The sequence below is a fragment of the Macaca fascicularis genome, chromosome 5 (genome assembly GCF_037993035.2).
Source record: "Macaca fascicularis isolate 582-1 chromosome 5, T2T-MFA8v1.1".
NCBI classification, from domain to species: Eukaryota; Metazoa; Chordata; class Mammalia; order Primates; family Cercopithecidae; genus Macaca; species Macaca fascicularis.
This window is the reverse complement of record NC_088379.1, coordinates 79,831,823-79,903,911: the sequence shown is the minus strand read 5'-3', so window position 1 is coordinate 79,903,911 and position 72,089 is coordinate 79,831,823. Positions and strand designations below refer to the sequence as shown.

The 72,089-nt window shown below is 36.8% G+C and overlaps 1 protein-coding gene and 1 pseudogene across 2 annotated transcripts; one reads left to right on the top strand and one right to left on the bottom strand.

Annotated features, from left to right (window-relative positions):
* Nucleotides 1-16,068: 16,068 nt before the first annotated feature.
* CHIC2 (cysteine rich hydrophobic domain 2) lies at nucleotides 16,069-71,131 on the bottom strand. 2 transcript variants are annotated; one of them, XR_012434919.1, is made up of 7 exons: nucleotides 70,682-71,131; nucleotides 55,745-55,799; nucleotides 55,452-55,607; nucleotides 53,788-53,941; nucleotides 22,432-22,488; nucleotides 22,206-22,265; nucleotides 16,249-17,680 (listed from the first exon to the last, which is right to left on the bottom strand). XR_012434919.1 is itself a non-coding variant. In XM_005555280.5 (6 exons), the coding sequence occupies exons 1-6, from the start codon at nucleotides 70,798-70,800 to the stop codon at nucleotides 17,630-17,632; spliced, it is 498 nt and encodes a 165-aa protein (XP_005555337.1). In that variant the 5' UTR covers nucleotides 70,801-71,131; the 3' UTR covers nucleotides 16,069-17,629. The 2 variants fall into 2 exon arrangements, 1 of the variants encoding a protein (XP_005555337.1); XM_005555280.5 differs by lacking the exon at nucleotides 53,788-53,941 and having other exon boundaries at nucleotides 16,069-17,680.
* On the top strand, nucleotides 18,647-19,467 carry LOC102139771 (large ribosomal subunit protein eL14 pseudogene; annotated as a pseudogene).
* Nucleotides 71,132-72,089: the final 958 nt, after the last annotated feature.

Genomic DNA, 72,089 nt, shown 5'->3' with positions numbered 1-72,089 from the left:
TTTTTTGAAAAGATCAACAAAATTGATAGACCGCTAGCAAGACTAATAAAGAAGAAAAGAGAGAAGAATCAAATAGACGCAATAAAAAATGATAAAGGGGATATCACCCCGACCCCACAGAAATACAAACTACCATCAGAGAATACTATAAACCCCTCTACGCAAATAAACTAGAAAATCTAGAACAAATGGATAATTTCCTGGACACTTACACTCTCCCAAGACTAAACCAGGAAGAAGCTGAACCCCTGAATAGACCAATAACAGGCTCTGAAATTGAGGCAATAATTAATAGCCTACCAATCAAAAGAAGTCCAGGACCAGATGGATTCACAGCTGAATTCTACCAGAGGCAAGAGGAGGAGCTGGTACCATTCCTTCTGAAACTATTCCAATCAATAGAAAAAGAGGGAATCCTCCCTAACTCATTTTATGAGGCCAGCATCATCCTGATACCAAAGCCTGGCAGAGACACAACAAAAAAAGAGAATTTTAGACCATTATCCCTGATGAACATCGATGCCAAAATCCTCAATAAAATACTGGCAAACCGGATCCAGCAGCACATCAAAAAGCTTATCCACCATGATCAAGTTGGCTTCATCCCTGGGATGCAAGGCTGGTTCAACACATGCAAATCAATAAACGTAATCCAGCATATAAACAGAACCAAAGACAAAAACCACATGATTATCTCAATAGATGCAGAAAAGGCCTTTGACAAAATTCAACAGCCCTTCATGCTAAAAACTCTCAATAAATTCGGTATTGATGGAATGTATCTCAAAATCATAAGAGCTATTTATGACAAACCCACAGCCAATATCATACTGAATGGGCAAAAGCTGGAAAAATTCCCTTTGAAAACTGGGACAAGAGAGGGATGCCCTCTCTCACCACTCCTATTCAACACAGTGTTGGAAGTTCTGGCTAGGGCAATCAGGCAAGAGAAAGAAATTAAGGGTATTCAGTTAGGAAAAGAAGAAGTCAAATTGTCCCTGTTTGCGGATGACATGATTGTATATTTAGAAAACCCCATTGTCTCAGCCCAAAATCTCCCTAAGCTGATAAGAAACTTCAGCAAAGTCTCAGGATGCAAAATTAATGTGCAAAAATCACAAGCATTCTTATACACCAGTAACAGACAAACAGAGAGCCAAATCATGAATGAACTTACATTCACAATTGCTTCAAAGAAAATAAAATACCTAGGAATCCAACTTACAAGGGATGTAAAGGACCTCTTCAAGGAGAACTACAAACCACTGCTCAGTGAAATAAAAGAGGACATAAACAAATGGAAGAACATACCATGCTCATGGATAGGAAGAATCAATATTGTGAAAATGGCAATACTGCCCAAGGTAATTTATAGATTCAATGCCATCCCCATCAAGCTACCAATGAGTTTCTTCACAGAATTGGAAAAAACTACTTTAAAGTTCATATGGAACCAAAAAAGAGCCCACATCTCCAAGACAATCCTAAGTCAAAAGAACAAAGCTGGAGGCATCACGCTACCTGACTTCAAACTATACTACAAGGCTACAGTAACCAAAACAGCATGGTACTGGTACCAAAACAGAGATATAGACCAATGGAACAGAACAGAGTCCTGAGAAATAATACCACACATCTACAGCCATCTGATCTTTGACAAACCTGAGAGAAACAAGAAATGGGGAAAGGATTCCCTATTTAATAAATGGTGCTGGGAAAATTGGCTAGCCATAAGTAGAAAGCTGAAACTAGATCCTTTCCTTACTCCTTATATGAAAATTAATTCAAGATGGATTAGAGACCTAAATGTTAGACCTAATACCATAAAAACCCTAGAGGAAAACCTAGGTAGTACCATTCAGGACATAGGCATGGGCAAAGACTTCATGTCTAAAACACCAAAAGCAACAGCAGCAAAAGCCAAAATTGACAAATGGGATCTAATTAAACTAAAGAGTTTCTGCACAGCAAAAGAAACTACCATCAGAGTGAACAGGCAACCTACAGAATGGGAGAAAATTTTTGCAATCTACTCATCTGACAAAGGGCTAATATCCAGAATCTACAAAGAACTCAAACAAATTTACAAGAAAAAAACAACCTCATCAAAAAGTGGGCAAAGGATATGAATAGACATTTCTCAAAAGAAGACATTCATACAGCCAACAGACACATGAAAAAATGCTCATCATCACTGGCCATCAGAGAAATGCAAATCAAAACCACAATGAGATATCATCTCACACCAGTTAGAATGGCAATCATTAAAAAGTCAGGAAACAACAGGTGCTGGAGAGGATGTGGAGAAATAGGAACATTTTTACACTGTTGGTGGGATTGTAAACTAGTTCAACCATTATGGAAAACAGTATGGCAATTCCTCAAGGATCTAGAACTAGATGTACCATATGACCCAGCCATCTCATTACTGGGTATATACCCAAAGGATTATAAATCATGCTGCTATAAAGACACATGCACACGTATGTTTATTGCAGCACTATTCACAATAGCAAAGACTTGGAATCAACCCAAATGTCCATCAGTGACAGACTGGATTAAGAAAATGTGGCACATATACACCATGGAATACTATGCAGCCATCAAAAAGGATGAGTTTGTGTCCTTTGTAGGGACATGGATGCAGCTGGAAACCATCATTCTCAGCAAACTATCGCAAGAACAGAAAACCAAACATCACATGTTCTCACTCATAGGTGGGAACTGAACAATGAGATCACTTCGACTCGGGAAGGGGAACATCACACATTGGGGCCTATCACGGGGAGGGGGGAGGGGGAAGGGATTGCATTGGGAGTTATACCTGATGTAAATGATGAGTTGATGGGTGCTGACGAGTTGATGGGTGCAGCACAGCAACATGGCACAAGTATACATATGTAACAAACCTGCATGTTACACACATGTACCCTAGAACTTAAAGTATCATAAAAAATTTTTAAAAATAAAAATTATAAGAAAAAGAAGAAGGAAAATTAATGGAAAAAAAGTGTTTAAGACCTTGTGATTTTTAAAGTATATTTTATAGTTTTATCAAAAATATATCTAAAGTTTTTTTTTTAAGTTGCTAAATTTTCAAACTGCACAACAAGAAGCTCTTAAATGAGAGATTCTGGTCAAAGGGCATTCAGTCAGCAAAAACAATTTTAGATACTGTAGTTTTCTGCTAGTAGTTAACACACTTGCAATTTATATGATACACAATTGTGCTTGCAGAAAATATCCTCAATCATGGTCTAAAGCCATAATGTTATTATTACTGATGCCAATGACCAAAAGTAGGGCCTTTCCTGTCATTTCTCAGGCACCTGCTTGTCATTTACCCTCAACTGACAGCCTGCTGGACAGCCAGGTCCCTTGGGCATAGAGTTCTTGATTCCAACATTTCAATTCATTACACTAGTCAGCCACTATTTCCCGCACCACACTTTCAAACTTTTTCTAACTTCACAGAACTTCCCAAAATATAACTTGTTTCAAAGAATGGCAACCTGAAGCTGAATAATTCAGTCAATTTCTAGCTAATATTAATCATAAAATATTACATTTTTACATTGCCAATTCATTTTCAGTTAGATTAATTTCTACCCATGTAGCTGCAGAACTAGAAAGGCAAGTCTCTGTAGAGCTGGTTTACTACACAGCTGAGGAATGATGCTTGAAGTACCCTTCATTATCCAAAAGCAATTATTACAGAAGAAAACATTATGTAGACTTTATGTGCATATATCTATAGAGAATGTAAAGTAGTGAGAGTTAACAACATGCTAGCAGCCCTCGCTGGTTCTTGGCACCTCCTGGGCCTCAGCGTCCACTCTGGCTGTGCTTGAGGAGCCCTTCAGCCTGCTGTTGCACTGTGGGAGCCCCTCTCTGGGCTGGCCGAGGCTGGAGCTGGCTCCCTCTGCTTGCAGGGAGGTTTGGAGGGAGAGGCACGGGCGAGAACCAGGGCTGCGTGAATTCCGGGTGGGCGTGGGCTTGGTGGGCCCCACACTCAGAGTGCCTGCCAGCGCCGCAGGCCCCAGGCAGTGAGGGGTTTAGCACCCGGGCCAGCAGCTACAGAGGGTGCCCGGATCCCCCAGCACTGCCAGCCCGCCTGTGCCACGCTGAATTCTCGCTGGGCCTCGGCCACCTCCCTGCCGTCAGGGCTGGGACCTGCAGCCCACCATGCCCGAGTCCCCTCCCCCTCCACCGTGGGTGCCCGCATGGCCCTAGCCTCCCTGATGGGGGCAGCCGCCTGCTCCCCAGTCCTATCTACCGCCCAAGGGCTGAGGAGTGTGGGCACACTGCAGGGGACTGGCAGGCAGCTCTGCCTGTGGCCGAGCACAGGATCCACTAGGGAAAGCCAGCTGGGCTCCTGAGTCGGTTGGGGGCTTGGAGAACTTTTATGTCTAGCTAAAGGACTGTAAAAGCACCAATCGGCACTCTGTGTCTAGCTCAAGGTTTGTAAAGCAACAACGTTTGTAAATGCACCAATTGGTGTTCTGTGTCTAGCTAATCTAGTGGGGACTTGCGGAACTTTTGTATCTAGCTAAAGGATTGTAAATGCACCAATTAGCACTGCATGTCTAGTTCAAGGTTTGTAAATGCACCAATCAGTGCTCTGTGTCTAGCTAATCTAGTGGGGACTTGGAGAACTTTTGTGTCTAGCTAAAGGATTGTAAATGCACCAATCAGCAACCTGTGCCTAGCTTAAGGTTTGTAAAGCAACCAGTGCTCTGTGTCTAGCTAATCTATGGGGACTTGGAGTGTCTAGCTAAAGGATTGTAAATGAACCAATCAGCACTCTGTCTAGCTCAAGGTTTGTAAATGCACCAATCAGCACCCTGTCAAAACGGACCAATCAGCTCTCTGTAAAATGGACCAATCAGCAGGATGTGGGTGGGCTGGGATAAGGAAATAAAAGCAGGCTGCCCAAGCCAGCAGCAGCAGCCCTCTTGGGTCCCCTTCCACGGCATGGAAGCTTTGTTCTTTTGCTCTTCACAATAAATCTTGCTGCAGATCACTCTTTGGGTCTACCACTGCCTTTATGAGCTGTAATACTCACCGCAAAGGTCTGCAGCTTCACTCCTAAAGCCAATGAGACCATGAACCCACCAGGAGGGATGAACAACTCCAGATGTGCTGCCTTTAAGAGCTGTAACACTCACGCAAAGGTCTGCAGCTTCACTCCTGAAGCCAGCGAGACCACAAACCCACTAGAAGGAAAAAACTCCTGACACATCTGAACATCTGAGGGAACAAACTCCGGCCACACCATCTTTAAGAACTGTAACACTCACGCGAGGGTCCGTGGCTTCATTCTTGAAGTCAGTGAGACCAAGAACCCACCAATTCTGGACGCAGTAGGTTTTACTAAAATTAATGTCACTACACATCACAGCTTACGTTTTAAAATAAAAAGAAAAATCAAAAATAACAAAGGATACGGTTAGCACATTATTCACTTTTTTGCTTGGAAAATGCAATGAGTGCGTGCACGTGTGCACACACACATCGGTATTTGTAGACCTGCCTTTGTAATTTAAAATGTTAATGAAATGTAAATTTTTTCAGTGCAAAATTCATGAATGTTCATCCCTGGGCGGCATTGTGTCCAACCTTGTAGGAGTCCTTTTTTAAATTTTATTAGTCCCAAAAGTCCCTCATTGTCCCTTTCCCCTCCATCCCACCAGCACCAAAGAAAATACATTTGACAACCACAATTGGATGGTGGCAGTAAAACATAAAATAATTTTAATTCAGAAAACAACCCACCCCTTGCACTTTTTGTAATGAAGTTAAGTTTTTAGGTTCCAAGCTATTCATCATGAAGAGAATGTGTTTAATCTGATGTGAAGTTGGCTACCGGCAGTCTAGTCAAGCTGTCGAATGTTTAACTCCGGGTCTGGTAGGCTGCCAGCCATTCTAAATGTTTTCACACGGACAAGCAATAAATAATTAAATGTCTAAGTCACAGTTCTCAGATTGAGCAGTAGATAGAACTAAAACTTAACCACTTACAGAGACAGATAAACAATTTCTGAGTGGCTGGAATCCAACAATTTACCTTTCAGTGCCCCAAGCATAGGCAATGCTCTCTCAGTTACAGAGAACCGGTTGTGGTCATGCTTTCTTACAAGGATGCTAAATGATCACGTTTAGGATTTTTAAAAATCACTAACAACCTGCGATTTAAGATAAGTGATAAACTTCGTAAGCCTTATTGTCATTATAAAATTAGGTTAGAGAGGGAAGGGAAGATAGCTTTTTAAAAAAATTTTTTAAAGTAAGAATAGAGACAGGTTCTTGCTATGTTGCCCAGGCTGGTCTTGAACTCCTGGGCTCAAGCAATCCTGACACCTTAGCCTCCCAAAGTGCTAGGATTACAGGTGTGAGCCACCACTCCCAGCTGAAAGATGTCTTATAATTGATAAAAATATTCAAAATATACATGGTCTCCTTTCCTTCCTCCCAATTCTAATGTGGAGGGTAGTGCCAAGTGTATTTTAAAAACCAAACTACTGGGCTGGGCACAGTGGCTCATGCCTGTGATCTCAGCACTTTGGGAAGCTGAGGCGGGTGGATCACCTGAGGTCAGGAGTTCGAGAACAGCCTGGGCAACATGGTGAAACCCCATCTCTACTAAAAATACAAAAATTAGCCAGGCATGGTGGCAGGTGCCTGTAATCCCACTTACTCGGGAGGCTGAGGCAGGAGAATCGCTTGAAGCCAGGAGGCAGAGGTTGTGGTAAGCCAAGATTGCACCACTTCACTCCAGCCTGGGTGACAAACTGAGACATCGTCTCAAAAACAAAAAACCCCTACTTTTTAGTAAGTCCATATTAAAGTTCTAATTTACTCATCAAAATTATAGTTTTGGAATGCGTTTGTATCAAGATCAAAATGACATTCATTAAATCATTCAAAATCAACTGGAGAATGGTTTTAATTGAAGAGGAAGATAAAGCAAAGGAGCTCACCCTGGTAAAACCTAGATACTTGAATAGTATGTTACAATTTGTTTAAAGGGCAAGCAAAGGACTCATGCAGGTAATCCAAACACTTTGAGAGGCCAAGGCAGGACGTTCGCTTAAGCCCAGGAGTTCAAGACCAGCCTGGGCAACATAGTGAGACTCTCTTAAAAAAATCTTTAAAAATTAGCTAGGCATGGTGTGCTCATCCGTAGTCCCAGCTACAGGGGAGGCTGAGGTGGGACAATTGCTTGAGACTGGGATATGGAGGCTGCAGTGAGTCTTAATCACACCACTGCACTATAACCTGGGCAACAGAGCAAGACTCTGTCAAATAAATAAGTAAATAAAAACTTCCCAGCTGATTTTAGTGCATATCCCCACTAGATACCTCTGAGGTTTCTTCCAGCTCTGAGACTCCACTTTCTTTTAAATGGATGTGGCCTATAGCTTAGAAGCAAGACCCAATGCTAACAGAATTTGGGAAACAAACAAAAAATGCCTCTCCCTCCTCCTCTCCCACTCTTTCTTCAGAGCTCTCTTTCTTGACACACCTGTTGACAGTTTTGATAGATTTAAAACATGTAATGCATTTGTTTATAAAGGACCTACTTCATCTTTGCTCTAAAATATATATAGAAGAAACACTGGTCAGATGATCATGGCAGAAATTACCACCCAGCAGATATGTTACAAACAGAAGATCCTAAAAAGCTGGCTTTGCAGAACTAATAAATCTAGAATACCTCTAGTAAAATTTATATATCTTCAGAGAATAATTTAGTGAGAGTTTTTGTAACATGCTTGATGTGCAGAATAATATATTGCTAACATTTTATGTACACAAACTGGTTTACCTACCTGTCAGGCTTTCTCAGCATAAGAGTTTTAAAATTTAAAGTCAGTTCTCAATATATTAATTCCAACTTGAAAAAATACAAAGCTCTCAATATTTAGTACAGAAATATGTGTGTTTTTTCTCACTATCTTTCACTTATAATTCATAGCTGTTTTTCTCATTCGTAGAATTCTTAACTTTAGGATTACACAACGGAACAATGGCATCATTAATATAGAAACCATTGACAAATACAGTCAGAACTACAAGGCTGAAACAGAAATTCATACTTATATTTTCCAACTTTTGTCTTTAAGCTGAAGTTAATTTTAAAAGCTTTAAAAATATCACAGGGAGAGAAAACCTGGTAAGTATACATAAATCAAGATATAAGACCAAAAACAGTTACCACATTTGGTCTGGAAATTGATATTTTATCCATTAAAGCAAAGTAATTGAAAGCACTTTTTGCAGGAAAAATCTACTGAAAAAGACACTGTAAATACAGGAATTAAGAATTTCCTTTTCTGAGGTTCCCCCCGCCACCATTCCACAGAAAGAACAGGGCTATCCCCCTAGGCAGTGGCCCAGTCTTGCCCTTTTTCAGATGTTTTTATAGATTTCATATTTCCCAGTGATTGCGGAAAGTCTCTGCAATTATTTCTTGCAGAGACTATCAGATCATCCAACATTAGACTGACAGGTTTCTATTTTGCTGAAATAACTAACAAATTGTGTAAATAGAAAGTCATTTTTCATCTGCAAATACTGCAATAAAAACCTGAGATGCTTCCCTTATGATCGATTTTTAGTTTCCTAACTTCTACAGAAATTTTTCTTCATGCTTTTTATATTTTTGGCATTTCTAATTTAAAATATCTAAAACTCTTGAAGTTATATGCATGAAGCATTTGTGCTCTGATTTTTAAAAAAATGTTAATATCATGCTGTTTGAACAATGTGAGCCACTGAAGGGTATGACTGTGCTACTATGGTATTCTTTAGCACCTTCATGCACTGCAACCTGAGCAAACCACTTCACTGGTTAAAGACACATCTAGTTGGTCTCTTTCCACTCACAGACGGAATACTTGAGAGTTTTTCTGGTAGGGAGAGTTTTTGTAGTCTAAAATGTGATACAAAGTAAGAAGCATATAACTAAAACCAATTTAATCTAGTTAATATCCTCCTCACCTAGGAATGCATTCCAACATTTGAATACACTAGTCCTCAGAACCAAAAGAACAGGTCCATCCATAGGTTATCCTTTACAAGACAACCTCAGGTCATAAGGCATGGGAAGTGTGGCCTCAGTCATGCTCTAGGAAGGACTCAAATAAGAGATTTAGAAGTGATTTTGCCACCTCAGAAATTTTTCACTTTTAAGCCCTATATTAATCAATGAGGTAATCTTTGGTGTGCCAGTCTACACTCCAAAAGTGGGTGGTCTTTGCAGAGGGAGGTGCTCACTCACTCTACCTCTGGCCAGAGCCAGTTCCTGCAGCTGGACCAAGGGCAGCCCACAGACTGCACTCGGCACATTTCTTCATTTCTCACTTGAGTGCCCTTCTTTAGTTTCCTTTCAACTGCCCACTTTATATTGGCTTCATTACACCACCGCTCCATTTGTAATGTAAATTGGGAAACTCGGGGAAGTTTTTCTTTTGGCCTTGTCTACGAAAGAATACCGAGAGGTATTCAAAACGTATTAACACAAATCAATGGCAGCAATAAAAGCAAAATCTCCTTAGCAACATAATCTTGATTGCAAAAGGAGAACTGAGAGCATTTAGCAGAACAGTGGCCCACATGGAATACGCATTTGTCTGGAAGAATCCAGCACAAAGCCTAAAAGAGAGATTTTGAAAAAATCCAAAATTAACTCACAGGGAACAGTTACTCTTTTTTTCAAAAGTACACAATTGGCTACATTAAATCTATCGTGTGCTTTTGGCTCAGCAACATTGTATCACACCGCTTTGCAAACTGAAATTACAACACCCTGCATGCTTCACATGAGTTACAGGGTGTTTTTTGTTTGTTTTGTTTTTTGGATTTTTTTTCCCTTGGTTGATTTCTTTAGTAGAGCAAACAAAAAAGTCTCAAGAAATATTCATCTCATACACAATGGAAAGAAAATTGAATGGCTATCTAACAATATCTAAGACTGTGGGTACAAAAGGTTGGGCTATCTTTTAGGCTTTCTGCGATGGATTCTAAGATAGTAACTAGTGCAAGCGGTAATGGCATTTTTGCATAGATCTCTATTTGTGAAAAAAGAAACAATTCACTTCTGAGAATGCTCACGTGTTTTCTGGTCAGGATGAAAAATGTGAATAAAAGAATAAAAATTCAGAAAATAAGTTTTCTTTAAAAACTATAGTATGATGACTCAAGGAAACAAAAATAATTCACAAACAAAATTTCCCTTTAGTTTTTATGTTTCATGTAGAATCAACTGTCATTCTGTGTTTTAACTAAAACAATCCAGGTGATGGAGTTATCTTTACTGTCTACTGCAAAGAGATGTCTTAGTGTACTGAGTCACAGTTACTTCATCTTTGATTCTGTGTGTGTATGTGTCTATTTCCATATATGGATCTATGTTAGTAAAGGTTTATACTAGAATCTGGGTCAATTGAGTAAAACGAAAAATTTGTATTACAAATAGTCACTTGATACAATGCCACAGATAAGCTATTTTAAATAGTGCTGAACGTCTATTTACAGAAGTGGCAACTGGAATTATTTCCGCCTCCCACTGAAAGCTTAAAAACTGAAACAGGATAATTGAGAATCCTATTTACAAGCTGCATTAATTTTAAACTTAAGAGATAACTAAAACACCATTGTGGGGAAAAAAAGGTAATATTATATAAGCTACATTTTTGCCCTATTTTTTTCTTCCAACTATGATTCAAGTTCATGAACGCATAATATAAACCTTTAAATTCATTGTACACAGTTTCTAAACTGATATTGTAATGACGTCAATTTAATTAGCTTTTCCCCACACATTGTACAAGTCATATCTACAGAAGCAGGTGTGTGTGCATGTACTCATTCATTCATATGGTCATTTTAACAGACATTATTAGTTTGGCCAATTTCCTTTAAAGTGATTTGATCTAAGTTCCAGATTCCCTTTTCCAATTCCAAATACACCAGCTTAAGATCTTATTTAATATATCATATTCTTTAAAGACAAAATGATGTGAATTAGCCCATATTTTATTTTTGAATATGGAATCGTGTGTTGAAATGACATGTTGTAGTAGACTCACTTAAAAGCAACAAAACTAGCCAAAGCAAGCCAAACATGGAAAAAAAAAAAATCCCTAACTCAAATTAGTCTCCATTTGTTTACTAAAAAAAGAACAATCAATACAATCAATGAAGAGTTAATTTTACAAGACTAAATATACTACAACCAACACAGGACCAAAAACTGAGTCACCTTAAATATAACCCATTATGTATTTCTTCATAATTATGAAGGCCAACAAGTTTTTATCTAACAAAACAATCTCATTTTAAGAAAAATAGGCGGGGTGTGGTGGCTCACACCTGTAATCCCAGCAGTTTGGGAGGCTGAGGTGGGCGGGATACCTGAGGTCAGGAGTTTGAGACCAGCCTGGCCAACATGACCAAACGCTGTCTCTATTAAAAATGCAAAAATTAGCTGGACGTGATGGCTCATGCCTGTAATCCCAAACACTTGGGAGGCTGAGGCAGGAGAATTGCTTGAACCTGGGAGGCAGAGGCTGCAGTGAGCCAAAATCGTGCCACTGCACTCCAGCCTGGGTGACAGAGTGAGACTCCATCTCCAAAAAAGAAAAACTATGCTTATTTGGCAGTGGGATTAATATCTTAATAATGAAAGCAAAAACGTAATACTTACCTTTCACATTCAACTTTATATTTTACCAGTTATCTTCATTTTCTAATGTTATTAGACTTATCTGAATGCTGTATAATTATCCAAAAGCATATTTTTAGGGACCCTGCTCTTAGTTCTGCATAACTGCTCACCATCAGAAATTTCTGATTATCTTATATGAAAACTATTCCATGTTCATTTAAGGATATAGGAACAAATTCCTGGAACCCTTTATTTTATTTTTTTAATGGTCACATTTATATTATAAAAGATAAATCTAAGTATATTTGTTTCAAGGTAGCCTCCCATTATCTTCTCAAAGGACATGATGATAAAGGAAAATTCTATCTAGAATAATATTTTTTCTTTTTCTTTAAAAATAATTTCCATTTTAATATATAAAGAACGTATAAAGAAAGCAAAAAGCTGTGTGCAATTCCTGACCACTGCATAACGTTCACCCTTGTAAACTAAAGAGTAGAATAATAATGCAGTTATTTCTCTCAGCCAGTAGATTTCAGCATCTTGCCTTCCAATCATGTTTGCCTTGCTTCTACTGCCACAACTGCTAAGTTTCACAATACTTAACTCTTCTGAGAGGGCACAATGCTAGTAACCTCAACAAACATAAAAATACAGAATTTAAAAGTGCTTTGATACTTGAGTTAAAACAAGCTCCTATTTATAGACTTGGTGGCCATGTAATGAGATTGTTGTAATTACCTAATTAAATAGCTGCTACTAAAGGAAGAGTTCTTTAATTTAGAGCAAAAGGTTTCTTGAGGAAATACTCTTTCCTTCTAGAACATTTTAAATCTATACAGAATTTATGCCAAAAAAAAAGAAATGGAACCAGTTATATACTAAATTAAGAACCAGCAGAAGACACAATAGGACACAAACTGCAGTCTGAGGGTACGTTATGTCTCAATAAAGTAAAGTAGACGAAACACCGACCCATCACGTATGTCTCTTGAAGGCTGCTTGACACTGTGTTTCTTTAAATAAAAAACAACAAAGCAATATACACCTTATTTGCCAAAATTAAGGATGCCTGGTATGGTCAGTTCATCAAAATACTTTCTAAGATAAAGAGCTAGGAAAGCAATATACTGGTTTTCACAAAGAGAAGAAAGTAATCAACTCAATATCAGAGCACCATGTTTATGAAATAGAGGGGATATTTTAAAAGGCAGGATTTTAAGTATCTCAGACATAACTACATTTTTAAAAAATCTTATTAGAAAGAAACTTTTTTCAAAGTACTATATTTAATGTTTCCCTGATTTTTAAACATGTAAAGCATTTTAAGTACATACAGGGAATACCCAGTCTCTTCCATTTTAAATGCAAAACCTGACAGTAATTCAAGTTTGTGCTGACTTTGTAAATAAGTTGAAAAACCTATTCAATCATTATTATTAAACATCTAACTACTTACTTTTATATAGGACTTAATAACAGGGATATAAGCTATTGAAAAATATTGCTTCACAAGATAACACCATGAGGTAGTCATAGTATCTTCCTGCTTGGAAAATGAAAATGAAAGCAAAAAGGCCAAGTAGTTGGATGGTCTTGTAGAATATCAGAAATGAATTCCAAATCAGGATCAACATCCTGTTTATTAAGATTATAAACAACCTCTGTTAGTTCAATATGCCATTGGGGTGGGGGAGATAATGCTCCATATTACAGAAACTGATAGAATTATGATTAATAATATCAATATTTAGGCTTCTCTTAATTATTATCTAACACTCTCCACAGAAGTGCAGAACAAGATAACTCAAGATTTAAAGACATTCTTCAAACCTCAACTTAAGATATAGTCCTAAAACAACATAAAGTTGACTATGATATCAAGGAAAAATTAAGAGTTACTTTATTTAAGAAAGGGTTAAATATTTATACACAAACAGCTATGGGATAATTAATAGTTTGGTTTAAAATTAGCCTATTCTTTCCTCCCAAAAACTAATTATTAATCACCTTCTTTCAAAAACAGAGGTTTGAGAAGCAACTCCATGTCCAACCATCCTATTGTTCCCTCCCTAGAAAGTGTGGACCATTAGGGTCTTTTCAAAAGGAAACATCAATTGCACCACTGCATCAATTAAGAAATCTCTTTTTAAAATGCAAGTACCACCGTAGCAGAACTGAGGGTGTCAGCCATTCATCACTTAATGCGACTTACTTTAATTGGTCTTTTAAATACCTACCTAAGAATGCAAAAGAATTGCTGTTCTTATTTTGGGAGGCCAAGATGGGCAGACTGTTTGAGCGCAGGAGTTTGAGACCAGCCTGGGCAACATAGTGAAACCCCGTCTCTACTAAAATACAAAAAATTAGCTGGGCGTGGTGGCAGGCATCTGTAATCCCAGCTACTCAGGAGGCTAAGGCAGGGGAATTGCTTGAACCCAGGAGGTGGAGGTTGCAGTGAGCCAAGATGGTGCCACTGCACTCCAGCCTGGACGACAGAATGAGACTGTCTCAAAAAAAAAAAAAAAAAAAAAAAAAAAAAATAGAATTACTGTTCTTACTGCGAGCTTTGAGGAAGAAAGATAAAAATGCAATTCTGAACTATGTTCAGGCCTAGGTAAAGACTCTGGACATCAGGAGGACAGCAAAAGGATCCATGGTGTCCAAAAGGATAAAAGAAAAGAGGGTACAGGACTAGATTCTGGAGTTCAGTCCAAGGCAGTTTTTAACACACTGTAGTTTTTAGTACTACTGATCAACAGCAAGTCAAAGCAAATATTTACAGTGAAATATCTGCATGCAGTTAAAGGTTATAATTGTGAAGCTAAATACCACAAAAGTTGAAATAGTCTGACTATGTACATAGTGTTATACAAAACTAGTAGTTTGAACTCATGCAACTGTGCGTTCAACTGTACGTATTATTATTTAATGTCCTTTTACATCCAAAGATAGGGCAGCATATTGTCAAAGATTTTTATGGTTGGCCTGGGTCTATTAATATAAAAAAACAACCAGAAGCTAACACTGAAAAAATAACACTAAAGACAAAACCTTGGGGAAAGCTGGATTCTTCCTGATTTAAAATTACTCAATTACAAAACTAGTTTTTCTAATAAGAAAAGAAAATCATTGTTTACTATTATTCAAGACTTTGTTGAATTTATTTTGTTGATGTTAGGGTAAAATTACATTTTTATATTTTAAATAAATGAAACCTAGTCATTAAAGAGTGATGATCATTTTAGATAGGTAAGGTGATCTCCATGTAAGGGAGGGCCAACATCTACCTTAGAAGCTAAATGTATCACATCAGTTTTACTATAGTCATTAAGCTTTGGAGTATCATTTTAACCCAGATAGCCAGAGTTATATATTAATATTAATATTAAATATTAAAATATAATGTACATTTTTTGAGAAAAGAATGTTTCTATACAGAAATGGTGACTGATTGTAAAATGCCATTAATGTATTTTAAAAAGACCGTAAGTTATTTACTCAACCTATGTAGAATCCATATACCAAAGTTTCTGCCAATAATATTTTTTCTTGGCCAGTTTAAAAAGCTCTAGTTTATGTCCCACAAACTTTAAGTCAGAAAACAGAAGCTGAAGAAAAATTATCACTTTAAATATTCCCTTAGACTGATGTTTACTTAACATGGGCATCTCTAATATCCAGTAATGTGGGCACTTAAATTCATGATTCAAGAAAGGATAGAGTTATACTATAGGCTACTAACGAAAATCCAAGCATGAAAATCTAAATGCCCAAGGCATAACTGGCTTATGATAATACCACATATTAAGTATTCACAGTTCTTTTCTATATATATATTGGAAGTGTACGTTTCTAGGAAATCTTTAAGTAAATGGCACATGGCTGAATAAAATCAAAAAAGCTTTTAAAAATTCTACACTTAGTATCATCGACTATGAAAATTATCTTACCATTAAAATATCCTTAAGGGAATGTAGTAATTTTAAAATTATTATCCACAGTAGACTAATAATAGGAGAATAAATTATGTAAATAGATAAGTTCTTCTTATAAAGCTGATCAATATGGTACTCTATGGATTTATACAATTTTATACACGGAACACTGTGCTGCATAGTTTACACAGTCATTATATTTTTCTGATCTTTCTGAATCCTGAGGCAGATTTAGCATTGTATGAAGATACAATTATTTTTCACACTGAAACCACAGAGGAATACTGAAGTTTCTAGATGGCATTATTTTTAATTGCACTACTTTAAGGTGGTAGGACACACCCTAGATACAAGTTAAATAAAATAAGAAGTATTTGAATTCTTTGTACTTTGAGCTCTTCACAGGAAAAGTGTTCCACAAATTCAAGTTGTTATTTGGGGGGCAAGGAAAACATATAATTCCCAAACCAAAAAAAAAAAAATTTTAATCCTAGTTTTTAAGATAGCTCCTAATATCCAAGACAGGATATAGGACATGAGATACTGGCATTTGACTATTCAAATTTATAAAGGATTACAGTACTTTGAAGAAGTACAAAGAAATACTTTTAAAAATACAGGTATATAAATTAATGAAACTGGTATTTAAAAGATTTAATACAAGGAAAAAAGTATTGTATAGTGGTACCAATTCTCAATACAAATTATTAAGCATAGTTTATATAATTCCAAAAGTTATTGACATTATTGCTCGATACCACAGTTGTATAGAACAAGTTCTTGACACACATTAAAACTTGTATAATTTCTGGTTCATAAAAACAAAAATTTACATATAGGTCATTCACAAATTTAAAAGTTTAAAAATGTATAGAGATATGCACAACAAAAAGGAGAAAAAAATATGTATGCGTGTATATGTATATTTAAAAGAAACAAGCTAATCTGATTTAACATATGTGTCACACTCTCAATCAAAACAAGTATACCTAACTGTACTGAAAGTGAACTAGTGGATAAAAACAGTACTAAATGCATCCTCCATTTCTTATTAACAATCGGTTCTAAATATCAATGGGATATTAAATACCAGCTTACTTTTAGTTTTAGAACTTTTACTTTCTTTCAAAAACTTTTCAGAAACATATATCCATTCTATAATTGTGATAGATTGGAAGAAATATTTTCCTCAGAAATTGTGTAAAGGAATACTTCCACTCTTTTGTAAATAAGATTTGATAAACAATAAAAGTAACCCAAGTAAGGCCATTATTATCATCTTGATCAAAAATATACACAGATTGTGATGCTACTATATTTTGTGATCCTGAGTTCTAGTAACCACTAGATACATGCATACCATTCACTGATTTGTCTATTCTAATAAACATTTAATCCTGTCTTACTACCTTTGAAGACAGTAATACTCTTAAAACTTTTTGATAGGTCTTCATAATGTTACAGATTATCTGCCATAAACAGAGCATTAGAAATTGTATGAGAAAGGATATGTTAGGTTCCAAAAGGTTATTAAAGAAAACTTACTATTTTAAAATAATGACAATATCAAATTTTAAAAGAAAGAAAAAATGATACAAAAAGTGTGCTTGCTGGAATAGGTAACTTGAGCCTTACAAAGGTGTTTTTCTCTGTTAAGGAATTTATAAATAAAGGACTGTGTGTACCTTGGTGACAAAATAAAAAAGGCTGGCCACTTTTTATGCTAAGTTCAAATGTATTTTTTTGATAATACAAAAAAGTAATCCTTGAAAATCAGAATACATAACAGAAAAGAGCACAATAACTTAAGTATTAAACATCTATATGAAATAACTGTTGCAAAGATTGACAAAAATGCACACTTAGAACATGCGGTTATTTAAAAACAAACAAACAAACAAACAAACAAAACACCACACGATTCTGTAGAACCAATGTTATGTCACCACCAGGAGAGCACCAAGCAAGGCACCATTGGAAAGACAACATACTTGGAAAGTCTCTATAAATAAAGTAAATGCTAATCTGGTCGAAAAATCGGTGTCTTTGGTAAAAATTCTATGAGGATGACCTGTAAAAGGAGAAGAAAAAGTTTTAAAAAGATTTAAACAAAATTTTTTCTTAAAACTTCAATTATATGCTATCGCAATTTTTTTGAAAATCCATTCACATTTTAAAACTGCAACTTTGCATTACTAAAACAGATCTTTATCTGATAATGCAGAGCTCCATCACTGAGAATTTTTCTATTTCTGGACCTTTACCAAATACATGAAATACCTCGGCTCTATGAAAAGGAAGACAAATAAGCAAGTAAAATCACCAAAGTCTGAGAAGGGTGATATAGATAGTGCCCCTGACACACTGGATGAGCAAACATGCATACATGCACGCTCCCCTGCGCTCATGAGAAAAGGGGCTAGTATGCATTTAGAACTAACTGTATACCAGGTGTTCCATACTACATTGGGTCTCTTTAAACCCAACAACTTTTCTATGAGGTAAGTATTATAATCCCTATTTTACAGATGAGGAAACTGATGATCCAGAGAAGTTGTATCACAATTGATTGTGGACTCACTGTTTGAATAAAAGACTGTCTTTAACTCCAAAGACTTGCCCTTTCTACCACCCTACGTGACTGCAGCTCACCCAACATTTTTCTTCAGACTTTCTCCTTTTTAATCAACCCAATTACACGAATCTTCTCTAAGTTCTAGAGTTGCTCTCATTTTACTCTACCAGAATATGTAATCTTCAGATAAAAGGTCCTTTATCTCTTAATTTTTTAAAAAGTCCATTTCTTCTTAGGTTAGCAAAATTACAGGCCAAAATTTGTTCCAAAAGGCCTTTTAATAGGAAACTAAAGGAAAACCAATGAAAACAAAATATGGTAACACAGAGTTACACAAGGTGACCGAAGCTAGTTTTTCCAAATTTGAATTTTCTTAAATTACAATCAACTCTTTCTTTTGCCCCAAATTTGTATGAAATAGATGGTGATTTAAAAATTATTTGATATTAAAAGTTTCTAAGTCTTCTCGCCTAACGCCGCCAACATGGTGTTCAGGCGCTTCGTGGAGGTTGGCCGGGTGGCCTACGTCTCCTTTGGACCTCATGCCAGAAAATTGGTCGCGATTGTAGATGTTATTGATCAGAACAGGGCTTTGGTCGATGGACCTTACACTCAAGTGAGGAGACAGGCCATGCCTTTCAAGTGCATGCAGCTCACTGATTTCATCCTCAAGTTTCCACACAGTGCCCGCCAGAAGTATGTCCGACAAGCGTGGCAGAAGGCAGACATCAATACAAAATGGGCAGCCACACGATGGGCCAAAAAGATTGAAGCCAGAGAAAGGAAAGCCAAGATGACAGATTTTGATCGTTTTAAAGTTATGAAGGCAAAGAAAATGAGGAACAGAATAATCAAGAATGAAGTTAAGAAGCTTCAAAAGGCAGCTCTCCTGAAAGCTTCTCCCAAAAAAGCACCTGGTACTAAGGGTACTGCTGCTGCTGCTGCTGCTGCTACAGTTCCAGCAAAAAAGATGACCACCGCGAGTAAAAAGGCTCCAGCCCAGAAGGTTCCTGCCCAGAAAGCCACAGGCCAGAAGGCTGCGCCTGCTCCAAAAGCTCAGAAGGGTCAAAAAGCTCCAGCCCAGAAAGCACCTGCTCCAAAGGCATCTGGCAAGAGAGCATAAGTGGCAATCAAAAAAAGTAATAAAGGTTCTTTTTGACATGTTGGCAAATGTATTTAAGCCTTTGGATTTAAAGCCTGTTGAGACTGGAGTTAGGAGGCAGATTGATAGTAGGATTACAATAAACATTAAATAATCAGTTCCTTAAAAAAAAAAAAAAAAAGTTTCTAAGTCTAGTGACTCATCGTTCTTTTTCAGAAACTGTGTCTTGCTTGATATGACCTCTAGATTTCAATACTTCTACAGATTAGCTGTCTGGGCCAGGAATCTTCATTTTCACTTTTCAGTTCTCCTGGGTTTTGATCTGCCTCAATAAAGAAGACACACTTCTATACCTGGCTCAAAAATATTCCTGTCTTACTCTAGGTATCCTGCACTAAGCCTTAGCTGTCACATTTGCCACTCTCCTGACCTGTGATTTGCCTACAAAATATTCACTAGCTCCCTGTTAAAATATTTTCTCCCAACTAGCTTCTTCATTTGGGCTACATTTCCCTATCTATAAAACAAAGGCATCGAACTAGATGACAAGATTCTTTGCAGCTTTAAAATTTGACAATTAAATGTTTAAACTACTTAAGAGTCAGCATTAAACAAATTCTTTTGTATTTCAAATATGTCCTCAATCAGTCTTTATAATTTTAGTCCCCAGTTGTGGGCATACCCACACTTTACAATATATACTATTAATACATAACATAAAATAAAGGCTATCTTTGCCTACATTTGAACTATTAGTTTTTAAATAATACATCCTACAAATTTTTCCTTCAGAAGCCACTTGTCTCATTTATTCTAAATCATCTGTCTCTACCATATCTGAACAAAGAAAAGTTAGCACCAAGGTGGTGTGTGTGTATATATATATATATTTTTTTTTAGTATTTCCAATGTTCAAATTTAATCAAAGATAATTATTTTCTTTTAACAAAATGAAATTTCTTTAAGTTAAAGAAAAGTTGAGGGAAAGAGGGACAAATGGTTAAAAAGGCCCAAATTCATTAGATAAAATGAATTTTATTTGCTAGTTTAACTTTTAAAATTCATTTTAATGAATTTTTTAAGCTACATTATTCTCACTTTCAACTATCAAAAATATATATACTCTAAGAAAATCTAGCAAAACACATTTTTCCCCAGCATGCATATATATATATATATATATATATATTTTTTTTTTTTTTTTTTTTTTTTTTTAAAGAGAGGCAGGTATTGCTATGTTATCCAGACTGTCTTTGTACTCCTGGACTCAAGTGATCCTGCTGCCTCAGCCTCCCCAGCTAGACTATTGGCATGCCCACTACACCCAGCTTTTTCCTAGCAATTTAAATATTTATTTTATCTTTACTACTCTTCTGGATATCTTCTATGATGGAGTGAAAATAATATAATGGCTTTAGTAGAAGTGCTTAATTATCTAAAAATTCAAGGAAACTTATTTTACAAACAAAGCATATAGTTCAGAATGTTTTGGAAGGTTAAATTACTTTATGAATAAATTATAGTCATACAGTTCTATCTGGAAATCATAGCATTGGGACAACTTTTATGTTTTCCTTTCCAAAGTAAATTTAGAAATGCACAAAAAATTAATAACTTAGTTTTAAGCTTAGTGTTTGTGTTACAAATGTAGTAACTTTTTTTTCACCAAATTCTTTACATCTCCTATCCATCCTTCTCCCCAAAATATGTACATAAACCCTCTTACTATCTAAGATGAAAATACAAGACTAGTATTCTCACCTCAAAATGGGTTACTCAAATGTGTTACGATTATAAAGAAGTATCAGGTGTCTTTCTCATCATCATAAATTAACATGTTGACATAATAAAGATAAAATCTACATTATTTGGTTCATTGAATAAAGCTAGTCTAAGACATTTTAAAAATATTTTTTATGTTCAAGGCTAGAAATGGGATTTGACTGTGTGATAATGAAAGAACAGGAAAATGCTAACAGAGAAAAATGATTTTATGATAATTTACAACAAAACACTCTTTTAATCAATATTTTACACATACACACACACACATCTATGATGGCTATATTGTTTTAAAGAATAGGCAAAATTCCTCAGAAATGTTATAACAGATACTTCACAAAGGCTCTGAGTTTTACTTTCAACAATTAATTTTTCCTTAGATCTTTTTCTTCTAAAGTAACAACCTGGCCATATTTAAAGTACAGTACTCAAGCTCAAAAGAAAATTAAAATTCTTAATTTTCTAGAATATTCTGAAATTTTCAAAAGGAGAAAAACTGCTCAAGTAAATCATGGAGTCAGTAAATTAAATCCCATGCTGAGTAAGTACAAAATTCATTGTATATATATGCCAAATTAGATATTTTTTAACAAGTAAACACAAGATGATCAACATCTCATTTCCTGCTTACTTTTAATTTTTACAAAGCGATATTCTAATAACACTTTAAAACAGATTCTTTAAAGGGCACTGAGGTACGGACAGTTAAAATCTATAAAGGCTAAAGGTTTCTTAAGCTCCAATGGCTTGGCTGAAAGGTTTTCTTCCATACTTGGAAACTTGATTAGCATTATATAAAAAAGCCATATCTGACTTGCTGCGTAACCAAAGTTGTGGTTATTCTTTATACAGCATCTAAAATTTCACACTCCATCAACACATGTTCAGGCTATTTTATCTTGGCAATTAATTTATTATTTTTCAGAACACAGTGAAGCCTTGTTTTCAAGTCATTCATAACTTTATAAATCAGTCTTGCACATGAAACCATGCATCTGTGAACCGTAGAAAATCCTTGCACTCAGGAGATTAAGCTCCTGACACCTTTGCTGATTAATAATCATGGAAAGAATAAGATCAGAAGCAAAATAAATGATCATTTAATAGAGAAACTCACAAAACAGCCCTTTAACTTACATATTCCATCATGTTATTCGTTTCACATTTCCTTTTGCTCAGTCTCCAATGCAAGCACAGCTAGACAAGTAGGAGAGTAAAAGAAGAAAAATGAGCTCTATTTTATTGCAGCACACAGACTAACCCATTTGTCCACCTTTCATATTTTTAGTTCAACAAAAGCATCTGTTTCCATACTGTGCAATTCAGACCCCAACAGTACGAAGCTGCTCCCTGTGGTACTCACCTTGTGGTATAACCTATTGTTTTCCCATTCTAATAACTTCTCAATCGATCTTCGTGTCTGGAAGACAAATGAGAAAAAAGTTTACTCTTGACTGGTTTTAGAAAACTTTGTTTTGCAGCTGCTTTTTCTGTGAAAAGGGAAGAGGTGTAAGACAGTGACTGAGTATAGTGTGGTGTGCATCACTATCCATTTTCTAAGCACTAAATGGTAACCTGAACACAAAGAGTTCTCTTTCTTTAAAAAGATATGGCTTTATTTCTATCATATGAATCTTTTTTTACTAGCCTCTGATTTAAAACTATCAAGGTTTAAAAGCTAATGTCATCTGCCAAATAAAATTAAATCCCCACTTTTTTCAAAAATATGTTTCCAATACTTAAATAGTAACAGAAGCTCCTTAATACATACTTTACAACAAAAGTAAATATTAGTTAACAAAATGCAAATGGCCTTTCAGTAAGTTCCAAAACAAAAAATTGGAAGTTAATATTAAATCAATGAATTATAAAATCAAACTAATTTTCACACCATGCTTAAAATAATGCCCATATTTAAAAGACAGCTTACTGATTATTCTACCAATAGATTTTTTTGAAGAGTCAAAATTTTATTTAAACCAACATAAAAGTGCCATCTGATAGTAAAATCAAACTCTTAATTCAATATTACTGTTTCAGGAATCAACTGAGAATTTACTTCAGTTGACTGATGCAAGCAAGATACGCTATGCTGCAAGAAATGTTTCCTGCTTGGGAGTATGGATAAAAGAAGATAATTCATGGTGCCAGGTGTTAGGATGAGACTGACACAGCTGCAGGTGCAAAAATGACAGTGTTGCCACCAGGATCAACTGCAACTTGGTTCAGCTGCACTTTTCTTGCAAAGGAAAGAAAAAAACATCTTACCACTATTAATGTGGTATAAGGAAGTACTAGTAATCAAATATGAAAATGTGCATGTCAAGCAAGGATTAGCTAGGTGCAAAACTGTTAGGATCAAGCTGGGTTTGAACAGTTTAATGTTACATAATAAAATTTTAACATGTATTTAAAATATCTACTTTAAATAGTTACATTACCTTTTAGCATACTAAACATGCTAAAGACACACCAAAGTCACATAGGTGCCAATTATAATTCATAACTACCAATGAATTACGACTACTGCCTTACGTTTTCCAAGCTTATGTCACAAAACTCAGAAAATCAGCTACTTCTCTGGGTAATAATATGCCAATGACTAATTTATTATTACATTACTTTTTTTTGAAGAGTCTTTTTGGCAAGAATTTTAAAGAAAAAAAATGTGCCCTTGTTAACAATGATCAGCAGACCTCACTTGTTTCTTTGTAAAGATAGCCTTTTAGAGGCAGCTCTCCTTTTAAATGAAAATAGGGCAGCAGTTATGGTCACACTTTTTGTTAATTTAGTTGCCAGTCAGCCCCAAATCAAAAGAAAATAAGGCTGCAGAGTGTAATTAACATTCAGTTCGGTCGTTTTGTCCCTTGTCTAGCCCCCAAGCTTTGTTAAAATTGCCATCTGAATGCTGAAGGCTGTAGGGAAATCGATTTGATTCTAATCGCACCATGAAAAGAACATGATCTAACTGCTTTCAGCCCTCCGTAAATCTGTACTAGGTCTTTAGCACAATGCAACTTCCAATTTAAAAAGCACTGAATGTCTCGTCAATGACTTTGTGAAGAAAAAAGAACAAGGAGCAGACATAAAAATTCCAATAGTTGTTTAAGCATTAAAGTTCATTTGCATCACAGCGAACCTGAAAAGGGCTGACCTCTCAAACCGCCTCTCAGGTCTATGAAGTTGTAGCCTTGACAAGCTCACATTGACAGAGCTCATTGACTCTGAAAGGCTACTCTATCAATGGTGAAAAATGGCAATAGGTTCTACTCTGAGCAGGCATCTGCCTGCCCACCCGCTGCTAAACCAATGGCAAAACCGATTCAAAACCTGAATCTACCTTGTAATCTTTCTTTCTAGGGCCTTTTAATAATAGATTAAGATTACTATACAATTTGAGGTTTTACTTTTACTGATGATTTTGGGGGTTGGTGGATGATGAAAGAACTAGAGTGGAACAAGCTTTCCAAGTCCATTGTCTTATATTAATGTATAAAATAGTACCCAGAAGCTTAACACTACATTCTGCAAATACTTATTACTTAAAGAAAAAAATGTAGTTACCACCATCATTTCATCAGAAATTTAAACCCCTGCTATAATAAGGATAGATCTCATTATGATATATAGACACATTCATACACACAATTTTAAAACTTAAAAATATTTACTTTAACTTAAATCAACTACTAGTATTTGAATAAAAGATAATTATAAAGTATAAATCTTAAATTCCAAAATATTTATGTAGGAATTCTCAATTTCTTCTTTGCCTATAATTAGGAGTTTAATGATAGGGCTTGGTATAATAATTGTATCTTACAATATTTAAGAATTCTAAAACAAATAAGCCCTGATATGCCACATTCTGAATAAGCATATAAATATAAAATATTGCTACACACTTCACAGTCTGAAGTAAAAGCTGTGAATTAGCACCATCTAATCTTGCTATAAGACTTCTTTCCTGCTTGACAGGTGAAAAAAAAAAAGCACTTGCACGTGCAGCTTAATTAATCATTGAACTTGACATCTCAATGATTTACAGTGAGGAGCAGGTGAGAACATACAAAACCAGAAAGGAACCCTTGATTTGAGTGGAACACTTCTAGCACACTAAGGTGACAAGTATATAGATTCTAGCAGTCATTTAAAAAAAAGAAACTGTGCCAAAAATTATTTGTTAGTAACAACAAAAGCTCAAATTAAATAGAAAAAAAAAAAGGTTTAGCTACTGAGAATGTTTAATACTATGCAATTATTTTTAGTTAAGAAAACCAAAATATAGTTTCAAGATTAAATACAATACCAATTTGGCAGATACTTAAAAAAAATGACACTTCAGCATTTATAAAAGCTACTTAAAAGCTTTTAAACATGAAAAGAAATCACTTTATAAATGTAGTCATCCAGATAAAAGTTAAAGAGTTTATGTCCACAAGGATGTCAGGTAGCTATTTCTAATGAAATATAAGATTCAATAGTGTCAAACTCTACAATTGCTAACTGTGGGCAAGCAAACCTAATCATATAACAACCTGTCCTTGGTTTTTAAATATTTATTTCAACTCCAAATTCAAAACAAGCTGAAGCAAATTAACACGCATCAGAAAAAAATAATATGTATGGGATCTATCAACATGAAACAAACACCATCTTTCAGTATTCCGGGCCAGTTTCTAAAAAAATAAGTCATTTTTAATTTTCTTACGAGAATTTAGTGCTTGTGAAAAGCACCAGACTGATAGTCATGGGAACTAAAAATCTATTTAGCTGAAAGAACAGGGGAAAGGGCAGTGCAGGCTTTAGTGCAAGCTTCCCTACAGTGGGCCTTAATCCTTTTCACTGTTCACACCCTGGGGGTGAGGGGACAGGTTAGGTTCTTTACCAATGGAATTCTCAGTCTTTCTGCAAAAGATGATCAACAAGAAACGTAATTTTATGATGTATTCTTATGTCTAATTAAAAGGACCAAGACCACCAACTCACAACATGCAGGCAAAACAACTTTTTTGTGTGAATGGCATCATGTTACTAACCTGGTCTGGAAGTAGACAGCTCCAAGCATCTGGATCCCACCCATCTCCCTCAGCTCACTTTAAATGACCCTTTTCTTTCTTTTTTTTTTTTTTTTTTTTAAAAAAAAACCCCTTTCTTCATTTCCACACCTTAGTGGTTATATTTTTCTCATTGGTGAACTAGTTTTAATACAGCCATTCAGCTTTGTGAAAGTAAAAATTAACAAGAGATTTAAAAAATATCGTTTCAATTACTAAACAGGTATTAAACAGACTTAAGTTGAGCAACAAGTAGTAGAAACATAAGAATAGAAATTTTGGCTTCTACTTATATTGCCTTTGGTCCCTTTTAGATCTTTAGCAGAACTGTGAAAATAAGGAAAAACATGAAAACTGAAAGAGAACTAAAAGGGCCTCAGTAATTCATAAAATGGCTAATAAGGTAATGATTAATCAACAATATTAGATAAGACATACCCATATAAGACATATCTTCCAAAGAAGCATCTAAAGTAAGCTTATAACAGCAAAACACACATACACCTAGACAAACTCAATTACTGTAATAGAAAACTAAGATTTCCTGAAAATTCAAATTTGAGTTATTAGGTTCTTCTGTAATTTTTCCTAAATACTGTAACTTTCTTAGGAGTAAATTATTAATATTATTCCCTATAAACAAATTAAATGCCATTAGACATAAATGTCTTCCAGCACAGCAAAGAACCATTCAGAAAATCTTTAGGGTATTAATCTCCTACTTTGCCACCACTATTACTTAAGAGTTTCCTAATTCCCAATGACTCATTTATTCACAATCAATTGTTTAAACACATGGTTTTACAAAGAAGTGATTTTCTAGACATTACTAATAAAACCAATGGAAATCTCATGAATTTTAGAGTACTAAGAGCCAAAGAAAAAAAAGTTAAGTGTAGAAACTGTAACAAAGTTTCTCTTAATATTTCCCAATAAAATAGTATTATCAGTCATTAGAACAAAAAGATGCTATGATATGCTAACAAAATATATAGAATATCTCACTAACAACGATTTATAAAAGTTCATCTATTTTAAACCTATAATTAAAATGTATTTGAATTGGATTTATTCATACCATCACAAAATGGGAAAGAAAAATTTCAGATGTTCAATTCCCTACTTAAAACAAATTTTAAACTCCTGAATCTATAATGCATTAATTAACCTTTAAAATAATGCTTTCAATGTATTCATAATCTTGTTTTTAACTTACATTTTTCAAATAAGAATGCTATTCATCTTTAGACATCTGTGTAAACTGAATTTGTTAAGTAAAACAACGTTTTTAGCTGTAAGTTATTAGGAAGAAACCATATATAATTTAAAATGAATTAACATAGGAGAACTTAAGAAGAAATTATATTATTCGCTTCTGTTCATTCTGGATTAATTTGAGATTTTATATTCCAGTGATGTACAGAAAATTGGATAATCATATCACAATATTATACGTGAAAAACCTGGATTCATCAAAAACAAAAAAACTAGAATATGATTTCTCAAAAGGATTTTTAAACAAATTCCCTTCCTGTACATTAAAGGACCTTTTACAATTTTAATATGAACATTAACTTTTACATAATCTAGATATATTAAAACACCCACTGAAGTATCATATACTATTTACTAAAAGTAATATTTTTAGATGGAAATACACTAAAAAAAAAAATTGCTAACATTTTGTGAATCAAAAATAACCTCTTAGTACTGAGCAGTGACTTAATAGGTGCTAATCTTAAATAGAATTTCATCAAGTTTACAATCTAGGCTAGTGAGAGAATATTATCTTGTTTAGGTTATACTGGCTATGAATTATGAAAGATGGGGATTCTCTCTCTCCAGAAAAAAAGAAACATGTACACAAACATGCACAATTCAAAGGGTGTTTGTTATCTACTAACTCTGAGTAATATTTCAGAAAGTACTAACATTTTAAAAAACTAAAATTAAGTTTTGAGGTCCCCATCTGACCCACCTTCTGCCTGACCTATTTCCACTAGGCAATCTTCCCACTTGGTCTCAAAGGGTTTTTTTGCTTTCAATAATCTAGTCAAATAAAAACGCGCTTCGGTTGGGGCAGGGTGCAGGAATGGTCTCCTTGAATTTGGGCAGCAAATATGTTGCCACTATTGTTTAAAAAAAATTATCCAAAAAATTAAAAAATAAAAAAGTTTCAACTGATCACAGAATATTAGAAAAACCGTTCATAAGACAAAGGAATTTCACTAAGCAAATAAAATAAAAAGTATGGCTATCAGGAATTTTAAAAAATATATGTAATTACAAAAGGAAGAATCAGTGCTTAGTGTCAGGCCTCTAAGCCCAAGCTAAGCCATCATATCCCCTGTGACCTGCATGTATACATCCAGATGGCCAAAGGCAACTGAAGATCCACAAAAAAAGTGAAAACGGCCTTAACTATGACATTCCATCATTGTGATTTGTTTCTGCCCCACCTTAACTGATCCACCTTAACTGATCAATGTACTTTGTAATCTCCCCCACCCTTAAGAAGGTTCTTTGTAATTCTACCCACCCTTGAGAATGTACTTTGTAAGATCCACCCCCTGCCCCCAAAACATTGATCCTAACTCCACTGCCTATCCCAAAACCTGTAAGAACTAATGATAATCCGACCATCCTCTGCTGACTCTCTTTTCAGACTCAGCCCGCCTGCACCCAGGTGAAATAAACAGCCTTGTTGCTCACACAAAGCCTGTTTGGTGGTCTCTTCACAAGGACGCGTGTGACATTTGGTGCCGAAGACCCGGGTCAGAGGTACTCCTTTGGGACACCAGTCCCCTGTCCTCACCCTCACTCCATGAGGAGATTCACCTACGACCTCAGGTTCTCAGACCAACCAGCCCAAGGAACATCTCACCAATTTCAAATCGGGTAAGCGGTTTTTCACTCTCTTCTCCAGCCTCTCTCTGTACCCTTCAATCTCCCTGTCCAATTCCAGTTCTTTTTCCTCTCTAGTAGAGACAAAAGATACACATTTTATCTGTGAACCCAAAACTCTGGCGCCAGTCACGCACTTGGGAAGACAGCCTTCCCTTGGTGTTTAATCATTGCGGAGACTCTTGCCTGATTCTTCACCCACATTTCATTGGAGTCTGATCACCACGGGGACGCCTGCCTTGGTCATTCACCCACATTCCCTTGGTGGCAAGTCAACTGCGGGGACGCCAGCTTTGGCTGCTCACCCAAATTGCAGCCAAGGGCTGCTCCCTACCTCCCTTCTCCGTGTCTCTACCTTCTCTTACCTCCTTCACTATGGACAACCTTCCGCCCTCCATTCCCCCTTCTTCTCCCTTAGCCTGTGTTCTTAAGAACTTAAAACCTCTTCAACTCACACCTGACCTAGAACCTAAACGCCTTATTTTCTTCTGCAATACCACTTGACCCCAATACAAACTTGATAATGGTTCTAAATAGCCGGAAAATGGCACTTTTGATTTCTCCATTTTACAAGATCTAGATAATTTTTGTCGAAAAATGGGCAAATGGTCTGAAGTGCCTGACGTCCAGGCATTCTTTTACACATTGGTCCCTCCCTAGTCTCTGCTCCCAATGCGACTCATTCCAAATTTTTCTTCTTTCTCTCCTGTTTCTTCAGTCTCCACTCCAAGCTCTGCGTCCTTTGAATCCTCCTTTTCTACAGACCCATATGACCTCTCCTCCCCAGACTGCTCCTCACCAGGCTGAGCTAGGTCCCAATTCTTCCTCCGCTCCCCTACCCTATAATCCTTCTATCACCTCCCCTCACACCTGGTATGGCTTACAGTTTCGTTCCGCAACTCGCCCTCCCCCACGTGCCCAACAATTTCCTCTTAAGAAGATGGCTGGGGCTGAAGGCATAGTCAAGGTTAATGCTCCTTTTTCTTTATCTGACCTCTCCCAAATCAGTTAGCATTTAGGCTCTTTTACCTCAAATATAAAAACCCAGCCCAGTCCATGACCTGTTTCACAACAACCCTTAGACGTTTTACTGCCCTAGATCCATAGGGGCCAAAAGGCTGTCTTATTCTCAATATACATTTTATTACCCAACCCACTCCCAACACTAAAAAAAGCTCCAGATATTAGATTCTGGCCCTCAAACCCCACAACAGGACTTAATTAACTTCGCCTTCAAGGTGTAAAATAATAGAGTACAGGCAACCAAGTAGCAATGTATTTCTGAGTTGCAGTTCCTTGCCTCCACTGTGAGACAAACTCCAGCCACATCTCCAGCACATCAAACGCCCAAACCGCAGCTGCCAGGGGTTCCTCCAGAACCTCCTCCCCCAGGAGCTGGCTACAAGTGCCGGAAATCTGGCCACTGGGCCAAGGAATGCCCACAGCCTGGGATTCCTCCTAAGCCGTGTCCCAGCTGTATAGGACCCCACTGGATATCAGACTATCCAACTCACCGGCAGCCACTCCCAGAGCCCCTGGAACTCTGGCCCAAGGCTCTCTCTGACTGACTCCTTCCCAGATCTTCTCGGCTTAGCGGCTGAAGACTGACGCTGCCCAATTGTCTCAGAAGCTTCCTGGACCATCACAGATGCTTTGGGTAACCCTTACAGTGGAGGGTAAGTCCAACCCCTTCTAAATTAATACGGAGGCTACCCACTCCACATTACCTTCTTTTCAACGACCTGTTTCCCTTGCCCCCCATGTATTGACGGCCAGGCTTCTAAACCTCTTAAAACTCCCCAATTCTGATGCCAGCTTGGACAACATTCTTTTATGCACTCCTTTTTAGTTATCCCCACCTGCCCAGCTCCCTTATTAGGTCGAGACATTTTAACTAAATTATCTGCTTCCCTGACTATTCCTAACCTACAGCCACACCTCATTGCCACCCTTTTTCCCAACCCAATGCCTCCTTGGCATCTTCCTCTTGTATCCGCCACCTTAACCCACAGGTATGGGACACCTCTACTCCCTCCCTGGGAATGGATCACATGCCCCTTAACATCCTATTAAAACCTAATCACCCTTACCCTGCTCAACGCCAATATCCCATCCCACAGCACGCTTTAAAAGGATTAAAGCCTGTTATCACTTACTTGTTACAGCATGGCCTTTTAAAGCCTATAAACTCTCCTTACAATTCCCCCATTTTACCTGTCCAAAAACCACACAAGTCTTGTAAGGTTAGTTCAGGTTCTGCGCCTTATCAACCAAATTGTCTTGCCTACCCACGCCGTGGTGCCAAACCCATATTCTCTCCTATCCTCAATACCTCCCTCTACAACCCATTATTCTATTCTAGCAAACCTAGCTGACCCTAGATTCTAACTCCTTTTGCCACTCCTCTTTCCGTTCCTTAAAAACAGCCCTAGAAGCTGCCCCCACGCTAGCTCTCCCGAACTCATCCCAACCCTTTTCATTACACACAGCCGAAGTACAGAGCTGTTGGGTCAAAATTCTTACACAAGAGCCGGGACCGCGCCCTGTAGCCTTTCTGTCCAAACAACTTGACCTTACTGTTTTAGGCTGGCCATCATGTCTCCGTGCAGAGGCTGCCACCACCCTAATACTTTTAGAGGCCCTAAAAATCACAAACTATACTCAACTCACTCTCTACAGTTCTCATAACTTACAAAATCTATTTTCTTCCTAACACTTGACACACAGACTTTCTGCTCCAGCTTCTTCAGCTATATTCACTCTTTGCTGAGTCTCCCACAATTACCATTGTTCCTGATCCGGACTTCAATCCGGCCTCCCACATTATTCTGGATACCACACCTGACCCCCATGACTGTATCTCTCTGATCCACCTGACGTTCACTCCATTTTTTTTCCCTACATTTCCTTCTTTCCTGTTCCTCATCCTGATCACACTTGGTTTATCGATGGCAGTTCCACCAGGCCTAATCGCCACTCACCAGCAAACGCAGGCTATGCTATATCTTTCACATCTATCATTGAGGCTACCGCTCTGCCCTGCTCCACTACCTCTCAGCAAGCCAAACTCATTGCCTTAACTCAAGCCCTCACTCTTGCAAAAGGACTACAGGTCAATATTTACACTGACTCTAAATATGCCTTCCATATCCTGCACCACCATGCTGTTATATGGGCTGAAAGAGGTTTCCTCACTATGCAAGGGTCCTCCATCATTAATGCCTCTTTAACAAAAACTCTTCTCAAGGCCACTTCCAAAGGAAGCTGGAGTCATTCCTGCAAAGGCCATCAAAAGGTGTCAGATCCCATCGCTCAGGGCAACACTTACGCTGATAAGGTAGCTAAAAAAGTAGCTATTGTTCCAACTTCTGTCCCTCTTGGCCAGTTTTTCTCCTTCTCATCAATCACTCCCACCTACTCTGCCACCGAAACTTCCACCTATCAATCTCTTCCCACACAAGGCAAATTCTTGGATCAAGGAAAATATCTCCTTCCAGCCTCACAGGCCCATCCATTCTATTCTGTCGTCATTTCATAACCTCTTCCATATAGGTTACAAGCCGCTAGCCTGTCTCTTAAAACCTCTCATTGCCTTTCCATCGTGAAAATCTATCCCTAATTCGCCACTCTTGACTCCCTCTTGCAGTGGATACATTATCTTTGCTAACAGGACACACTCCAATACTTTTACCCTGATGAAGTCCTATTCTTTACTTTTATACTTACTCTTATTCTCGTTCCCTTCTTATGCCACCCACTACCTCTCCTCAGCTATCTCCACACACTATCAATCTCACTCACTCTCTCCTAGCCATTTCTAATCCTTCTTTAACAAACAATTGCTGGCTTTGCATTTCTCTTTCTTCCAAAATCACCGAGGGCCCAACTTACTCACTGCTTAAAAAAAAGGGGACTCTGTATATTTTTAAATGAAGAGTGTTGTTTTTATCTAAATCAATCTGGCCTGGTATATGACAACATAAAAAAACTCAAGGATAGAGCCCAAACACTCACCAACCAAGCAAGTAATTATGCTGAACCCTCTTAGGCACTCTCTAATTGGATGTCCTGGGTCCTCCCAATTCTTAGTCCTTTAATACCTGTTTTCTCCTTCTTTTATTCGAACCTTGTATCTTCTGTTTAGTTTCTCAATTCATACAAAACAGTATCCAGGCAATCACCAATCATTCTATATGACAATTGTTTCTTCTAACAACCCCACAATATCACCCCTTACCACAAAATCTTCCTTCAACTTAATCTCTCCCACTCTAGGTTCCCAGGCCGCCCCTAATCCCGCTCAAAGCAGCCCTGAGAAACACTGCCCATTATCTCTCCATACCATCTCCCCACCTGCTGCAAATTTTTGCTGCCCCAACACTTCAACACTATTATATGCTATTTTTCTTATCAATATAAGACGACAAGAATGTCAGGCCTCTGAGACCAAGCTAAGCCATCATATCCCCTGTGACCTGCATGTATACATCCAGATGGCCTGAAGCAACTGCAGATCCACAAAAGAAGTGAAAATAGCCTTAACTATGACATTCCTCCATTGTGATTTGTTTCTGCCCCACCTTAACTGAGATTACTTTGTAATCTCCCCCACCCTTAAGAAGGTTCTTTGTAATTCTACCCACCCTTGAGAATGTACTTTGTGAGATCCACCCCCTGCCCCCAAAACATTGCTCCTAACTCCACTGCCTATCCCAAAACCTGTAAGAACTAATGATAATCCCATCACCCAGCTGACTCACTTTTCGGACTCAGCCCGCCTGCACCCAGGTGAAATAAACAGCCTTGTTGCTCACACAAAGCCTGTTTGGTGGTCTCTTCACATGGACACATGAGACACTTAGGGCCAACAGGTAGAAAAGGGGTAAAGGCCAGGCGCAATAGCTCATGCCTGTAATCCCAGCACTTTGGGATGCTGAGAAGGGCAGATCACTTGAGCCTGGGAGTTCAAGACCAGCCTGAGCAACATGGTGAAAACCCATCTCTACAAAAATCAGCCAGGTGTGATGGTGCACACATGTGGTCCTAGCTACTTGGGAAGCTGAGGTGGGAGGATCACTTGAGCCTGGGAGGTTAAGGTAGCAGTGAGCGTGTGACTGCACTCCACCCTGGGCAACAGAGTAAGACCCTGTCTAAAAAAAAAAAAAAAAAAAAAAGGAATTATTTTAAAAGCAAGAAGAAAGGAGTAAAAGAAAATCACCTGCTGATGGATGATAACAGACAACTGGAGAAACAAGAAGAGATAAGGAACCAGCATTTGTGGATCCTCACTTTGGGTCTGACCCCATGTTAAGTGTCTTGCTTTTATTACCTTATTTAATCTGCACAACAAGCCTATATGGCAGATTGGACTACTTTCTTTTTACATATAAAAACTAAAGCTTACAGAGGTGAAGAAATGTAAATCTGTACTGGGAAATGGTAGAGCTCAGATTTGAAACCAGGATTAAATGTCCTTCAATTTCCTGTTCTTTTCATCATGCTACAGAACTATTATAATACTATCACAAAAAAACAATTTTTGTAGGCCAAGCACCTTGGCTCACACCTGTAATCACAACACTTTGGGAGGCGGAGGTGGATGGATGGATCCCTTGAGCTCAGGAGTTTGAGACCAGCCTGGCCAACATGGTGAAACCTCATCTCTACTAAAAATACAAAAATTAGCCAGGTGTGGTGGTGTGCACCTGTAGCCCAAGCTACTTGGGAGACTGAGGTAGGAAAATTGCTTGAACCCGGGAGGTGGAGGCTGCAGTGAGCTGAGAGTGTGTCACTGCACTCCAGCCTGGGTGACAGAATGAGACTCTGTCTCAAAAAAAAAAAAAATAGAATTTTTATCAAGAACTTTTCTTTTTTTACAGATATGTTATGGATATTTTACAGATATTATCCTGAGACGAATAAAGGAATGGCCCTAGTATACATCTACTAAACAAAGTTGGAAAATAGAGATAATAATTCTTTATATACCTCCTCCTCTGCCCTTCACCTTTTTTATTTCCTAGTACACCAAATTCTGAGTTTTTGTCTTTTAAGTATCATTTTAATCTGTTTACTTCTCTTTCTTGTCTACTGTTATGCCTTTCTCTTCTTGACTAATGCAGTCACTTCACTGAATCCACCCTTCTTCCCTTATTTTTAAAATCTTAATGGTTTCACTTCAATTATATTTTGTTCTTAATTTCAAGGCCATTCCTGACTTTGTAAAGAAAAATTTTTATAAGTCAGAACTTTTTTACAAGTATTATCCTCAGACAAATAACATATCTATGACATACAAGTTATCTAAGCCACTAACAAGGCTATTGGCCTTGAATAATCAAGTTACTCTAAAACTATGATTAATGTGTTCAAGAAAAGAAAGTAGAAAGCTGGATTAAAAAAATGAAGAATTTCAAAAGAGAACTGGAATCTATTTTAAAAAACAGCAAATGGACACCCTAGAATTGAAAAATACAGTATCTCATATTAAAAACTGAGGTCACAGAAGAAGATAGGTGCAAATCTTTGTATAAACCACGACACCAATACTATGTTCTAAATATTTACAGAGAAATGAATGTCAGCCAGCTGTTGACAAAACACATTTTCTAAGGATTCTAGCATATCATGGCCGGGCGCGGTGGCTCAAGCCTGTAATCCCAGCACTTTGGGAGGCCGAGACGGGCGGATCACAAGGTCAGGAGATCGAGACCATTCTGGCTAACACCGTGAAACCCCGTCTCTACTAAAAAAATACAAAAAACTAGCCGGCCGTGGTGGTGGGCGCCTGTAGTCCCAGCTACTTGGGAGGCTGAGGCAGGAGAATGGCGTGAACCCGGGGGGCGGAGCTTGCAGTGAGCCGAGATCGCCCCACTGCACCCCAGCCTGGGGCACAGAGCAAGACTCCGTCTCAAAAATAATAATAATAATAATAATAATAATAATAATAATGCTTGGATAGTGTTACCATTTATCAATCAATTGGACAAATTAGGTAAATTATAACCTGATTCAGCCCATAGGCCTGAATTTCCTAACTCATGAAATCTTTTAAATTCCTTCCAAAGCTCTAAAACCTATCTCTCTGCTGCTAGGTATAACGTCAAATTTTAATAAAAAATAGCTTGATTTTTGTAGTTCTTTAAAATAGTGGGAAAAGCATGAGATTTTGAGCCCAATGATTGGAATTCTAGTTTGGCTTAACTTTATAAACTGGGGATCTCAAATAGGTTACTTCTGAGCTTCAGTTTTCTCATCCTTAAAATAATCTGAATATCTGCTTTTATAATTTTGTAAGAATACAGTACACATAAACTGATAAACTCCATCCCTGGTAAATAGTAAATAAGGACTCAATAATTTACTGATATTACCATATTTTCCACACAGGGTGTTATGAAGATTAAATTAAAAGAGAATGTATATAATGTGCCTTGCTAATAGCCAGTATACAATAATTATCTTTCTCTTCATTTTTTCCTTGTGGTCTATTATTTCATTGCATATCAACATACATTTTCCATTTTATAGCAAAATCTTTCAAGTTAAACATCAGGAATTTAGCAATTTGGAATACCTGGTATTATAAACTAAGTGTTTCTATCTTAAATTACATTTAAGTAGGTGTAAAAGTCAAACATCGACTGGGCACAGTGGCTCACACCTGTAATCGCAGCACTTTGGGAGGCTGAGGCAGGCGGATCATGAGATCAGGAGATTAAGACCATCCTGGCCAACGTGGTGAAACCCAGTCTCTACCAAAACACAAAAAATTAGCCGGGCATGGTGGGTGCATACCTGTAGCCCCAGCTATTCCGGAGGCTGAGGCAGGGCAATCACTTAGAACCGGGGAGGTGGAGACTGCAGGAGCCAACATCGCGCCCCTGCACTCCAGCCTGGTGACAGAGCAAGACTCCGTCTCAAAGAAAAAAAAAAAGTCAAACATCAAATATGATGTGAAAGTTTTTATTAAATGTAAAAATAAGATGTTTCTGATTTAATACAAACCATAACTCAAGTTTGTTTCTCTAAATTTACTCGACAGAAATTTCTCTAAGTTGTATTTTATATTGCTAGGTCTATCTGTACATTAGAACAGTATAAATATCCCCTGCACAAGAAAGATCAGGTTCCTGAAAAACCTCTGTAATAAAATCATATGAAAGTCAAGAAATATAGGGTAATGAAGATTAAGACCATTATTGACCACATGAATATTTGTTATATTTACCAAAATAAGGCAAATTGGATAGCATTCTAAAAAAAGTCATTGATTTTCCACATCTTCAATCAATAATAATAGCAGTTATAAGACTGTATTTCATCCATCATTCCTTGTTCACTAGAAATTCTTCGGGATTCCCACTTCACTAGAATTTCAATATAGTTTCGAATTTGTTCTGCCTTGTTTCAATATCTGTAACATGATGTATGTTAGAGGTATTTTTCTTTATCTGATTCTTCATCCAAAAGTTCAATTCCTTTCTCATTTTATGACTCAGAGTTACTGACTATAAATGGTCAATCCCAAACACAGAGTAAATCAGTTCTGAAAGTTTTGGATAACTTTTAATACATCGGTATGACTGAGTAAGGATATTTTATATTCCTCCCATATACCAATATTCTTAGCTTTCTGCTTATGATTCCCCCAGGTTCACTTTCCTTTGAATTTCTTTAAGTCTTACAAAGTTGCATTCTAACTTAAAACAAAACTTTACTATTCACTTCTCCCATTTAGATTCTCAACACTACTATACCCCTAGCCAGAGTAAGTCACAATTATTGGATAACTAAACTTGAACTTGAGAGTAAAGATACTCAGAAGAAACGTAACTAGAATCTCAACTAAAAAAAACATAGTGAACTGTATTACCATTTATTTGTATGCATACAAAATACTTGACATGAGAGAAATATAGACATCTTAGCCAACATTTCAAAAACTAAATAGCAATTATCTTTTAAAAAATTCAGAAAAGTAAAAACCTAAGAAACCTATATTAAAATATTTATTACAATGATGGTCAGGTGCGGTGGCTCATGCCTATAATCCCAGCACTTTGGGAGGCCGAGGCTGGAGGACTGCTTGAACCCAGGAGTTAAACACCAGCTGGGGTAACACAGAGAGACCTCATTTCTACAAAAATGTTTTGTTTTAAATTGGCCAGGCATGGTAGTGTGTGCCTGTAGTCCCGGCTACTTGGAAGGGTGAGGTGGGAGGATCACTTGAGCCCAGGAGATCCAGGCTGCAGTGAGCCATGATCATGCCACTGCACTCCACTCTGGGCAAGAGAGCCCCTATCTCAAAAGAAAAAATATATATATATATATATAAAAAAAATACATAAAATAAATTTATAAATCTACATAAAATATATATACACATATATGTTTATATTTACTAAAATGCTAATTCTTTTTTTTTTTTTTTTTTTGAGACAAAGTTTTGCTCTTGTTGCCCAGGCTGGAGTACAATGGCACGATCTTAGCTCACTGTAATCTCTGCCTCCCAGGTTCAAGTGATTCTCCTACCTCAGCCTCCCAAGTAGCTGGGACTATGGCCATGTACCACTATGCCCGGCTAATTTTGTATTTTGAGTAGAGGTGGGGTTTCACCACATTGGCCAGGCTAGTCTCAAACTCCTGACCTCAGGTAATCAAAGTCTGCCTCAGTCTCCCAAAGTGCTGGGATTATAGGCGTGAGCCACCACACCTGGCCTAAAATGCTAATTCTTAAGGTTTAAAATAAAAATCAACATTGAGAATTTTTTTTTTTTTTTGAGATGAAGTCTCACTCTGTCGCCTAGGCTGGAGTGCAGTGGCACAACCTTGGCTCACTGCAACCTCTACCTCCGCCTCCCGGGTTAAAGCAATTCTCTTGCCTCAGCCTCTTGTGTAGCTGGGATTATAGATGCATGCACCACTCCTGGCTTCTTTTTAAAGCATGGTTATAGAAATAGTTTATAGACCTACAAAGCTCAATTTTCAAGAGGACTACAGATTTTTGGAACTGGAAAGTATCTGAGAAATTAGCTGGCCTGTCCTTTGCTCAGATTAAAAGGAAAGGGGAAAAAAAAACCTAATGCTGAGAGAGGCTTTAAGTGACTCTCTCAAGGTCACCCAACTTCAAACATTGGTTTACTATCCTTTATACTGTATCACACTGCTCCTACAGCAGTAGGAACTCCTATTACTTATTCTAAAAGGCAAGATGCTTCTATTTATCAGGGAATCTTCTTCTGATTAGTAAGTACCATATCTTATGAAACATATGATCTTGCTAATGCCAGGATTTTAAAGTCCAGATGAATATATTCATTCAACAAATATTTATTGATCACCAAGTAGATGCTAGGCACTGTGAGAGCACTGAGGATACAGTAGTTAAGAAGACAAACACTGGGAATAATAATACTAAAATGATAATAACAGCAACTACATTGAACTAAGCACCTGCTATAGGCAAAATACTATATTAAGTAGCCTACATGTACTTACCTTTGTGTGTGTGTGTGTGTGTGTGTGTGTGTGTGTGTGTGTATGTGTGTGTGAGACAGAGTCTCACTATGTTGCCTCAGGCTGGAGTACAGCGGTGCCATCTCGGCTCACTGCAACCTCCGCCTCCTGGGTTCAAGCGATTCTGCTGTCTCAGCCTCCTGAGTAGCTGGGATTACAAGCACGCACCACCATGCCCAGCTAATTTTTGTATTTTTAGTAGACACAGGGTTTCACCATGTTGGCCAGGCTGGTCTTGAACGCCTGGCCTCACGCAATCCACTTGCCTCAGCCTCCCAAAAGTGCTGGGATTACAGGAGTGAGCCACAGGGCTCGGCCCACTTGCTGTAATTCTTAAAACAACACTACAAAGAAGGGTTTAGAGTGAGTGGATTGATAAGTGTCACAGTCCAAAGCAGCTAGTTCTAGCACCAAAATGTAAGTTCTAGCCACCACATGTTACAGGCCATTTCCCTATTCCTAAATGAATGATTTCCTAATATAATTTTAAATATAAATAAAAGCACAAAGGAGATGAAAATATGCAATATTTTTAACAAATCCATATAGAGACCACTTTTAGAAAGTGGCATAATTCTGGTTAGCGTATCTAAAAGAGTAAAGCATTTTTATAAAGGAGATAAGACAACTAACAAGGTTAAGAAGTTGGTGTATAAACAGTCTAAAACTTAGGGTTCCTTATTCAGACAGGAGGAAGGCTGAAAGCATATATAAACAAAGTCTATAAAGTCATTAAAGTTGCGATAGAAAATATATGTGCAAAATCTTAGAAGACTGAAGACTGAAACTAACAGTTGCTTAGGATGGAAGACAAACCAAAACAAAAACATACTACGGCACAGTATATAGTAAAATTATGAAACATTTCTTCAAAAAGTGAGCAGACTGAAGGCACATACAATATGTGATATCCATTTACTTGAATATGAATTTTCTAAGCTATAATACTATAATTCTGGTACAGCCAAGAAGCAAAGTATAACAAAAATAAGCTTTGCAAAGAAAATGTCATAAAACCTATTTAATAAAGCTGAAGCATTTTATTCACTTGTAATACGTTTCTCAGGCTCTTACAAAGAAACCTACTAAAAGATCAAAGTTTCCTGTTTTACTGACTTCTAAGCATTGATTACTCTTTGAAACCTTGAATTTATTTTCCTGCTTTTGTCTATCGTTTAAATCCACAAGAGAAACCATTTAACCTAGGCATCTGAAACAGTACCAAGCCCACAGTGCTGCTTCAGGAATATTCACTGAATTAACAAACGAAATCCAGAGAATAGCACACTGGCAGCATAAAGAAATGGTAGCCAAATCTAGCAATTTCATAGGATGAATATGCTTATCTTCCTAGAGATTATCAGTTTACTCAATGTTAAGTCATTTTAAATAGCCTATTAAAACAAATATATACCAGGTAATAGAATGTAAAATTCAAATTAATGTTTAATATATGAGATTTCAAATATATTTTGTGACTGCTGGTGGCTATTTCATATTTCCAGACCCTAAGGATACATTTTTATTGTCTTCTGCTATCAGAGCTACTTCATGAAAAACAAGAAAAGTGCCTACAAGCTTACCCTGTAGCCAGCTCTCCAAATAGACTATATGCTCTTTGAGGAGAATTTTATTTATTTATTTATTTATTTATTTATTTATTTATTTATTGAGATGGAGTCTCACTCTGTCACCCATGCTGGAGTGCAGTGGCATGATCTCAGCTCACCACAATCTCTGTGTCCCGGGTTCAAGAGATTCTCCTGCCTCAGCCTCCTGAGTAGCTGGGATTATAAGCACGCATCACCACACCTGGCTAGTTTTTGTATTTTTAGTAGAGACGGGGTTTCACCATGTTTGCCAGGCTGGTCTCGAACTCCTGACCTCATGATCCACCCACCTCAGCCTCCCAAAGTGCTGACTGCCAGCATGAGCTACCGCGCCCAGCCTTAGTAGAGACTTATACTATCCCTGGCACCTAACAGGGTACTTATATGTCAAGAGCATCTCTATAAAAAGAGGATATTTAGACTTCCATTTTCAGCCAAGATGTAGCAATGGACACCAGATTTACCTTCTAATCTGAAACAATCAAAAAAAGACAAAACATCTGAAATAGTTTTCAGGACATGGAAAATGAAAGACAGTCATCCCTGAGAAAACAGAAACAATTTGGACAAGCCCTACAATTTCCCAAACTCACTGACTTAGAGCTTCTAGGCCACAATGAATGGATGGAGAAACCAGGCAAAGCCTAGGGACTCCCTAAGTTAAAAAGACAGAGTGAAAGAATAGGAAGACTGGGGCAGCTAGAAGTCACAAAGCACAGTACCAGAGGAGAGTGCTGAACAGAGAACGAACTACAGGATCTGCAGATAGTCCTTACTGAATATCAAGGTGAGTACTGAGCAAGTAAAGAAACTATTAGAGGCAGATGAGATCCTGTGTAAGGCAAGGCATGGTGGCTCATGCCTATAATCTCAGCATTTTGGGAGGCTGAGGTGGGAAGATTGCTTGAGCCTAGGAGTTCGAGACCAGCCTGGGCAACATGGTAAGACCCCATCTCTACAAAAAATAAAAAATAAAAAATAAAAATTCTAGCATAGTGCCTCTTTCCACCAGCAAGACTAGAAGATGCTATAATTCAGAGTACCCAGGAGGGTCTTACTTCACGAGGACACTATTCTGGATCCTCAAGAAGTGAAAACCAGAATTACCATATTTCTAGGTATATACACAAAAGAACTGAAAACAAGTACTCAAATACATGCACATCCATGTTAACAGCAACAACTGCTAATGGAAACAGCCTAAATGCCCATCAATGGATGAATAAATAAACAAATTGTGAGATATACATACAATGGAATATTAACCCATAAAAATGAAGTACTGATACATGCTACAATGTAGACAAACTTGCAAAAAATTATGCTAAGTGAAAGAAGCTAGACACAAAAGGTCATATATTGTATGATCCATTTATATGAAATATCCAGAATCAATAAATCCATAGAGATAGAACACAGATTGGTGGTTGCCTGGGGCTACAGGGAAGGAATAATGGGGAGAAACTGCTTGATGGGTAAGGGTGTGATTCCTTTGTGGAGTGATGAAAATGTTTTGAAACTAGATAGAGGTGGGAGTTGCACAATACTGTGAATATACTAAACATCACTGAATTGCTCACTTTTAAATGGCTATGTTACATGAATGTTACCTTACTAATTATTATTTTCAAAAATAAGAAGGCAGGCCTGGCACGGTGGCTCACACCTGTAATCCCAGCACTTTGGGAGGCTGAGGCGGGTGGATCACGAGGTCAGGAGTGAAATCCCATCTCTACTAAAAAAAAAAATACAAAAATTAGCCAGGTGTGGTGGCGCATGCCTATAATCCCAGCTACTCAGGGGGCTGAGGCAGGAGAATCACTTGAACCCGGGAGGCAGAGGTTGCAGTGAGTCAAAACTGAGTCACTTCACTCCAGCCTGGGTGACAGAGTGAGACTCTGTCTAAAATAAATAAATAAATAAATAAATAAATAAGAAGGCAAAAAATGAGGCCGGGTGTGGTGGCTCCCGACTGTAATCCCAGCACTTCGGGAGAACGGGGCAAATGCATCACTTGAAGCCAGGAGTTCGAGACCAGCCTGACCAACATGGCGTAACTCCGTCTCTGCTAAAAACACAAAAATTAGCCAGACATGGTAGCGCATACTTGTAGTTCCAGCTACGCAAGAGGCTGAGGCAAAAGAATCTCCCGAATCCAGGAGGTGGAAGTTACAGTGAGCTGAGACTGAGCCACTGCATTCCACCCTGGTAGACAGAGTAAGACTCTGTTTCAAAAAAGAAAGAAAAGAAAAAAGAAACGAAACGAAACGAAACAGAAAAGAAAAGGAAAAAAAAGAAAAGAAAAGGAAAAGAAAAAGAAAAAGGAAAAGGAAAAGAAAGGAAAGGAAAAGAAAAAAGAAAAGCGAAAATAAGGCAAAAAATGAGAAAAAAATGTAAATTAAAAATCTGATGGAAAAAACAGCAAAATGAAAGATGAACCTAGCCATAATGATGATCACAAGAAACGTAAATGGGTCAAAATCCCTGATTAAAAGGCAGAGATTGTCAGACTGAATAAAAAAGTAAGACCCAACACTGCCTATAAGAAACAAACTTTAAATAAAAGGTACAAATGAGCTAAAAAAGTGTAAGGATGGAAAAAGATATACCATGCTAACATCAATCAAAAGAAATGGAATGACTATGAATATTAGACAAAGCAAATTTCAGAGAAAAATACAGGTCAATTTTATAATGATAAAGAGGTCAATCACAAAAATCCTGAAAATTTATATACCTAATTATAGAATACCAAAATACATACAGCATAAGCTGCATGAATAAATACACAAACCCACAATTACAGTCAATCCATGGAAATGCATTTAAGGAACTGAGAAACTGCCAAAAGTGGAAGTACTATTATTTTATGATCTCACACTACTGTAGGATAGATTCTGTTCTGCTACATCCTTGTCAACACTGAGTATAGTCTTTTAAAGAGTTTAGGTATGTGTCCTCTCTAAATCTCATGTTGAAATGTAATCCCCAGTGTTGGAGGTGGGGCCTGGTGGAAGGTGATTGGATCATGGGGGCAGATACTTCATGGCTTTGTGCTGAGTTCTCTGAAGATGTTTTTTTAAAAGAGTGTGTCACCTCCCCCAACCCCCTTGCTCCTGCTCTGCCATATGAGATGCCTGCCCCCTTTCATCTTCCACTGTGATTATAAGCTCTCTGAGTCCTACCCAGAAGCTGAGCAGATGCCAGTGCCATGTTTCTTGTACAGCCTGCAGAACCGTAAACCAATTAAACCTCTTCATTATAAATTATACAGTCTCAGGTATTTCCTTATAGCAATGGAAGAACAGACTAACATAGTCTTTTTAATTTCAGTCCTTCTAATAAGTATGCAATGTTATCATTATGGTTTTAATCTGCATTTTTCCTAATGATTAGTGATGTTGAGCATCTGAAAAGATGCTAATTTTTCATTTATATATCTTTTTTGGTGAAGTGTCTGTTCTAAATTTTTGCTCAATGTTTCTTGAATTGTTTTCTTATTGTTGAGTTTTGAGAATTCTTTATATATTCTGGATAAAAATATCTGCTTTGCAAAGATTTCTCCCAGTCAGTAGTTAGTCTTTAAATCCTCCAATAGTTTTCAAAAATAGAAATTTTTAATTTTTATGGAGTCCAATTTGTCTGGTGTTCTTTTAGGGATCGTGCTGTTAATGTTATACCTAGTAATTCTTCCTAAGCCCAGGTCACAAGAATTTTTCTCCCATGTTTTCTTCTAGAGTTCTATAGGTTTAGGTTTTACATTTTGAGTTAAACTTTCTATTAAAATACGGTTTAATGTATAGATTAAAGGATTTTAAAAAATGTATAGGTATTTAATTTTACCAATTATCTCTCTTTAAAAGACTGTTCTTTCTTTACTGAATTGCCTTTCTACCTTTGGGGGAAATCAGTTCATAAAGGGGTCTATTTTTTGGCTCTGTCTCTTCTGTTTATCTGTTTGTCTATCTTGATGCGAGTACCACACTACTTTGAGTATTGTAGCTTTATAATTATGTCTTGAAATTGGGTAGTTTTGGTTCTCCAACTTTGTATTCCCTTTTCAGAGTTGTTTTGCTTTTGTAGGTTGTTTGTATTTCATATGAATTTTAGAATCAGCCTGTCAATTTCTACACAAAAAAAAGTCCTGTTGGGAATTTACTTTGGATTGCACTGAATCTATGGATCAGTTTGGAGAAATTGGCCACTTAAAAGTATTTCCTCACTAGACGCGGTGGCTCATGCCTGTAATCCAAACACTTTGGGAGGCTGAGGCGGACGGATCACCTCAGGTCGGGAGTTCGAGATCAACCTGACCAACACTGAGAAACACTGTCTCTACTAGAAACATAAAATTAGCCAGGTGTGGTGGCGCATGCCTGTAATCTCAGCTACTCGGGAGGCTAAGGCAGGAGAATCACTGGAACCTGGAAGGCAGAGGTTGTGGTGAGCCACGATCGTACCAATCCAGTCCAGCTTGGGCAACAAGAGTGAAACTCCGTCTCAAAACAAACAAAAAATTTCCTCTTCTGACACATGAACCAATATTTTCCCCCATTTACTTAAGTCTTTTAAGTTTTTTTCTAAGTGATATTTTGTAGATTTTAGTGTATGTGTCTTATATATTTTTTTCAGCTTTCTCTGTAAGTACTTAGTATTTTTATGCTATTTAAAAATTGTATTTTTTCATTTTAATTTTTGATTTTTTGTTGATAGGGTACAGCTTTGCTAAACTCACCTGTTAGTTCTAGGAGTTTCTTTAAAGATTCTATTGAATTTTCTTCATAGACAAACATGTCATCTGCCCATCAAGACAGTATTATTACTATACTTGTTGCTTTTTCTGGCCTTACTGCCCTGGCTAGAATCTCCAGAATAACACTGATTAGTAGTAGTGAGAACATCCTCTTGGTTCGTTCTTGATCTTAGAAGAAATGCATTCAGACTTTCATTATAATTGTATGGTTTCTGTAGATGTCCTTTATCAGGTTGAGGAAGTTTTATTCTATTAGGTTGTGAGACTGTTAATCAAGTATAGATGCTGGATTTTGTCAAATGCCTTTTCTGCCACTTTAGAGATTGTTGTGTGGTTTTTCTTTTTAGTTTAGAAATATGTTGAGTTACATTCATTGCATTTTTGGTTGTTACACCAACCTTACTTACCTTCCTGGGAAGGACAATGTACTTGGCCATGTGTGTTTTTCTTTTCATGTTTTTGTTGGACTTGATAGGCTAAAAGTCTGTTTAGAAATTTTATATCTATGTTATGAGGAACATTCTTCTGTCTTTTCTTTTATAATATCTCTGTCTGGTTTTGGCCTCAGAGTAATGATGGCCTCATAAAGTGAGCTGGGAAGAGTTCTTTTCTCTTGATTTTCTAGAAGAGTTTGTGTAGAATAGGCATTATTTCTTCCTTAAATTTTGTAAGAATATACCAATAAAGGCATCTGGGCCTGGAATTTTCTTTGTTGGAAGTTTTTCAATTACAAATTCAATTTACTTAATTGATATGGGACTTTTCAAGTCATCTATTTTATCTTGGTTAAGCTTTATAGTTTCTCTTTTTCAAGGAATTTGTCCACTTTAAGGTGCTGAATTATAGGCATACAGTTTATAGTATTCATTAATCATTCTTTTACTATCTTTAAAACCTCTTAGTCTCGTCACCTGTTTCATTCCTAAAATTGTTAATTTATCTCTTCTTTCTCTTTTCCCCACTCTGGCTAGAGATTTATTAATTTTTTTGTTCTTCTCAAAGATCAGTTTTTGGTTTCACTGTTTGTTTCTATTGATTTTATGTTTTATATTTCATAGGTTTCAGTCTGACCACTATTATTTTTTTCCCCCTCTCCTTACTTTGGATTTAATTTCCTCTTGTTTTTCTAATTTCTTAAGGTGAAAACAGAGGTCATGGATTTGAGGCTTTCTTTTCTAGTGTAGACTTTCAGTGATATAAATTTCCTTCCTTGAACACTGCTGTAGGAGTATCACACAAATGTTGACATTTTGTGTTTTAATCTTCATTTAATTCATTCTGCTTTTAAATTTCCCTTTTGATTTCTTTGACCAATGAGTTATTTAGAAGCATTTTATTTAGCTTTCAAATATTTGGGGATTTTCTAGTGATTTTTCATTTACTGATTTTTAATTTACTTTTATTGTGGTCAGATAACTTACTTTGTATGTTTTGAATCCCTTTAAATTTATTGACTTGTTTAATTACTTTGAATAAGAACTAACTCAATGACCTGTATGTACTTGAAAAGAATGTGTATTTACCTATTGTTGGTTAGAGTGTTTTATAAATGTCAATTCGGTTAAGTTGGCTGATATTTGCAGGGATTTTCTGTCTACTAGTTCTATCAGTTATCAACAGAGTGGTACTAAAATCTCTCGTTAGGCTGTTCTTGCATTGCTATAAAGAAATATCTGAGACTAGGCAATTTATAATGAAGAGGTTTAATTGGCTCACAGTTCTGCAGGCTATACAAGAAGCACGGCACTGGCATCTGCTCAGCTTCTGGGGAGGACTCAAGGAGCTTATAATCATGGTGGAAGATGAAAGGCAGCAGACATTTCATATGGCAGAGCAGGAGCAAGGGGGTTGGGGGAGGTGCCACACTCTTTTAAAAAACCAGATCTTCAGAGAACTCAGCACAAAGCCATGAAGTATTGCCCCCATGATCCAATCATCTTCCACAAGGCCCCACCTCCAACACTGGGGATTATATTTCAACATGAGATATAGAGGGGACACATACCTAAACTCTTTAAAATACTATACTAAATGTTGACAAGGATGTAGCAGAACAGAATCTATCCTACAATACCATGAGATCATAAAATAATAGTACCTCCACTTTTGGCAGTTTCTCAGTTCCTTAAATGCATTTCCACGATTGTCCCACCACCACCACCACAAAAAAAAAAAAAAAAAAAAGAAAGCTAAACATACACATGACATATGACCACGGCATTCCACTCAGTAATTTTTACTCAAGTGAAAAAAAAAAGTGTCTGTCCATAAAAAGACCTGAACAAGAATATTCACAGCAGCTTTATTTATATAGACCAAAATGTCTATCAACAGGTAAATAAACAAATATGGCATATCCATATAATAAACATTATTCAGCAATAAAAGGGAATGAACTACCGATGCAACAACATAGTTGAATCTCAAAATCACAGTAAGTAAAAGACAAAAAGGGGCCGGCCAAGCATGGAGGCTCATGCCTATAATCCCAGCACTTTGGGAGGCTGAGGTAGGTGGATTGCTTGAGCTCAGGAGTTTGAGAGACGAAACCCTGTCTCTACCAAAAATACAAAAATTAGCCAGGCGTGGTGATGTGCACCTGTGGCCCCAGCTACTTGGGAGGCCGGGGTGGGAGGATGAGTGAAGCCTGGGAAGTCTGGGAAGGCTGTAGTGAGCCATGATTACGCCACTGAACTCCAGCCTCAGTGACAGAATGAGACCCTATCTCAAAATTAAATAAATAAAAAATAAAACAAGACGACAAAAAAGAATACATATTGTATGATTTCATTTAGATAAAACTCTAGAAAATGCAAACTAATCTATAGTGCCAGAAAGCAGATCAGCACTTGCACAGGGAAGTTTTTGGAAATGATGAATATGTTCACTATCTTGATGCACACAAGTGTATACATGTGACAAAACTCATCAAATAATATACATTAAACGTGCAGTTTATTGTATGTCACTTGCACTTCAATAAAGCTAGTAAAATATAAATAGAAGTTCTGAACATGCCATTACCAAAATACACTGTATTCAAGGCCGTAAAATAAAACTTAACACATTTAAAAGAACTGAAATCACACAAAGTATATGCTTTAACAGTAATAAAATTAAATTGGAAATCAGTAACAGAAAAGTTTCTGGTAAATCTCCAAATATTTGGAGGTTAAACAAACTTCTTGATAATCCACGAGTCGGACAGAAAATCACAAAAACTTTGAACAAATCAAAACAAAAATACTATATAAAAATGTGTAGGATATAGTCAAAACAGTGCTTTAGAGGGAAAGAGCATTAAATGCTCATATAAGAAAAAAAGAAATGACAAATCAATGACTTCAACCTCAAGAAACTAAAAAACAAGAGTAAATTATATCCAAATCAAGAAGAAATAATAAAAACAAAAAACCAATGGAAGTGAAAACAGAAAAACAGAGAAAATCAAGAATAAAGCAAGGAGTTTGCTCTCATCACTCCTATTCAGCATTTTATTAGAAGTCCTACACCGTGAAAAAGGGAAGGAAAAGAAAAAGTACACAGATTGGGAATAAAACTGTCATTATTTTCTGACAACATAGTTATCTGTGTAGAAAATCTCAAGGAATCCACAAAAAAGTTCCTGGAATTTAATAAGCGAGTTTGGCAAGGTTGAAGGACATGATGTTAATATACAAAAATCAATTGTATTTTATGTACTAGCAGTGAACAATTGGCAATCAAAATTAAAAAAGCAATTACCATTTACAATAGCAACAAACCCAAAGAAATACTTATGTATAAAGCTAATAAAACATGAGCATAATCTATATGCTACGCAAAAAGCTACAAAGCTCTAACAAAAAAAAAAGTCAAAGACCTAAATACATGGAGACTACGTCATATTCTTGGTTTGGAAGACTTAATATTGTTAAGATGTCAATTCTCTCCAATTCATCTGTAAATTGAATGTAATTCCAATCAAATACCAGTGTTTCTTATAGATATTTGACAACCTAATTCTAAAATTTATACAAAAAGGTAAAGAAATCACAATAGCCAAAACAATCTTGAAAAATAAGAAAAAATTTGAAAGGCTCAAACTACCTGATTTCAAGACTTACTGTAAAGCTACAGTAGGATGGGCGCAGTGGCTCATATCTGTAATTCCAGCACTTCGGGAGGCCGAGATGAGAGAATTGCTTGAGCCCAGGAGTTCGAGACCAACCTGGGGAACATAGCAAGACCCTGTCTCCTTTTTAATTAAAACAGAAAAAAAAAAAAAAAAGCTACGGTAAACTAGACATTGTGATATTTAATCAAGATAGACATATAGATCAATAGGGCAGAATAGAGTATGGAAAGAGACCTACACAGGTATCGTTGACTGATTTTTAACAATGTACAATGGCAATTCAAGGGAGAAAGAATAGTCTTTTCGACAAATGGTACTGGAAAACCTAGAAAGTCATATGCAAAAAAAAAAAAAAAAAAAAAACTTTGACCCATACCTCACACCCATATTAAAACCTGAGTTAAAATGGGTCACACACCTAAAAGCAAAGTAAAGAGATCATAGGAGAAAATTTTCATAACCTTGGTTTAGGCAAATTCTTAGATACAGAACTAAAAGTACAATCTGTTTTTTTTTTTTAAAAGTGATGAATTTGTCAAAAGGAACAACTTTTGTTCTGCCAAAGATATTGTTGGAGAATGAAAAGACAGCTACAGATTGTAAATATATATTTGCACATATCTGCTAAGGGATTTATTTTCAGAATTATATGAAGAACTCTCAAAACTCAACAAGAAATAACTATTTTAAATGGGCAAAATATTTCAATGAGCACTTTAACGAAGGTGTACAAATGGCAAATAAGCACATGAAAAGGTGCTCAACATCATTACTCATGATGGTAATGCAAATTAAAACCACAATGAGATGCTACTATATATCTATTAGAATGACTATAATTTCTAAAACTAACCATGTCAAGTCCTGCAAGGATGCTAAGCAATTGGATCTCTCATGCATTGCTGGCTGGAATGCAAAATGGTTCACCCACTTTGGAAAACAGTTTGGAATTTTTTTAATAAAATTAAACATTCACTTAGCATATAACCCAGCAATCCCCTTCCTAAAAATGAAAACTTGTGTTCACACAAAAACATGCATGTGAATGTTTATGGCAAGTTTTATTCAAAAACTGGAAACAACTCAATGTCTTCAAGTGATGAATGGATAAACAAACTGTGATACATCCATACAATGGAATACTACTCAACAATAAAAAAAAATAAACTATTAATACATAAGAGAAAATAGATAAATCTCAAATGCACTAAGCTACATGAAAGAAGCCAGACTCAAAAAGTTATATATACTATTTTATTCCACTTATATGATATTCTAGAAAAGACAAAATTGTAGGGATAGACAACAGATCACTGGTTGCCGGGTTTAAGAGTTGACAAGGGTTCAACTACAGAGGGACAGCACAAGTAAGTTTTTTACGGAAAACTGTTATGTATCATCATTCTGGTGGTGGTTACAAAACTCTATGCATTTATCAAAAATCACAGAACTGTATACAAAAATTTTACTGTATATTAAAAAACAATTTTCAAAAATAGGCAAAGGTAGTTAAGAAAAAAGGCAATTTGGCAGGTCTAAAAAACAATCAAAATAATAGAACAGGCTGGGCGCAGTGGCTCACGCCTGTAATCCCAGCACTTTGGGAGGCCAGGGCAGGCAGATCACCAGAGGTCAGGAGCTCGAGATCGGCCTGGCCAAAATGGTGAAACCCCGTCTCTACTAAAAATACAAAAATTAGCGGGGCGTGGTGTCGGGAGCCTGTAATTCCAGCTACTCCAGAGGTTGAGGCAGGAGAATCACTTGAACTGGGCAGGTGTAGGTTATGGTGAGCTGAGACCACGCCATTGCACTCCAGCCTGGGCAACAAAAGTGAAATTCCGTCTCAAAAAAAAAAATTAGCTGGGTGTGGCTGCAGGCACCTGTAATCCCAGCTACTCAGGAGGCTGAGGCAGAAGAATTGCTTGAACCTGGGAGGAGGAGGTTGCCATGAGTGGAGATCATGCCACTTGCACTCCAGCCTGGACAACAAGAGTAAAACTCCCGTCTCAAAAAAAAAAAAAATAGTAACAATAATAATAATAGAACAGAATAAAAACAAGGTCTTGGGAATAATAACAGATCATAAAAAGAGGGCACTAAGTTGGGGATAGATTTTTTTTTTTTTTTTTTTTTGAGACAGAACCTCCAACTCCGTGGTTCAAATGATTCTCCTGCCTCAGCCTCCCAAGTAGCTGGGATTACAGGCACGTGCCACCATGCCCAGCTATTTTTATATTTTTAGTAGAGATGGGGTTTCACCATGTTGGCCAGTATGGTCTCAATCTCCTGACCTTGTGAGGGGATGGATTTTAAAGGCAAGACAGAACTGCAGTTTTCCAAATCAGTGAATAATATCAAGAAAGTAAAAAAAAAAAAAAAAAAGAAAAGAAAGTAAAAACACTGAGCTGCGTATCAAGTATGCCTTTGGTCCTGATATGTCTTAGAGTCGGAGACCATTCTAAGCATATAAAAGGATTTCACATCACAAGTAAGAAAACAGAAATTCACAGGCTGGCAATTTTTTATCTCATGCCTCTCAATCGAGGGTTCTTAACATGCAGTACTTAGACAGAATTCTGGCAGTCTGTGAAAGTGAGTGAAATGAAAACACATCTTTTTAACCACTAACTGAAATGCATTACATTTCCTTAGGTCATGCATGTATGTAACTAACTGCAATAGACTAAACAGGATGTGTACCTTCATCACTTAAAGAAATCACAGATTCTTCCTATCATATTATTACCATGGATCTGTTGCTATCTTATTTTGTATGCATTAATAAACATATTTATAAATCACATTGAAGTTTTCTAGTATTTTGATAACTATATTTTATATAATCGGTTTCCTTTGTAATCCCATGTATTTTACCTTATACATTTAGAATACATTAAATGTTTTTAAATATATATATGAAGCATCTAAGATAGTATTCATAGGCTTCCCTAAACCATCAAAAGGATTTATGGCAAATAAAACATTAAAAATCCCTGCTCTAGAGGGGAACATCACACACCAGGGCCTGTCAGGGTTGTGGGGTAGGGAAGGGATAGCATTAGGAGAAATACCTAATGTAGATGATGGGCTGATGCGTGCAGAAAACCACCATGGCAGATGTATACCTACATAACAAACCTGCACGTTCTGCACATGTACCCCAGAACTTAAAGTATAATTTAAAAAAAAAAAGGAAAAAAATCCAAATTATTTTGCCCCCATCTTACAAAGCACCTCTTTCTCCAGGGCCTGTAATATCCTTCACACACGCATGAAGTGTCACTCTTACCATGGTTATATAACAGTTTACACCCAAGACACAGATATGTATGCCTTTTTTAAAAAGCAAGTCATGTTTGTTTATGCTCCCTGGATAGTAGTCCGTATAAAATTAAATGTATCAAATAAATATTCCATCTAGTCATATAAAATACAAAGAGAGACCTTAGACTGAACACTACAATGCTAAATGAAATGTACTTTCAGAAACTACAGATGAAATTAGCTTAAAAAAGTCAATCTTACATCTCACATAAGGAATTTAATGAAGGCATTTCAAAAAGGATCTCAAGTTGATAAGAATGCAAAGTTTAACTCATTTACCTTTATTTTCTAAATACACTGTACAAACACTGCAGTATCTTATGCTACTCATTTAAAGGTTTAAAAAAAGGGTATCAAAACAAAACCAAGCACAAACAAAAAAGTCAGATCTCAAAGGTATCTACAGTATTAAAACTCTTACGATTTTTTGGGTTACCTGATAGCAATTACCAATCAAGTGAGACATAGCAGGCACTGAAACAATGGAAATGCCCACATAGCAGAAGGGAGTGAGGGGATCCAAACTACAAGAGCAACAAAATCAACTGTGGATCCAGAGACGAAAAAATGTTCTGTGGTGTAAAGGTAATCTGGTGAGAACGATGGAAAAAAATAACCATTTTTAGAAAAAAGGAATATTAGAAATATTGAAGTAAATATCACAAAAGTCATTCTATTACAAAGGCATTAACTCCTTCCTATCAATAGAATGTACCAATTTAAAAACTTTTAGTAGGAATATATCTTCTATTTTGTAACAGAAATCAAGGGACAAAGAGAATTAGCTTATCCATACTTCCTACTCTTACTGGTTATCAAAACGTAGCCACAAAAAAAAAGTTCATTCATTTTCATCTTAACAAAATAACATTTTTGGCTGGGTGCAGTGGCTCACGCCTATAATTCCAGCACTTAAGAGACGCCAAGGAGGGCAGACTGCTCGAGCCCAGAAGTTCGAGACCAGCCTGGGCAACATAGTGAAACCCTGTCTCTATTTTTTTTAAATACATGTTTTTTAAAAAATAAAAAAATATCATTTTTATACATATAAATACCATTTTTAAAAAATTTAACAAAAATATAATGCATTCAATCTGTAATAATTTGTCATATCTCTACCAACATCTTAAAATTATATTTGTTTGTTTTTTGAGACAGAGTTTCACTATTGTTGCCCAGGCTGGAGTGCAACGGCGCGATCTCAGCTCACTGCAACCTCTGCCTCCCACGTTCAAGCGATTCTCCTGCCTCAGTCTCCTGACTAACTGGGATTACAGGCACCTGCCACCACACCTAATTTTTTGTACTTTTAGTAGAGACAGGGTTTTATCATGTTGGCCAGACTGGCCTTGAACTTCTGACCTCAAGCGATCCTCCTGCCTTGGCCTCTCAAAGTGTTGAAATTGCAGGCATGAGCCACTGTGCCTGGCCAGAATTTTTTATTATAAGTAGTCAAAATAATGAGTCTTTAAAATTATTATTTTTTTATTACAGAATCACTTTGTGCTCACTACAGAAAACTTGTAAAATATAAAAAGAAGAAAACAATGTCCCATAATCTTACCAACTAGAAACAACCATCATAACCATTTTATTTCTTGTAATGGTACTATCTTACTATTAGTAAGAATACTATTAATTAATACTTATTAACCACTTCCTTTGAGCTATTCAGCTAAGAGCTTTCCAAACATTTCCATTATACCTTTACAATAATCCTATTCAAGTAGTAGATGAACATGTGAATATTTTACAGTTTTGTCAAGTAGGGTTGAAAGAGGTTAGGAAATATGCCTAAGGTCATAGAGATAAATGGTAGAGCTGAAGCCAGCATCCTTGATCACTATACCACACCACCATCAATGTACAAATAGAGACAATGCTATACACTACTCTGCTCCTAAAATTACAAATATAATTTTTAGATGGCTATTTAATAACAGCACTTGGATATATAGTAACTTTACTGACTCACTCCTCTCCTGGATTCATGTTATATTCAGGATAGGTGATTCATTCAATATAAAAATAAAAACTAGATAAATGCAAGACTTGCTTGTCCACTTCTAAATTTAAATTATAATATATAATTCAACTTACCCTTTTACTGAGGCAAATAACTGGCCACATACTGCAACCTAACGTGCAGCAGCAACAAAGGCAGCCACAAAGTAGCCAACGTACATTAACGGGAAGGTTCTTCTTAAGACAACTGTTAACTCTGTTGATGCTGGCTTTAAATTCTTCAGGAGCTACCTAAAGAAAAATTTTAAGAAATAATAACAATGCAATATTAATGTCAAAAAACATGACTGATAAGCATACTTTTTTCTAATTTTCTCAGAAAACTGTCATTTTGAGGCATACAAATAGTACAAAAATGAGACACTCACTTTTCCAGTTAATGAAGAAGGGAATTCTGATTCAAATTTGTTGCTCAGTCCAAATCTATTTTTAAAAAATAAGAAGAATATGTTATTACATGTCACTGCTGCCAAAAATATAGACCATTTAATTTAAAGGTCAAGTCAATAGAAAGCATTTTCACATAAGGAGGAAGTTTGAGACATAAAATGGAAGTTTGAGATAAAATAACTGTAATAAGCAATTTATGAAATGTAACAAGCAATTATTTTAGCAGTTAAACGGAAACTTTTGCATAATGATAAGGGGCTGAATGTTAATTAACCAGCAGTATGTAAACAAAAATATAAATGGTTCATTTAATTTGAGCTACCACCTTTATATCTTAAAAAGTTAACTACAAAGCATATTATTTTAATGGGTGGGATAGCAATTTTTTCCAGCTTTTAATGTTATTGGTGGAAACAAACAATAGCTGTGAATTTTAGCAGGTGTCCTACACAAGCAATAAGATGAGAAGCAAAATGCAGGAAAAAGAGTGGGGAAGGGGAAGAATAAGGAAAAAGGGAGAGAAAAAATAAAAAAGTAGGAACGGACAAAGTGCTACCAAGAACTCTCTTAGGTTCCATTCAATACCTATTTGTCAGTGCATTAGATGGTATGAAAGAAAATGTAGACATGTACTATACCTATATCTATTCCTATTACCTAAAAGATCTTTTCTTGAATCATGGTTAAAATATTCCATGGCTTTAGAATTGATAAAAGATTTAAACTATTTTCAAAGAATGGTAAATATAACAAGAAGATAAAAGACAAAACAAAAACAACCTATTTTGCTTTTATCTATCAGAAGTCTACCAGTACTTGGAGAAAAGAGAATTCATTCAAATCACAACTATTGAGCACATTCCATGCAAAATTTCAATACAGGCTTTTATGGCTTTTACAGCTTCCTTTGTTTCCTTGAGAAATCACATATGAGACCAATTTTACTTTTATGTAATTTGAGATAATTTTGAAAGTTCATGTAATACACACTGTAAAGTTTCGAAGGGGGAACTCCAACTTTACACCTAAATCTAAACGGAATCTTGAAACAGGCTTGTTTTACTCATATCCTACATACACCCATTTCACTATTTCTACATTCCTCCAGTCTATAGTCATAACTCAGTGCAAACCACTCCAATCTGTTATCCAGCTTTCTCATCATCATCAAATTCAGGTTTATCTTTCCTGACGGACCTTTTCCATTCCAAACTCCTTTAACACTTTCCTCTGAAACCCTCAATCTGTTGATCTGCAGCTATCAGGATACCTCCTTACATCTTATCTTAAAAAACAAAACAAACCTTAAACCTAGTCATGTGCCATATAACAATGTTTCAGTCAGGACATACTTGAAGGTGGTCCCACAAGATTTTAATACTGTGTTTTTACTGTATCTTCTCTATGTTTAGATACACGAAACTTACCACTGTGTTATAACTGCCTACAATACACAGTACAGTAACACACTGTACAGGTTTGTAGCGTAAGGGCTATGGGCTATATATCATATAGCCTAGATGTGTAGTAGGCTACAACATTTAAGTTTGTATACACACCCTCTGTGATGTCTGCACAATGATGAAATTGCCTACCGACCCATTTATCAGAATAGTCCCCATAGTTAAGCACCACATACCTGTACGTATCTTCACTTTAACCACAAACCCTGTTGAAATGCCACTCTTTCCTTAGAAATCCTCAACTACAGTTCACTCCTGACCTTATCTATTCTAAATAACTTTACCTCCTGCACCTCCATCTAATTCAGCAACCTACTCACTGTGATATATTCTGCATATTGTCATCACTTGGGACTGTATCACCTCTGAAATTCTGAACTGTAAAATTCTCCTCTTACCACTGCCATCAATCATTTCATTTCTCCCATCCTTACTAAATTTGTTTTTTGGCCTCTGGTTGTAATTTACTACTTCCTACCCCTCCATAGCTCCCTATGACTCCATTTCCTTCCTTATTTGCCAGAACTACAGTCAATCATTTTGAACGTACTCCAACAAACACCCTTAATCATCTCTACAGTGTCCCTTGCCAACCCAGGTTCAATTAAATTATTTACTTTCTTCACACTGCCTGGAGCTACTGGAGAAAAATCACATTTATAAATGCATCACTATTAATAAATATATATATAAAATACATATCTTATTCCTAACCTCAGTGAGTATTATTTTAACAATATTTATTCATCCCCAATAAGTTCCCTTTTCCATACTCCGTAGTTGTGGCACCTGTCTTTAGGTACTCCACTTTATCCTCACAACATTTTTTTGCAAATAACCACAGTTGTCAACTCTGAGAGAAAAAAAAGTCATTGAATATAAACTGCTTTACCTTCCCTCCCTTTTATTTTTGGACTTACTTTTATATCTTCAGTAATTTTACCATCTCTCAATGGAGGAAAACTTCCAAAAACTAACCATTTACTTCTGGTTGCATCTCCTCTAGTCTTCACTGCATCCACTGTATTTCTACCTTGCTTCAGGCTACTTAAACACAGCCTACAAACCTGAATTAGTCTATCCACCTGAGACTGTGAATCCCTATTTCTTCTTCTCTCTCAATGTCTGATGGCATCTATTTCTTTCCCTCCTCAACTAATGTTTTGAAAGACTCCTTTACATTAACCATCTTTACGTTACCTCTCATTCATTATTCAAACTACCACAATCCAGGCTTTCCTACACACTTCTTTACTAATAAGACTGTTCTCATCAGAGTAGTAGAAAATCACTCTTTTCAGCAAGTCTTCTTTCATATAGCATGCTTTCTCCAGGCAAAGAGCTTGAACGTCAGAATTTCTTATTTGGCATAGGCCACAGCAAATATCTCCTTTGCTATGTTTTTCATCCCTGCCAAAACCTTCTCTCTTTTTTTTTCCAAATCTAGACCAACCAAAACAATAGTATCAGGTAGAATTTTAGCAAGACCATCCTATTTTATTAAATGGATAAGAAAAGTCACACTTCTTGTTTGATAATATAACTGTAAAATATCACCTCTAATGATTTATTTTTGACACAAACCACTTAATTTTGACAATACCTTAGTTCTGGTTTCTTAAGTTCAGCAGAAGGCAGAGACTGTTAGAATGAAAATGGCATATATGTTTTGCTTTCAATTGACAGCATTATAAATGTACCCACAAGTTTACATAAAAGTTTTTAAATATGGTAAAAATCATTTCCTTTATTCTAAGACAAAGTATAATTGGCTCAGCACAGTATCAGAAAGGCCAAGTTTCATCCAATAAAATAATAATTTGATGTACTTGAAAGAAGAGCAACGATTCCTGCACTGAGTAGGAAGCCAAACCCCCTTCAGACTCTAATAACCAAACACTCTACTAATCCAAAAAGCTAGAAGTAGCACTTGGATAATTTTTTAAAATATGATTTAAAGTAGGTGGCATCTTAATCCAGTTATCTACAAGACTAATAAAATTACATTTAAAAAATATTTTATGTTGGCAAGAAGGTCAAGATGGAAAAATATCACACACTATCAATGGAACTATAAATTGTTACAACCATTTCAGATTAATTTGGCACTGAAAATATTTATATCTTTGTCTCTTTAGAAATGTAATATTACCTAAAAAATAACTTGAAATGTGGATTAAATTTATGCATAAACAAGTTCATTGAATCTTTATTCACAAATATAAAAATGTATCTATAACATTTTAGGAATGGTTAATTATCTCAATATAACAGAATATTAAACAACCATTAAATATGAAATTTGTAAACCAAAAACATGGAAATATCATTGAACATAAACTTCTTCACCTTCCCTCCCTTTCATTTTAGATTTATTTATATATCTTCAGTATTTTTACCATCTTTCTCAATGGAGGAAAACGTTGAAGAAGAAAATTCAGTATATCATGATCTTAACTAAAAAGAACAAAAATCTCACAAGTTGATAGAATTTTCAGGAGTGCAATCTGGTAGTACGTAAAAGGGGTCTTAAAAAATATTCCTACCCTGGCTGGGTGTGGTGGCTCATGCCTGTAATCCCAGCACTTTGGGAGGCCGAGGCAGGTGGATCACCTGAGGTCAGGAATTCGAGACCAGCCTGGCCAACATGGTGAAACCCCGTCACTCTAAAAATGCAAAAATTAGCCGGATGTGGTAGTGGGCGCCTGTAATCTCCGCTATTCGGGAGGCTGAGGTAGGAGAATTGCTGGAACCCAGAGGCGGAGGTTGCAGTGAGCCGAGATTGCATCATTGCACTCCAGCCTGGGCCAACAACAGTAAGACTGAGTCTCAAAAAAAAAAAAAAAAAAAAAAAAAAAATCCTACCCTTTGATCCAGTAATTCTACTTCCAGAAATGTATCAAGAGAAAATAGCTGCAGTGGCACAGATATGTTAATGAATAATCAAGTATTCTGTAGTGTTATTTTACGGAGGGGGTATTAAAGACATTTTGTGTCATTTGTTGTTTTTTTAAATAACAGCTATTTTTCAGCAATGCATAGTTGCTGTTAACTAAATAATTGACGAGTATTTTATTTTATTTTATTTTTTTGAGACAGGCTCGTTTTGTTGCTCAGGCTGGAGTGCAGTGGCATGATCTCATCTCACTATAACCTCTGCCTCCCAGGTTCAAGCGATTCTCATGGCTCAGCTTCCCAAGTACCTAGGATTACAGGTGCTTGCCACCATGCCAGGCTAATTTTTGTATTTTTAGTAGAGACAGTGTTTCACCATGTTGGCCAGGCTGGTCGCGAACACCTGACCTCAAGTGATCCGCCCACCTTGGCCTCCCAAAGTATTGGGATTACAGGCGTAAGCCACCACACCCAGCAGACAAATATTTTATAACGTACAATACCATCCTAATTTTGTTTTCTTATTTGAATATTTTATTTGGCATTAACTAGGTATTTTAAGATAAGTAAACAGGGAAATTTGGGTTCACTAATCAACAGTTTTCTTGAATGCATTTCAATTTTTTCCATAGTTCAAGTCCATATAATCCTCTGTCCCTCTTACTTCAGTTTTTACGTCTTCTGTGTTCCTTATATCTTCTTATATTAACAATGTCTCCTGGCATTCACTACTGAACTATCATTTTAAATTAAGACATGTTTTGAACTCATAATGAATTTTGCCTTTTAAATGCAGAAATGCAAGAATCTGCTGCTTCAACTTGTTTTGCCCTTAATCAAAAATATATGTTCAATGTTTCTTTTCTTCTGAGTTACAGTGATATTTTTAACAGTGAAATATTTAAAACAGAAATATCTTATAATTAATTATAATACAACAATCTGAAAAGATGCTACACAGCTCAAAACCATGTATACTAGAGAGTGTAGTCTGTTACTCTGCATGCCTAACTAGGAACTCCCTATACTTTGGCTAACTAGATCACAAGTGGACATCTGCTTTAAGAACAGCTAATCCCTGGGCTGGCTAGCAGCACGTGGAATGGCAAGGCCAAACAGTCCTACCTAACTTAGATAACATTAACTAACTCAATTAGCTCTCTCTTGAGGTATCTGAACATAAGACAAATAGATGGTAACATGCAGAGCTGACAGAGAGAGGGCTTACAGAGAGGGCTTAAAATGAAGTCAAGATGTAGTAAAGCCATCGATAACTATAAGTCAAAATAAACTGAAGCCAATAGTAAGAAGAAACTGATATCAGCAGACAAGTAATGATGGGCCAGATGAGGGAGGGTCTTGCAGAACATTAAAAGGACTCTGAAGAAGATGGGGAACCTTTGAGGGGCCTGATACAGAGAAAAGACTTGAACTGACTTATGTTTTAAAGGATCACTATAGCAGATGTACCAAAATGACTGTATAAGAGGAGAGGCAAAAGTGGAAAGGTGGAGACAGGCGGAAGAAAATATATATATATATTTTTTTGTAATTTAGATGGATTCTTGCTATGTTGCCCAGGGTAGTTTCAAACTCATGGGCTCAAGTGATCTTTCTGTCTCAGCCTCCCATGTAGGTGGGATTACAGGTACATGCCAGCATGCCTGACTTAAGAAATATATTAAGTGTAAGGCAGAAGGGATACTGGCAACTCACTCCAGCCGTGTAGGTGGCAAAATAGGGCCAGATTTTGAAGACAGAGCCAAAATGTCAAGACAAAATGGATGCAGTGAAAGAGAAAGAGGAAAATCAAGAACATATCAAAAAGTTTTTGAGCTAAACAAATAGTGTCCTCAATCTGCCATCAACCGACAATGGAAGGCTGCCGTTGAAGTTGATTTGGGGTGTAGATCATGAATTCCATTTTGGATATTCTGGATTATGAGACATTCAACCTGTACAAATCCACAGATACAGAGAATTTTTATCTTCCTATAGATATGACAAGACCTATGAGCATATGAACTAGAAATTTCAAACTGAACACATGGGTTATACAGATGGCACATGCAGAGAGAGCTTATTTCCTAATGCTGAACTTTGAGTTCAATGAACTCAAATTTTTAGCTACTTTTGGAGATAAAGTCATAATTACGGAAAAAAACTAACAGGCTTTGATGTATATAAATCATGCTTTATGTTTATCTGGTTGATTCAACATATGTCTGAATATCAATGTAGCTCAAAGAGGATGGGATCTAATTGAAAGTATACTCCATTTATCCAAAAGATACAGAAACCCTGGAGTTAGAGACACATTTTTGGGTTTCAGAATAAATTCTAAAAATTTTAACTCTGTAACCACATTCTGAACAATATTTGAGTTCATCCGGTTTCATGAAAGTTTAATCTCATTCAGGAAACCAGTGAAATCAAAGACTTAATTCTCTAAAGCATGTGTTAAATTTACTCTATCATAAACCTCACCATTATACATAGTCTTATAATAATCTAGCATTAGCATTTTATTCATTTTTAATTATTAAGGTTATAATATCCATTATTAACAGATTACATATGTTGTTAAGCAGTGAAAGTTATACAAGTGTATACCCACGAAAATGCACAGTATAACTAACTTCTGATTATATAGGGATGCAGCTGATCTAAACAACTTTTAAATTTTCTGTACTGAAGAAAAAAATTTTTGTATATCTGATTTATACATATTTTAGAATATTCTTCATACTTCTATAACTCAAGAGCAAAAGAATGACGCTAAATTATGTTCACTTAAGCAAAATATATGGTTGAACTGATTTACAATACAGACTAACAAAAATATTCATTTCAAGTAACATTTATAATTGAGTAGTTTAGAAAAGACCAAGAAAGGAGACTGGGTACATAGGAACTCCACCACTGAACTAACCAAAGCCCACATTATGACTACAATGCAAGATCAAAGAGAATAAAACAAGAAGCTCTTGCAGGAAGCTCACTATATATAGTACATTCACTTTTTATCAATCAAAATAACAAAGTTAGGTAACCTTCAAATCCAACCAACTCTATCCAAGTAGATAGTGGGACAGAAAAAAAGCTTAAGGAGAAAAAAATTATTCTTCAGGGACATTGTGAGAACATTTCAGCTCCTGTGGATGCAACTGAGTTTTAAATGTAAGATATAAAAAACACAATTTTTTCCTCAAATCTAACGGATCATGTACTGAGGGCTGTCACATACCACACACCTTATAGCTAAAGGATATCACGTTTACGAGGGTTCCCACTTCAAAAATCTATGACCTTGTGGGACTCCCTCTAATTCCAGCACATGCTATTCTCTTGGCATACTAGCTGCCCCAGCAGCAGAACAAAAAGTGCAGGTATGCCATCAAAATAATTCCCAGTGAACAGTAAAAGTAGCCAGTTATTTAACGTCAGCCTACACAAAGCTAAAATTAAAAAATAAACAGACCAAAACACACACAACAACTGAGGAATCAGACAGCAAAAGTGGCCATTGCTATGTATTTCCATACATCATAGGAAAAGCTGTGAAATTTGATGGTTTATACCCAGAATTGTAATAACTCATTTAATCTAGAGATCAATACCCTAGCTAGGGCCACTATCACATCTTATGGAGGCTACTTCAATAACCTTCTAAATTTCATCTTAATCCCTTTGCAATCCTTTCTGGCCCCTACTGAACTCTCTAACCTCATTTCAAGACATTATCCCCTTTGTTCACTATATTCTAGCCATAATATAGAGGTATCCTTTCAGTTCCTCAGGCAAGTCAAGCTTGTTTTGGCTTGGAGTCTTGGTACCTGCTGTTCTCCAGATCCAGGGGCTCTTGACAGGACTCTCGTCCTTCCTAAATGTTAGCTTCCTCAGAGAGGTTCTCCCTAATCACATTATTTTCAATCACAGGATCTCATCCATTTCCTTCACTGCAATTTTATCAGACAAAATTTGTCTATTAGCTGTAAACTCCATGAAGGCAGAAACTATGTGTGTTTCATTTTGGGTTTCATTGTATACCTAGAGCCTTGTGCAATACCTGGCAGAAAAATGGTCATTTAACAAATACTCATTAAATTACTTATCAGGAAACCTCAATAAGACAGCTGATAATCAAAGATTAAGCAAAATATACTCTGATAAAACAAAATAAATATTGTAAAATCCAAGTACTAAAACCCAAGCATCGAAACCCAAGCATCTACATTCAACAATCAGAATGAACTTGTCTTACTTTATATGCATTTCTAATAAGGCTGGCTGTTTTACTTCCAAGTACAGCTGATCAATTACAAAGAGAGAGGAAAGTAAACCAAAAAGAACAGCCCACATATGAAATTTAAATGAAAGTCCCATTTAGAGAAGGTTCTCAAACTCCAACATACCTCAGGGCCACTAATGCATCACTGTGTACCAATCTCATAGCCATTTTTGATTAAATTATTCCTCTAGTCAATTAGATAATTCTGATCTATGCTCAGAATCTTGTTTTAAAGCAGAAAAGCATACATCACATTTTAGACTGACATCCCACAAAATGGTAAAGAGTAACCAAAAAATGTGCATGCAGGGTTAAACATCAAAGTATGTCATAAGTAATAATTTGTTGAATGCCTATTAATTAGATAAATTCTGACTCACACATAACCTCTAAGGTGGATATATTATCCTCTTTCCCAGAAGAAAAAACTGAAGTTGGGAAAGGTTAATTTGCTTATGGTTACTGTTAGGAAGTGACTGAGAATTGAAACCAATTTGCCTGATATCAAAGACCATACTTTTTCCACAGTACCATCTATTACTTCCCAAATATGTCTGACAGAATCACATAGCACTCTTACCAAAACTAAAAATCCCTAAACTCTTCCCTTCCAGACCCAAGATTCTGATTGGGTCAAAAGTCACACACACATACACAGCACACACACACACACAATCTTACATGGAAGACACTAAAAGGATACTTAAGAGCATCTGTTGCTACATGTTATATTTAAAGCTTAATTTTATTAAGAATAAAATCTAAATAGCTTTATAGCAGATTAGAAACCTAAGCCAGACATAGCTATCAGATATTTGAAAGATTTCTTTCTGAGTATACAGCTAGCCTAATATCCTGGGCCTTTAACCTGTTAACAGTATAAACTCCAGCTGGAAATCAAGAGTAGATCTCAACTTAATAGTATTATTCTTTAGAGTAATATTATTTATTTAAATTATTTAGAATAGTATTTGATTATTTACTATCATAATAATTACATATAATTTACTTTTCACCATTTAATCCCTCTTTTCTACTTAGCTAGTCATATAAAATTTTAAGTACTAATCAATTTCATATCCCTTGGTAGGTAAAAATCCAACACTGAACTCTTTGGACCAAAATGTCATATAAATTCTCAAATTTAGATACAGTAAAAACTTTGAAACCTCAGTTAATTATCATAGTTCTCATTTCTTCAAGAAAATCTATGTATTAAGAAGTTTTAGTAGTTGGTCCAAATAAAACGCACAGAATTTTTTCTTCATATTACCAAAGATATGTCCAAATTATAATCAAATTAATTTCCTCTCAAACTATATGGAATAAGAAAAATCTCTGGGAGGCCACACATGATGGCTTATACATACAATCCCAGCATTTGGTGGGGCTGAGACAGGAGGAACACTTGAAGCCAGGAGTTCAAAACCAGCCTGGGCAACACAGTGAAGCCCCATCTCTACAAAAACCAAAAAAATATTTTTTAAAAAAAATTAGCCAGGAATAGCAGCGTGTACCTGTAGTTCTAGCTACTTGGGAGACTGAGAAAGGAGGATCACTAGAGCCAGGAGGTCAAGGCTACAGTGGGCTGTGATCGGGCCACTGCCCACAAGCTTGGATGACAGGGCAAGACTCTGTCTCAAAAAAAAAAAAAAAACAACTCTTAAGAAAAAAAAACAAAAAGAGTTATCAAAAAAAACTACCTTAATTTGATAATTTCCTCACAATTACCAGATTCCATTTTTTAAAACAGAGGAGGCATTTATCTTTTCAATGTGATAAGTAGTTACAGAATATCGTTTGCCTTTGTTAGGAGATGCAGAAAGAGAAGAAAACAGTGATTCATTTGGCAATTCTGACAAAATCCAAAGATGTATACAATTACTTCGTTCATTTAGAAAATACTATAGGAACTATAGTATTCTAGACACTATATTAAAGAATAAAGAAAGATCAATAAACACAACCCCTGCCCGCAAGAACTTTATATCCTGTGGAGATACATTAATGAGGCCTTCAAAAATTTGAAAACAGAAAGCTTAAGCTTTAGAAATAAATAGAATATGTCTTAAATATTATGCTGGGTGGGAGAAAGAGGTAGGAATTATAAAGTTTAATGAAATTGTTTTATTGAAATGATTCTGTAATTTGGCAACTCACATTCAGGTCTCTTACTGCTAACCACAGCATCTAGTAGCAGTCCCGAAATACTGACACATTTCAAGACAATTTTTTACTAACTCTACCATTTGAAAAATCGATAAACACTAAGGTGTTCTTGTGATGTCTCTTATTCAAAAATCATCCCAATGTACTTTCCAAACATTTTCAAGTCACATTTCTAAATATTTAATCTTCCATAACATATCTGGAAGGAAAACAAGCAAAAAGTGGTTTCTGACAGCCATTGATAAAAACTGGTGTTGAAGGATAAGGAATTATTTGTGGAGATGGTAAGATTACACCTCAGAAGAGAGTACATGAAGACACAGTAAAATTACAAGGGAATAACATTAGAAACAAATCTCAGCAAAATAACTTGGCTCTATGACAGGGCTTGAGTTAGAAGTCAAAGAGTATACATACTCTAGGAAAGTCCCAAGTTTGATTCTGATATAACAAGGGTATAAAGTGGGGATGGGAGCAAATAATGTCTGTTATAATGATAGATTACCTAGGAAATATTGGCCTAAAACTACTTTTAAATTCTAACTTTTAGACTGACACATCTTTTAGAGTTATTACTGTGAAAAATGAAACTCTTCAATAAATGATCAACATATTTTGCAAATATATTTTGAAACATAAGGAACTCCGTAATTTTAAAATATTAACCAATCTGATCAAGACTACCTAATAGTCTTTTTACAGTATTACTGTTGCTTTTAGAAACTATTTTTCCTCATTGTCAGTTATATGAGAAGTCACCACGAAAGCAAAAAGAAAATCTACTTTTAATTGAATCGTAAGTGTAAGTATTTTAGGTTACATGTACCAAAATATTATGCAATAATAGGAATTTATCATTTATCTTCCTTCCTTCCAATACCACTTTCCTCAAAATATGCTTCTGCACAAGATTTCTCCATATTGCTACATAGAAATCTAACAATGAAGGGAAATATTATACTTAACAGAAGAATGTCAGAAAAGAATACTGATCATGAGAGAAGTATAAAAAATAAGTCTGATTTGGGGTCAGGATGAAAACATTTGTATTTTAAAAAAGGAAAATATTTGTATTAAAAGCCACTTTAAAGCAGACTTTAGGCAAATTAGACATGTTGCATCCTATGTCACAAAAATCTGATTATGCCTAGAGACCAACCTAGAGAATGGAAGGTAACTTTCTTTCTCACATCACCACAATGACATGCCAATCATGTCACGTGAGAATACAATAGTTTCTAAAAATAAACAGTAGTATTGTAATATATTAAAGTAGAAAAAAAGAGCAGAAATAGTCAACTGTAAAGGCCTACTCAAAGTTACATCTGTGAAAAACATATGGATTGATCTATATCCTTCCAGACTGATCTAGACTACAGATGATTCAGTTTACATGGTCAATTACTTTCAAATTGGTAAGGGAAGACTGCTCTGATCAGCACCTCAGTTAAAAAAAAAAAAGGTGGGGGAGGGGGTGTGAGGGGCAGTGACAAATTTAGCCAGTCTTACTACAACTGTTCTAATAGCTCCTCCCATTTATATTTAAAGCAAGAAAAACTGAATGTCCTCAACAGTCATAGTAACACATATGCACCAATTCTAAAAACCTTTATAGGTGCTAACTGGGCTATCTATTGGCATAGTGTGCTAGTGTGCCTGGGAATTATGCATGACAGAGCCATGTTAAAAAAAAAAAAAAAAAGTTTTGTATTATTACCTATGTGCCACAAAATAGGCTTAAGTTTTCAATGCAGAAAGATCCTTATTGTCATCAAAATACTTCAAACAGTAATTTAAGCACATACACATTGCTTAGAAATGGAAAAATAACACTAAAGTGAATCACTGTTATGTTTGACAACGGCAATTCTAATTTTTTAGTACTTTGTTTTACACCTGTTTCTCAAAGTGTAAAACTGTATCTGAGGAGAATAATAAAAACTAGTATCTACTGAACATAGTACCACACACGGCAATAAATTCTTTTCATGTACCATCTCATTTAATCCTTAATAATCTTAAAAGGTATCGACTGTAACTACCCCCATCTCAACTAAAGGTCATGAATAAACAATTTATCCAGGAAGTAGCTGAGATAGATTTTAACCCAGAGCCCAGAACCAAGATAAATGGGAGAAGAAGAAAGTTGCTGAGGAAGATCAGAGATTTAACTCCCAATGTAAAAAGGCATACTGTTTATTGAAGATAGATAGTCTCTCCCTATAACCTGGAATACTTTTCAATCTTGGCTACACATGAGAATCACCTGTGAGATTGTATTATTTATTTATTTATAATTTTAACTATCCATGCCTAGGACCCTCACTTAGTACCTGGCCTTCAACTGGCCTGGGGTAGAGCAAAGACAAGGGTCTTTTTTTAAAGTCACCCAGGATTCTAATGGACAGCTAAGTTTGAAAACCACTAATAATTCTTTGCTACCCTATTAATCTCTCCAGGTAGCCAACCACAATCAAGTTTACTGATTACTTAGGTTCTGAGCACTTTGTCCACTATTACATTTTCCACTTTCAACAAAGTGCTTAGTTTTTCTTCTCCTTAACAGAGGTAACATTACAACTACAGCGGCGTCTTTTTAAATGACAAGATTTAGCTTTTCTTTGATATGAGGAATGTAGAAGGAGGGATAGACGGCATGACAAAGTGTGGAAATCACTTCTTTAAGCATCCACATACTCCTGAGGCTTAAAACAATGCAAAAAGGTCATAAAAGTCAAAATAAAATCAAACGGCAGGTTATGAATTCTGTGATATATGTTAAAAGTTTAACATCCATGATATTTGGTTGTATTTCTTAAGCTGGTGACAACACTTAGAAAGTATTACTGTGGTGATAAATTCCACTGTCTTGTCATGGTGCTGTGATGGCAATTATGCAGTGTTTTTACCCTGTTAAGTCACCTGAATATAAACTAACAGGTGCTAAAGAAATCAAAGCATTACATAAGCATACTCAAACAACAATACGGCTGGTCATATGAGAAATGCAATTATTTTGCTGACAAACTTGTATGAGAAGTCTTACTGTTTCCCTAAGTTATTCACAGCACATCCCACTCACTCTTCACCAAAATATAATGAAGACTATTCCAGATATTTTCAGGCTTGCTGGCTCTTTTACTGAAAAAGTGAAGAAGTACAGAGATACCTGGCAAGTATGGAAGTTTGATCTATGATTTGAACAAGAGATCTAAAACGGGAGAGTATCAATACATCAAGTGGTACAAAACTGTGGACTTCATAGAGAAACATTACAAAACTTCCTGCTTCCGGACAGCTCATTATTTGGTTCAAGTCTTCACATTCCTTTATTTGTCATGGTCTTTCTGAAAGCTTTCATTCCTTATTGTTTAATACCAAACTTTTAATGTTACTAGTGGGACTTTCCAAATTAAGAAGCCCCAAGTTCGTGCCCCAAGGAGGAACTTCAGGACTACAGTTTTCCCTCAGCAACCTGAGCAGAGTGTATGTCCCTCACGTAGTTTTTTGTTGTTGTTGTAAACATATTTCTTTCTGCACATCTTAAATTTGTGTTCAACTATGTATTTTTATCACGTACAACTACAAGAACTTGCATCAGTTGTGCGGAAATGTGTGGAAGAACTGGGAGAACTGTGGGTATGTGTGAAACAGACACGACAGGGAGCTTCGCTGCCAATTGTCACTGGGGTCTCACACGACCCAGATCTGGCCTCTGAGCCATGTCACTGGGTGCAAAGGCACAGAGAACCACAGGATAACTGGGCGAGAAAACAAGGAGGCTCCCCGTCAATACACCCTGAAGGGGAAGGGTGGCCCGCAGGACAGACCCTAATGAAAACCCGTGCCTACTGGGATCGTCACATCGCCCGGGCCTGTAGGGCCTGCTAAAGGGGTGTGTGGAGGAGGAAGGACAGCGTCCGTCCCCACTTCGGAGACCCAAACAAATGAAAATAAGCCAAGTTCTCACTTCCTGGTCGCCGACTCTTTCCGAAGGCCACCGACATCCGACGGACACAGGGGAAACCGCGCTCCCGTGGAGTAACGGGGCCCACCCCAGCCCGCACCTCCCGCCCTCGCCCTTCTCCGGGCCTTACACGGTGACGTGACCGGAGCCGCGGACGACCACCGGGTCCGGCGAGTACTTGAGCAGCTGCTCCTCCAGGGCCCGCTCCTCGTCCTCCTCTTCCTCATAGATTTCGTCGAAATCCGCCATCCTGAGCCTCCGAGAGCCCCTGCCCAAAGGGGCCTGACTCCCGGGATTGGCGCCGGGGTACCCGCGGGCGAGGCGGCGGAGGCTGAGGGGGGGTCGCCGCTGCCGCCGGCTCCGAGGCCGCGGAGTTCGCTGTCGGCTCTCTCGGCTCCCGCTACAGAGGAGATGGGGTCGGGACCGTCGCCGCCACCGCCGCCGCCATTACCATCAGCAATAACAACAACACAATGTCAACATCCGCCCAGAGGCCAACACCTCCACAAGCACAGACGCCGCTGCCGCCGCCGCAGCAGCAACTCAGGCAACCACAGCAACAGCCTGAGCCACCCGCAGCGGGAGCAGCCGGCTACGGCATCGCGAGACTTCCCGGGCCTACGGGTGGGCGGGAGCGTGCGTGGGCGCGTGGGCGCGCGGACTGGCTGGCTGGCGGGCGGGCGGGCGCGCGCACGGGCGGCCTCGCGCGCTCCCAGGCCGCCGTCTTTCCTCTGCTTCCACCCGCGGACGGCGCCCGAGGCGCGCGCTCCCGCCGGCGCGGCCCCGCCCGCAGCTCCTGGGTCGCGGACCCGGGGGGCGGCGGCTCTGCTGACTGGAAGCGGTGACCTACGACTCCGACAACGCAGCTCGGAATGTCCAGTGGGACATTCAGTTCCCCAAAGTCATCTCTAACCAAAACAAACAACTGAAAAGAAAAAGCCCTGGCTGGAATAGACACATTTTTGTGCGTGCCATGCCGGTTTCTCTAATAATCGCATCTCGCTTTTTCTCAGGTTTTGAGTCTATGATGAGTACCAGAGTCTCTTTTTTCCCAATTTCAGGAGTCCAGCAGAGACATTGCAAACATGTGTGTCCACCACAGGATTTTCCAAGACATCTCCAAATTCAAACATCTTGTCCCTTGATCCCCTTAAATATAATCCAATATATGAGGCCAACGATGCTGGTATTTTTTTTTTTTTTTTCTTACAAGAAATCTCACAGTAGTCATGCTATGAAAAAAAAAAACAAAAAAAAAAACAAAAAAAAAAACTGATAAATTACCTGGATTCCATATTAGAAGACGCAGTTTCTTGCCCTAGCTCCCTCACCAAACATAACCTGGTTTGTGTTGTTGTTTCCTTAAAACCTTAGGGAATCCCTTTCCTTTTCTTACCAGTTCCTACCACAAAAAAAGACCTGAAAGAAAGGGAGGAGGGGAGGAAGAAAAGGAGGCAGGAAGGAAGAAAGGATGGAAGGACGAGAAAGAATGAAAGAAGAATGGGAGAGAGAAAAAAAAGGAAGGAGGGGAAGAAGGA

Coding starts and splice junctions, on each gene's coding strand:
- CHIC2 (XM_005555280.5), bottom strand. CDS start 70,800: ATGGCGGATTTCGACGAAATCTATGAGGAAGAGGAGGACGAGGAGCGG. Junction 55,608..55,744: donor CTTCTTCATTAACTGGAAAA/GTGAGTGTCTCA, acceptor ATTTTTCTTTAG/GTAGCTCCTGAAGAATTTAA. Junction 22,266..22,431: donor ACAATAGGTTATACCACAAG/GTGAGTACCACA, acceptor CTACTTGTCTAG/CTGTGCTTGCATTGGAGACT.